At 44.6% G+C, this 72,089-nt stretch overlaps 1 protein-coding gene across 1 annotated transcript; it reads left to right on the top strand.

Annotated features, from left to right (window-relative positions):
• The first annotated feature begins 38,131 nt into the window (after window positions 1-38,131).
• On the top strand, window positions 38,132-70,873 carry LOC143934253 (nicotinamide N-methyltransferase-like). The gene is made up of 4 exons (XM_077457706.1): window positions 38,132-38,261; window positions 62,731-62,901; window positions 66,212-66,419; window positions 70,435-70,873. Exons 2-4 carry the CDS (start codon window positions 62,748-62,750, stop codon window positions 70,850-70,852), a joined length of 780 nt encoding a protein of 259 aa, XP_077313832.1. The 5' UTR covers window positions 38,132-38,261; window positions 62,731-62,747; the 3' UTR covers window positions 70,853-70,873.
• Window positions 70,874-72,089: the final 1,216 nt, after the last annotated feature.

Here is a 72,089-nt window from a genome sequence, read left to right as displayed (position 1 = left end):
TGGGCTTACCTTCTGTTTTCCTCGTTGCGCGTCTAGGGGTGTCCCGTGGTAAATGGCCCAGTAACTTGAGAGACCGACAACAGATCCACTTGAATGGATTTTATTTGCAAAACGTAGACAATGAACAGTCTCTTAAATTGGGATCAGAGGGATGGAAAGGAAATTCAGGTACTCTTAGTGTCAAAGTCAAAATGTTGAAGAACTTGCTTACTTTGACTGCATCCAGAGAATAGCCATTCACAACTGGATGATCACTTAGGTTGGACAAGCTGCTTACTCAGGAACAAGTCTCTGCCACGGACGTTGATGTAGAACGTACAAGATAATGTCTCTGCTACAGACGTTGTTGTAGAACACGTAGGGAAACTAAGCTTGAAAACACTTGTAGGATACCTGAATCTTTCAGCCAGCTTAGCGATATCCACAAGACCGGATTCTCTTGGGTACTTCAGCCCTTCCAGGCTCTTACTAAGAAACCAACCCGTACGTGGTCTTCTTCTGAAGAGTCCTCCCCTGGAATGCTTAAAGTCACTCCCAAGCCAGAGACGGCACCCAACCACCTCAGAATCCTTCCTTTAGTTTCCTTGCCTCGGGCTAGCCAGTCCAGAGACATCAAAATTGGGTGGATCCGCACCCCAGGCCATAACCTTCCTGGGGGGCTGGTCAGGAGGACCAGGACCATGAAGTCAGTACATCATTCTGGACCGGAAAACCCCGAACCACGTGACGTCCGCATCTTAAATACCCTCTCCCAGAAAGCACAGTGAGGAAGCACACCCACTGAGAGAAAGTAACTTAAGCACCTAACCAGACCATAGTTCCATGCCTGCCAGAAGAGACCGTGCCCCCTGTGGCCAGGCTGAACATCTCGTGGTCCAGTCAGACTGATGCTGAAGTCTGAATTTAAACAATTGTACCCAAGCCAAACTGCAGTTTAGGCATACTTTAACTTTTAAAAAAACGCATAGCGCGTGCTCTTCAGGAGCCGCTACATACACACACACACATATATATATATATATATATATATGTGTGTGTGTGTGTGTGTGTGTGTGTGTATATATGTGTATATATATATATATATATATATATATATATATATATATAACACTTTATTCTTCAGTTTAGGCTGATATATATTCTTCTACATATTTTTGGTAAAAATAAAAAAAATAAAATCGCAAAAGGCCTATATGAATAGGTTTGTGCAAAAGTTATCGCGTCTACAAACTATGGGATAGATTTAGGGACTTTAAAAAAAAAAAAAAATTATTGTTAGTTTTAGTAATAGTGGCGATCTGTGATTTTTAGTAGGATTGCGACATTGCTGTGGACAAATCTGACCCCAAATTACACTTTTTGAGGACCAGTGACATTATCACATTGATTGGTGCTATAAAAATGCACTGATCAATGTAATAATTACACTGGCAGGGAATGGGTTAACACTAGGGGGCAATCAAGGGGTAAATGTGTTCCCTAGATGCGTTCTAACTGTAGGGGGGATGGGTTGACAGAGATGGCTGTTCCCAATCACTGGGAACAGTACATCTCTGACATGTCCCCTGTCAGAATAGGGAATCACCTTGTTTACAAAGGCAGGGATCGAGTAGGAGTGTGGAGATGAGATAACCCTTCCTGTCAAATACCCTCTGAAAAGCACTGTGACTGGAAGGAGAGAGCCTGAGGTCGGTACAGCAGGGATTTCTGCAGATCCTGACCTGGAGTGGAGAGCAGGGGTTTGCAGCGTGGCGGTACTAACAAAGGAAGAACTAGTCTGGGTAGCATAGTGGCAGGAGAGCTCCGGGACATCTCCTAAGCAATGCTGTCTCCCAGAATCAAGCCTCCCCGATGCTCTCCAACCAGAATCGAGCCTCCCTGATGCTCTCCAACCAGAATCGAGCCTCCCCGATGCTCTCCAACCAGAATAGAGCCTCCCGATGCTCTCCAACCAGAATTGAGCCTCCCTGATGCTATCCAACCAGAATCAGCTACCCAGGCACTTTCATTCCAATTCTTGTAGCGCTCCATATGGACATCTGTCAGCGTGCCTCTATGAGCTTGTCAGCTTCCTCAGTGAGGATCTGTGAATAAAGAAACTACAAGGCCCATCTTCCACCATGGCAGACAACTTGTAGTTCTCAATGGACTTCAAGTATGCTGATCACCATGCTTGTAGTTCATTCACTCTTCAGTGGTGGGTCTACACAGCAAGAGCTGTGCAATTTTACAGCATGAAAATTCAGCCACAGTGGCCCCCTGTGGTGGGATGACTATTGCACAATATAACTCAACCAGAACTTGCAGCAGAAATGCAGAATGTTTGCAAAGAAAGTTGATCTGGAGTCATGCAATGCGGACTTGCTGCAATTGTGCAAAGAAATGTGAAGCCTGGCAAGTCTATCAATAGTTTAGCAAATCATTTTCAAACTTGCAGCTCAATTGCTTGATATCTGGAAGGAAAAATTTATAAATGCACATCATTTTTTTTTTTTGTTCAGCAGAAATATGTTTATGTTTTTTTCTGAAAGATAACTGTATCCTTTATGACTTAAAGGGGTTGTATACTCATAAAAAAAATAACTAACTTGTAAGGCAAAATGAGCTAGTATATACCGCATACTAGTTCAATATGAAATACCTTAGAAGAGTGATGGCTAGGGATGAGCTTCGTGTTCAAGTCGAACGTACGTTCGACTCGAACATTGGCTGTTCGTCCGTTCGGCGAAATCCGAACTCTTGGTCCGTTCGCGTCAAAATTCGTGTGGCGCGCACGGCCCACAATGCACTGCGATGGCGCAGTACATTGCTGGCTCGTGATTGGCCAAGCATGCACTGTGACCCCGCATGCTTGGCCAATCGCAGCGCCAGCAGCGAGGAGAGCCATGATTGGCCACAGGCAGGATGCCTGTGGCCAATCATAGCTCAGGCTGTGTAGTGCACGCCCCAGACTATATAAGGCCGCCTTTGAGGCGGCCTCGTGTAGTGTGTTGGCATCTGAAGCAGTGGGTGTTCTGTGTACCTTCAACACAGTTACACACCAATCGTTTTTGGCTGATTTCCTATCTTGCTCTTGTGTAGTGGTTATTGTCTGTGCCCTGACCGCAGTATACACCACTATATTCACCTCACCTATATAGCTAGTGATCTAGCTTTAATAATAGAGCTTGCAGTCAGTAGTGTTAGGAGATAGTGCGTGCTGTCTGCGTGCTCTGTACCCAGTACATACCGCTATAATCCACCTACATAGCTGTTCTCTATTTGAGCCCAATTGCCATCTGCAGGAGTTATTGGAAGTTGTGTGTGCTTCCAGCACAGCACAGTATACATCTGTATATACCCCTTTATCTCTGCTGTTTTCTGGTTATTGTCTGCGTGCCCTGACCGCAGTATACACCGTGATATTCACCTCACCTATATAGCTAGTGGTCCATCTTTAATAATAGAGCTTGCAGTCAGTAGTGTCAGGAGATAGTGCGTGCTGTCTGCGTGCTCTGTACCCAGTACATACCGCTATAATCCACCTACATAGCTGTTCTCTATTTGAGCCCAATTGTCATCTGCAGGAGTTATTGGAAGTTGTGTGTGCTTCCAGCACAGCACAGTATACATCTGTATATACCCCTTTATCTCTGCTGTTTTCTGGTTATTGTCTGCGTGCCCTGACCGCAGTATACACCGTGATATTCACCTCACCTATATAGCTAGTGGTCCATCTTTAATAATAGAGCTTGCAGTCAGTAGTGTCAGGAGATAGTGCGTGCTGTCTGCATGCTCTGTACCCAGTACATACTGCTATAATCCACCTACATAGCTGTTCTCTATTTGAGCCCAATTGCCATCTGCAGGAGTTATTGGAAGTTGTGTGTGCCTCCAGCACAGCACAGTATACATCTGTATATACCCCTTTATCTCTGCTGTTCTATAAAAAAGGCATCTGCAGGAGTTAGTGGGTGTTGTGTGCCTCCAGCACAATATAAACTACCCAACTACTGTTTTACCCAACTCCCTTCAGGCCATTACCATGTCTGGAAGGCCAGCAAGGAGAGGCAGACAGGCGCGAGCCGATAAAAGAGGGCAAGCAGGCTCTGTGTCTAGAGACAACAGTGCTGGTCGTGGACGCGGTGCATTGTCATCAGCACGTGGCCATGGGACATGCTTGTCCTTCTTTTCTGCAGCTGGACATGTTGAACCGCAACATGCCAATGACTTGGTAGAGTGGATGACCAAGCCCTCTTCATCCTCCTCATCCTCTCTCACCCAGTCTCAGGGTAGTAGCAAAGCAGCTGCCAACGCATCGTCTTCCCTCCTCTCAATGTCATCATCAGTGACTCCTTCCCTAGACCCACCACGTCCTCCTGAGGAGTCTCCTGAACTCTTTGAGCACAGTGTTGGGTACATGCTCCAGGAGGATGCCCAGTGTTTGGTGGGCTCTGATGATGACACTCAGCTAGAGGAAGGCAGTAGCGTGAGCGCAGAGAAAGGGGATGCTCAAGAAGGACAGCAATCTGGCAGTCATGTTCCACAAGCTGCAGCATACTGCCAGGTTTGCTACAGCGATGAAGAGGGAGGGGATGATGAGGGCACTGACTCCACGTGGGTGCCTGGAAGGAGGGAGGAGGAGGAGGAGGCACATGTCCAACGAGGCAGGATGCCCTCCGGGGGTCAGCTTAGGGGCAGCACACCAACTGAATCACACCGCAGAGCTCCGCCTGCGCAGAGCGCTTCCTCTGCGCGTTATTCTAAAAGTTCTTTGGTGTGGGCCTTTTTTGAGACGAGTGCATCAGATCGCACCGCTGCTATTTGCAACATATGTCTCAAGCGTATCTCACGTGGCCAAAACATCAGCCGCTTGGGCACCACATGCTTGACCAGACATATGTTGACCTGCCATGCAGCTCGTTGGCAAGCGTACCTCAAAGACCCACACCAAAGAACAAAGCGGACCTCTCCTTGCTCCTCATCAGCTGGCATCTCCAACCCCACTAGACCTTCAGTCCTCTCTGAAACCTGCTCTGAGAGGAATGAAGGTGTAGAATTAGGTGTGTCATAGCCAAGTGCTTCCGGGAACTCTGCTAGTGGTACATCCACGTCCGATTATAGCAGGCAAATGTCCCTGCCCCAGCTGCTGGACCGGCGGAAGAAGTTTACTCCCAGCCATCCACATGCCCAGCGGTTGAATGCTAGCTTGGCTAAATTGCTAGCACTTCAACTGCTGCCTTTTCAGTTGGTAGACTCGGCCCCCTTCCGTGAGTTTGTACAATGTGCGGTTCCTCAGTGGCAGGTCCCCAAACGCCACTTTTTCTCACGGAAGGCGATTCCGGCTCTCTACCGGCATGTGGAAGGCAATGTCCTTGCCTCGCTGGACAGGGCGGTCAGCGGTAAGGTGCATATTACCGCTGACTCATGGTCCAGCAGGCATGGACAGGGACGTTACCTGTCTTTCACGGCCCATTGGGTCACTCTTCTGGCTGCTGGGAAGGATGCAGGACAAGGTGCAGTAGTGTTGGAGGTTGTTCCGCCACCACGCCTCCAAAATGCTACTATTGGTTGTGACACACCTCTCTCCTCCACCCCCTCCTCTTCTTCTTCCTCCATGGCCTCTTCCAGTGCTCTGTCCTCAGAACCAGCGGTGCTCCGTAGGCGTTCCAGGGGCTACGCAAGTACGCAGGCAAAACGATGCCATGCCGTGCTTGCGCTGGTTTGTTTGGGGGACAGGAGCCACACTGGGGCGGATGTTTTGTCAGCTCTGCAGGGGCAGGCCGAGAGGTGGTTGACGCCACGCCAGCTTAAGCCAGGAATGGTGGTTTGCGACAATGGCACCAACCTCCTCTCCGCCCTCCGACAGGGACAACTGACCCATGTGCCCTGTGTAGCTCACGTCCTTAACCTGGTGGTGCAGCAGTTCTTGGGCAGGTACCCCGGCTTACATGATGTCCTGAAGCAGGCAAGGAAAGTCTGTGTGCATTTCCGCCAATCATTTAATGCCTGTGCTCGTCTGGCTGAGCTCCAAAAGGAGTTGAACCTGCCCAAGAACCGCCTTATATGTGACATGCCCACCAGATGGAACTCAACATTGGCCATGCTGCAGCGGCTGCACACGCAGCAGAGGGCCATCAATGAGTACCTGTGCGACTGCGGCACCAGGACAGGGTCAGGGGAGCTTGGTTTTTTCTCACCACGCCAGTGGGGCATGATCAGGGATGCATGCACTGTCCTGTCACTGTTTGAGGAGGCCACAAGGATGGTGAGCAGTGACAGTGCATGCATCAGTGACACTGTACCTCTTGTCCACCTCTTGGAGCATACGCTGCGTGGAATAATGGACAGGGCACTTGAGGCAGAACAGAGGCAGGAAGAGGAGGACTTCCTTGCCTCTCAAGGCCCCCTTTATCCAGACAGTGTTCCTGCTGTGCCACCCATCACACAGGAAGAGGGTGAGGAGGAGGAAGAGGAGGAGGAGGATGATTGTGTCAGCATGGAGGTGGAGGCTGGCACTCAGCATCAGCAGCAGCAGTCTTATAGGGATGATTTACAGTCCCAAGAAACACGTGGACTTGTACGTGGCTGGGAGGAGGTAGCTGCGGATCATGTTGTCCTTAGTGACCCAGAGGACTCCGGACCGAATGCCTCAGCTAACCTACGCTGCATGGCCTCCCTGATCCTGCAAAGCCTGCGGAAGGATCCTCGTATTCTTCGGATTAAGGAGATGGACCATTACTGGCTGGCCACTCTCCTTGATCCACGGTACAAGGGTAAGGTTGCCGACCTTATCTTGCCATCGCAGAGGGAGCAGAGGATGAGACATCTCCGGGAGGCCTTGCAGAAAGCTCTGTGCAACGCGTTCCCAGAGACTGGGAGGTTACAAACTCCTGGTCCTGGACAACGTGTTGCTGAGGCATTGGTCAGAATGAGCGGTGGAGAAGGTGGCCGTCTGACTGATGCTTTCAGACAATTTTTTAGTCCGCAGCCCCAAGGTATGATTGGTTCCAGCACCCATCGCCAGCGTCTAATTTACATGGTGCAGGAATACCTAGGGGCAAGGTCAGACTTGGACACCTTTCCCACCGAAAATCCTCTGGCTTACTGGGTCTTGAGGATGGATCACTGGCCAGAGCTTGCACAGTATGCAATTGAGCTACTGGCCTGTCCTGCATCCAGCGTTCTTTCGGAACGCACCTTCAGTGCTGCTGGTGGGTTTGTTACCGATCACAGGGTGCGCCTGTCCACCGAATCAGTTGATCGACTGGCCTTCATCAAGATGAATCAGTCTTGGATCACCCACAGCTACCAAGCACCTGAAGCTGATGTAACCGAATAATTTTTTTTGAAATACCACATCCCTTCAAGACTGCCTATGCTGATGCTGAGTGACTGTCCTGTTATGTTGATTGTCTTTCCTCTTCCTCCTCCGCTGATATGTTGGAAGAACATTTTTGGTTCTGGGTGATGCCAGCAGCCCAATTTTTCTGCCCCTGTTTAACAGGGGCGTTTAATTACAATTTTTGATGCAATGCTTTGCAGCAGGGCTAATTCCTGCAATAAAACTAGAGTATATGGTAGAGGTTGCAGTGTGATGGCACCAGCACCAGTGCCTAAGGCCCAATTTTTCTGCCCCTGTTTAACAGGGGCGTTTAAGTACAATTTTTGATGCAATGCTTTGCAGCAGGGCTAATTCCTGCAATAAAACTAGAGTATATGGCAGAGGTTGCAGTGTGATGGCACCAGTGCCTAAGGCCCAATTTTTCTGCCCCTGTTTAACAGGGACATGTAATTACAATTCTTGATATAATATTTCACAGGAGGGCCCCTTCCTGTGCCCACCCAGAGTAACGGTGAGGACTTATAGTGTTGTGGCACCAGCACCACAACCACCAAAGGTCAATTTTTCTACCACTGTTCAACAATGGCATGTAATTACAATTCTTGATATAATCATTCACAGCAGGGCGCTCCAGCGCCCACCAAGAGTCACTTTGAGGGCTTACAATGTTGTGGCAAAACCAACACCTTGTTCCGCCATTTCTGCAGAGCATATAGGGCAGGCCCCTACTTTCAAACATCCAACTTACAAACATCAGACAGCAGCAAGTGAGATGAAAAAAGATGGACGACAAAACAAATTATACAGGGGTGATAACCCTTCCCTATGTTTTCCAAAAAGCTTAAAAATAGTTTTTTTGACTGGAGCTACACTTTAAAAATGTACCAGTTGAAAATTACAAACAGATTCAACTTAACACAACAAACCTACACAGTCCCTGTCTTGTTTGCACCGCCTGTATACTGCTGTTCTGAGTATATGGGGCCTGGGGGCCACACGCATTTCCTTTTTTTAATATGGGTACAGGATTCCCCTTAATATGCGTACAAGACCCAAATAGGCTGGTAATGGGCAGGGAGGGCTACCCATGCCATTTTTCTGAATGATTTTCAACCATATTGCAGGAACCAGATATAACATTAAAACCGCAAGCAGTTTTAAATGGTGTTATTTCCGTTTAATGTCATTTTGTGCAGGGACTGTTCTAAACACGGGAAACACGTGGCACTTCACAGGCATACTACAGACACCCCCCAGGCACCATATTTAAAGGAATATTTCACTTTTTTTTTTCACTTTAATTGTCATTAAAATCAGTGCTCCCGCCAAAACGGCCGTTTTTAAAACTTTTTTTTGCATTGACCCATGTCCCCTGAGGCAGGAGTCAGGTCCCCAAACCCTGTTTAGGACAATATCTTGCATATTAGCCGTTAAAATTAGCACTTTCCATTTCGAACGTTCGAGTCCCATAGACTTCAATGGGGTTCTAACGTTCGTAAAGAACGTGGGGTCCGTTCGAAAGTTCTGGTGCGAACCGAACCGGGGGGTGTTCGGCTCATCCCTAGTGATGGCGAACCTCAGCACTCCAGATGTTTTGGGACTACATTTCCCATGATGCTTATGCACTCTGCAGTGTAGTTGAGTATCATGGGAAATGTAGTTCCAAAACATCTGGGGTGCCAAGGTTCGCCATCACTGCCTTATAATGAAGCATTAGCATCGCATCCCGATCACTGCCGAGGGAGCTGACATTTTCCTCTCGCCGTTTCTTCCAGGTTTGCGGTTCCGGCCCTGTGAGTGGTCGGACCTACGATGAGCGCGGGAGCCCTCCATTCTGGCAAGGTCCAGCAGCATCCACCAGACCTTCAGAGCGCATGCGCCACTGACGTCAGTGACTGCATGCAGGGTGAATATCTCCTAAACCATGCAGGTTTAGGACATATTCATTTTACCTACAGGTAAGCCTTATTATAGGCTTACCTGTAAGTAACGTGCTAAAGGGATATACAACCACTTTAAACCAGTCAGCATATTACTCACAGGAAGCTTGAGGCCTCTTTCACAGGAACGATCCCTTCTGGTATGCCTGTCAGTTTTTTAGGCGGACCTGAACGGACTCTCCATAGACCTCTATGGAGCGTCGGATGTTAGAGGTGACATGTCCGCTGACATCCGACCCGCTCCGAAAAAGTGTGGCAGAGGAAAAACCCACTTTTTCACCCGTCATTGGATCGGGTGACGACGGACTCTACGGACTCTACTTTTTTTTTTTTTCACAGAAACCAATCATAGATGACAAATGTATGAACATATAGTGTTTCTTGCCTAAAAACAAAACCTAAATAGAACAGATGTAAATGTACAGCATTTTTTACCTCCGTTCACATTAGTCTAAGGCTCGGTGCACACTGCTGCGACATGGGATCCGACTTGTGAGACCCCAAGCCACATGACATGTCAAATTCAATGTTGCTCCATGAGAGCTGTCTTAAACGATACTACACAAGAAAAGGTTTACCTTTAGAAAAGGTTCCTGCACTACTTTGGTCCAACTTGGGTGCAATTTCAGCCCTTGTACAGGCTCCTAAATAGCATCCAATTTTGGATCAAGAAGGAAGTCTCAGGGCAAAGTCGCAGTACGACTTTGCCGTCCCAGCAGTGTGAACCGAGCCTTAGCAGAAAAGGCAGATTCAGACTGAACCACAATGTCTGTCTACGGGCGGGTGGATGTAAACCGATGATCATTTGTTTATATCCACCTACATCCATGGTCATCCAGGTTCTTTATTTTAAACAAAACAAGGCTGCTTCTTTTTCCATTAAAGCGGAGGTCCACCCTAAAGTGGACCTTCCGCTCATTGGAATCCCCCCCCCCCCCCCGGCGCCACAATTGGCACCTTTCAGGGGGGAGGGGGGTGCAGGTACCTGTACAGTACAGGTATCTGCACCCACTTCCGGCATAGCTATATGCGGAAAGGGGCGTAGATCTACGCCCCTTTCCGAAAGTCCCCCGCTGCCTGCTGGGAAACACACTGATCCCAGAGGCAGCGGGACCATCCTTATTGCGCAGCGCGACTCGCGCATGCGCAGTAGGGAACCGGGAAATGTAGCCGAAAGGCTCCACTTCCTGATTCCCATACCCAAGATGGCGGCGGCAGCCCCCGAGAGATGATCGAGAGATCGGCTTCGGGTGCCGATATCGCGGGCACGCTGGGCGGGTAAGTGTCCTTATTTTAAAAGTCAGCAGCTGCAGTATTTGTAGCTGCTGGCTTTTTTTTAAAAAAAAACGGCGGAACTCCCGGCGGACTCCCGCTTTAAGATGAATGAATTAAGATGATGTAAATGCTTGCTGTCTAAGTCTGTTCCGTTTATGTCTGCAGGGGTGCTCTGCATAGAGTATGTGTATTTTTCTTATGTAGGCCCCGTTCACACCAGAAGACAGTGTGGGAAACTAGCTTTCTGTATGCGTTTTCCACACTGTGTTCAAAATGCACTGCAGTTGTGATCCGCAGTGGGCGCTTAACAACACTCCAAATTCAGGTTGCAAACACAGTGCATTTGCCTGCACCAGATCACATGGTACAAAAGTACCATATGGTCTGGTTGCAGTGAGTTTCCAAAAGTAGTGCATGGACTACTTTTGCTGCGGTGCAGTACATTCAAAATGAATAGGCTCGGGGGGCGTGTCCTGACCATGGAGCAGTGAGGAAGTGCTTCACCTCAGCTCCGCTCCATCGCCGTTTACAAACGCAAGCTTCAGCGGGGAAAACCGGTTACCGGCACCGGGATTCATGTCCCAGCGTTCACGGCAGTCTTCCCGACCACCGCAGGGCATTAAATCGCGGCAGGGACAGCTGGAACAGTTCTTCCCAGACCCCGCGGACAAGGCCGCGACAGATCTAATATGGCGCCGACCGGGAAATCACAGAGAGCTGGGAAATCCTCTCAGCCTGCCACAGCGGCGTCTCTCCAGCCGACGGGAACGACTTCCCTGGCTTCTCCGGTGCCCTCCCCAGGATCGGTGAGCGGATGGCCGTTCAGAGGTTTCTGACCTCATGGGAGATGAAGTGATCCGCCGCCATATTATGTCTCTTCCCACCAGAGAGGACCTGGAACGGTTTACTAGCAGGGTAGAGAAGGCCTTTACTGCTGATATTGCCCAACTTAAAGCAGATACCACACACCTGGGTCACAGAGTGGAGTCCTTGGAAGAGAAACTGGAGGAGGCTCTCCCCACCATTGCTCTGCTGCAATCTAGATGCCAGACGCAGGACCATCAGCTTGATATGTTGCTGGGGCAATAAGATGATATGGAAAACCGCAGCAGGAGGGCCAATATCAGGATTAGAGGACTACCAGAGGCCACTGCATCCAGAGATATTGTCCCCACACTGACGGACATCTTCAGAGATATATTGGGCCTACCAGCCTCTGCACCCATTAAGATTGACCGAGCTCATAGAGCACTGCGACCCCCATCTCAGGACGCTGACAACCCTAGAGACATTATCTGCGAACTTCACAAATATACTCTTAAAGACCGGATTATGCAAAAGGTGCGCGGTAAGCCCTTTTATGATTTTGATGGTGCTCGACTGACTTTCTATCAAGATCTCTCAAGGCGCACCCTCATGCAGCGGAGGGCCCTCCGCCCGCTCCTTTCTGTGATCCAGGCCGCAGGACTGGCCTACCGCTGGGGCTTCCCCTTCTCTCTGCATGTGCACAAAGATGGAAGGCAAGTTACCCTGCGCACTAAGGACGATCTTCCACACTTTCTTTCCTCTCTGGGGCTGGAGCCCGTGAACTTTCCGGATTGGAGAGGACCTCCGGGTGATTTGATCACCCCCCCCTCCCCCCGCGATGGTCCACAATCACACGCAAAAACCGGAGGAGGGACAGGCACAATTCGACCCGGGACCCATCCGCGGCTCCTTCCACCACTAGAGACTGACACTGGGCCTGAGCTGCACGGCGGAAGGCTGATTGCTGACTTTCTACGTTGTACTTAAAGGAATCTGGGCCCCCCCCCCCACAAGAATTGCAAGAATTATGCCTTGATCCCGAGCCCCCCCAGGTGTTTCGGGGAGCAGGATGTGCCCTATGTGGCTGCTAGCTCCGGCAGCTCTGGCGGCAAGAATCACTGGTGAATCCTTCCCAGCCTCAGAGGCTGTTTTGACTCTCAACCTAGGCCTACCTGACGGAGACTGTTTTCACTCCCATTATGTGAAGAAGACTTGCCACAGCACCCTTTTTCTCCTTTCATGGGGCACTCGGGGGGGGGGCTGTTTTTATTTTTTTTCTTCACCACTGTAGCTACCTTCTGGCTCCCCACCCTCCTTGAACAGACGTTTGCTATGACCCGAGCACAGTCCTTTGGTCCCCACCTGGGGTAGGGCACACATTTTTGGACATGGCCAGCCCAGACCCCACAACCCCACAATCAATCAGCTAACATTGGGTTTTTTTTTTTCATGGTTCTGATTTTTCCCCGAACTGCAGTTTTACTGTTTTCAGATGCGATGGGCGGGGTGGGGACCTTCTGTCTCCCCCCTTGTTTTGGTACACGTTCCCCACGTAGGCCACCCATTTATGGGTTTAGTTCCCCATTGGGACATTAGGCTGTGGCTTGGGGTCCCCCCCGATATCGGGGTGGGCCTCATTCCCCAGCATGTTGCTGCCTTGTTCAATACTGCTGTTGATGTGATGCTTTTATGTTTTTGTAGTTTCCGTAATAACCCACTGTGTCTTTTCTCCCCCTCTCTCTCTCCTCTCCTTCTCCCACCCTTCTTACTCCCCTCCCTTCCTAGGAGCTTGCCCTTGCTGTGGTCCTTGCGCCAGGCGAGTTGGGACACTCGTCCAATCCTCTACCCTCCAAATCTCCCATGTCTACACTCCAGGTAATTTCTTACAATGTGCGGGGTCTCTGTTCTCCAGGGAAAAGGAATAAACGATGGTGGGAACTTAAGAAGTTGAAGGCTCAAGTGGTCTTCCTACAGGAGACGCATTTTACCAGCCACTCCCTACCCAGACTACCCACCCATATGTTTAATCAGTGGTTTCACAGTGCATCCCCTAAGTCCAAGTCCAGAGGCACTGCTATAGCGTTCCACAAGACGTGTCCTTTTCAACCCGTAGATAGCAAAATTGACCCTCAGGGCCGATATATCTTTATAAAGGGCACCATTGCTGGTAGTATGTACACCTTCGCCTCCCTTTACGCTCCCAACTCTGACCAGCTTGCTTTCCTAGACAATACCCTTGACCTATTAACAGAATTTAAGGCAGGTTTTCTGATTTTAGGCGGGGACTTTAATGTAAGCCCAGACCTCAAGCACCCGACCCTCACACTCCCACGCTTTTTTCAAACATTTCCGCAAATCACTTCAGGCACAACTCTTACTTGATACCTGGAGGATTTTACACCCCTCCGGACGGGACTTTAGTTATTACTCGACCGTCCATGACGGTGTACACCCATATAGATCATATTTACGTTGACCGTCCCACGCTTGAGCTCCTGCAGACGGCATCCATTGGCAGCATCACACTATCGGACCATGCTTCGGTTGGAGTGACCATCACGCTACCGTCTAGTCCCCATAGGGCCTGGACGTGGAGACTAAATGAAAATTTACTGGACTCTGCGGTGGTTACCAAGGTGTCGGAGACCATCTCCCACTATTTCAGGGAGAATTCCTCAGAAGACCTAAGTGCGGGAGTGATTTGGGAAGGCCACAAGGCAGTAATCAGAGGTGAATTTATATCTATGGGCTCCAAACTCAAGAAAATGCGACAGGCGGATTTTACCAGGGTTCTGACCGCCTTACAAGCAGCAGAACTCTCCCATAAGCAAGGGGGGGGGCCTGCGGCTAAACAGAAGCTTCTTGAGTTGCGTGATCTGTTTTGGCGCTTACTAGATCATCACACACGTAGGCAGGCCAGGCATCTTTCGCATAAATATGAGCATGGCATCAAATGCGGCCGTATGCTTGCTAGGGTCCTCCGCAAGAAGCATGCTCAATCCTACGTACAGAAGCTCCGCTCTCCTTCTGGGGACATTTCGGTCCAGTCCAACAAAATTGCCTCAGGGTTTCAGGAATTTTACACCCAACTTTATAATCTATCCCCAGCCTCATCCACAGACACCCAGCCTCCCAAGTCTGTTGCCATTCAGGAATATGTCACATCGGCGGGAGTCCCTCCACTAAGCACAGAACAATGCATCGACCTGGAGCGGCCATTTTCCCCAGAGGAAATAGCGCTAACGGTGAAGTCCCTGCCCAAGGGCAAGAGTCCAGGACCCGATGGTTACTCTGGTACCTACTATACAACTTTCCTGCCTCTCCTAGCACCACATATGTGTACCTACTTTAACACCGTAAGCAGAGGTTAAATCCTATCCCAACTGAAGCACTTATGGCACACATTACGGTGCTGCCGAAGGAGGGCAAGGATCCTACCATCCCCCAAAGCTATCGTCCTATATCCCTCCTCAACGTAGATATTAAAATCTACGAGGGCGAACGCAGACATTAAGGGTCTGAGGGTGGGGAGGACGGAGCACAAACTGTCGGCATATGCAGACGATGTGCTCTTTTATCTTTCTGAACCCCTGATCTCGTTGCCAGTTCTGTTGAAGGAGCTGAGGACTTTCGGAGAGCTATCCAATTTTAAGATAAACTTTTTCAAGTCGGAGATTTTGCCTATTCACCTGACCCCGTCCCACATGACAAATTTACAATCGGCTTTCCCCTTCACCTGGGCCACGTCTTCCATTAAATACCTAGGCATTCAATTGACAAACCCGCTTTGATACTTATATGCTACCAATTTCCAGCTCCCCTTACTTAACACGATTAAAACAGATCTATTGCAGTGGACCAAAACCGCTTTTACGTGGTTAGGTCGCATCAATATTATTAAAATGAATATCCTGCCCCGGGTTTTTTTTTTTTTTTTTTTTTTTTTACAAATGATACCCATCTCCCTCCCCAAACTGTTTTTTACCCAACTGAATAGCATACTGTTGGCATTTGTGTGGAACACAAAGAAACCGAGAATAGCCATGACATTGTTGAGACGCTCGAAGCTGACGGGGGGCCTGGGGGTTCCAGACATCCAGAAGTACCACAGGGCTATTATCCTACAGAGGATACTTAACTGGAAGTTTCATGCCCAGTCTAAAATGTGGGTCTCTTTAGAAAAATGGCTGGCTGGGAGAGACTTGGCTTACGCACCTTGGTTGTCCCGAGAACATAGGGGCCTGTCGGAGGATGCCTCCCCACTAACTGTACAGGCTCTCTCAATATGGGATAAAATGAACAAGACGTTGGGTCTATCCCCTCCTGTGTCACCGCTTGCCCCGCTGGGGGGGTTCCTGTGGTTCCTACCAGGGGAACAATGGGCTTTTTTCGGCCCCTGGGTAGACAGCTGGAATGCCAGCTGTGGAAAGTTTTTAAGCGGCGGCCAGATGGTCAGCTACGAATCTCTGCAGGCCGGGCACGCGAATACCGCTATGAATTTTTGGCGGTACAGGCAATTACATCACTTTTTCGAAATCCATGGCCACTCAATAAGAGACGAAGTGTTCCTTACACCCTTTGAACGTTTTGTAGAAGACGAACCCATTCCCCACATGATCTCTGAACTGTACCACTTGCTTGGCTCTGCTGCCGAGGCCGCTAGACCAACATACATACGGGTGTGGGAGAGAGACCTACAGCTTGACTTTTCCATGACTCAACTGTCCCACCTTTACAAACTCACTCACACAAGCTCCATGGAATCCAAAACCCAAGAAACTAATTATAAAGTCCTGTCCCGCTGGTACAGAGTGCCAGCAGACTTGGCACGTATCTACCCTTCGGTATCGGACGGGTGCTGGAGGGAATGTGGCCAACAGGGCACCCTCCTTCATATTTGGTGGAATTGCCCATGAATCAAGCCATACTGGGCAAACATCCGATCCCACATAAAAGCAATTTTGAACTTAGATGTACCACTGTCTCCGACCAATTATCTTTTGCACATCCCTCCAATCCCGATGGGTAGATACAAAAGGAGCCCCCTGCCGCATCGGCTGAACGTGGCCAGACGTCTTATACCAATCTATTGGAAACAGACCAGAACCCCCACATGGGAAGACTGGGTCAAAAAAGTAAACGACATTAGAGAGGCCGAACATTGGGTAGCAACATGTAGAGGTACAAGGGCTAAGTTTGATATCATATGGCCGTCATGGACGGCCTACATGTCCGAAACTATCTACGCATCCTCCAGCCTGGACTTGGCTCTTCTGGAGCTAGCAGAACCGTCTCTGAGATCCCGCACAGGAAATGGCATTATTGCCTAGTAACTATTTTTCACCTCCTTGCCCCCTGGATGGAGAGGCAAACCCGCTGCTAAGACTCGCCTGGCGCTGGACTGCTGCACTTCTCTGAGATGTCAGGTAGGCTCCTTCCCCCTTCCTCACCCCCCCTCCCAACCCCCCCTATATCCCTTTTCCTCTCCCTTCCACCCCCTTTACTGTTCTTTTCCGCCCTTCTTCTCTATAATCTACACTTCAGGAAGTTGCTCTCTAATGATCTCTGTGGTATTGAGATGTGGTCGAGCATTAGGTTTCCTGCGGGCTAGATGGTCCTGCGGCTGCCCTGCCTAGCTGGCGAAGGGGAATCCTTCTGTCCGGAGGGGCCCTTACAGACCCGCCCCTCCTGGGCGGTGGGATTGCTGCGGGCCTGCTTCACCCCCGGGGGAGGCCCGAGAGAGGTAGATGGAGGCAATTTGTCCCCCCTCTCCTGGGTAGCCATCGGGGGCGGCCCCATGCCTCCCCGACCCCATGTATATAGGGGGGAGGGGGATTGGGCACCAGTCTATCCCCTCCCTTGAAATTAGAGGCACTCTGGGGCAGGGCCCTAGCTCAGGGAAACCAGATTAGGCATGGGTATGCAAGAGACACTACAGGCGTTAGTTAGGAGTCAAGCACTAGACTTATGTGTCCGACTTAGACCACCAACTCTCTGCCACTCGGGATAGGATCTATGGGTGCCATTGTTTCATACAGTTTATTTGTCTTTTATTTGGTCCTGATACACCTGTCTAATGTATACTCAAGTGTATTCTTCTGTTAAAATGTTTCAAAATAAAGATTTTACAAAAAAAAAATGAATAGGCTCAAATCACCCCACACTGAATCCCATGTGAACCACAGAGGAACACACATTGCGTTCCTGTGCGATTCCTAATGTGAACCAACCCGTAGGCTTTCTGTAGATGCAACAAATTCCTATCACAGCCAAAAATATTCTGATAGATTAACTGCTTTACACCCAAAACTGAGATTGTGTGAAATATACACTCTGTAAACATTGCAGAATCTATTCTCCAAGTCCAGTCTCATTTAGACATGTGCGTTTCATTTCATTCCGAATCGAAATTCGGACAAATTTTCATTATTCGGACATTCGGATGCATCCGAATTACTGAATTACAATGCTAACGAATTCAAACGAAATTTCGAATCAAATTCGAAAAATTACATTTTGCAACCCAAATTTAGGGCCACGTACCAAATTTGGTATGCAAACACAGTAGAACTAGCACTACAACATCTCCAAATTTGGGGTTCCTAGCTACAAGTGGTCCCGAGATACGTGGCCCCAAAGTCGGGTCTCAAAATGTCATTCTCTTCTGCAGAAAAGTACTTTTGTCCATAACTCAGGGTCACTTGGTGCTAGGAACCAACTTGTGGTGGGTGACGTGGCAAGTGGACAATACACAACTTGGTCATGTGGCACTCGTGGCCGGTCACGTGGCACTCGTGGCAGGTGTCATGGCAAGTGGACAATACACAACTTGTGGCGGGTGACGTGGCAAGTGGACAATGACATACAGCATACCTTGCGATCGACATTCATGACTTCTTCAATCAGGCATGCTGACAACTTCATTGATACCATAAATATAAATGAAATAAGATGTGTGTGTTTTTTTGCACTGGTACACTGCAAGTATGAGAAGTTGATGTGACAGATGTATATAAGTAACTAACCATCTTCCAAAATTTCTAATTCAAATAGAAAAGATTAGAAAAAAATATAATTTAATAGAATAAAATAGAAAGAATATACAACCATCTTCTGAAATTCAAATTTCAAATAGAATAAATCTGAATTTCGAATAGTATGAACTCAAATTTTGTAATTAATTCATTTTAAATTTGGATAGAAAAGATTATAATAAACTGGAAAATAGACTAGAAAAACGATAGAACAGAACAGAATAGAATATATTATATTTTATTCTGTTCTATTGTTTTTCTAGTCTATACTTTTATATTCTATTAAAATCTTTTCTATTAAAATCTAAATCATTATATACTAAATTCGAATTTCAGAAGATGGTTTTATTTATATATATATATATATATATATATATATATATATATATATATATATAATTTCCGACATTTGAATTTCGTATAGAATGAATTCGAATTTGAATAGAAAAGATTAGAATAGAAATAGAGAATAGACTAGAATATAGATACTATCTATTTAATTTTAAATTTTTTTTGCAGATTACCATTTGTTTTAATAAGATCTCCTGCAGACTATTAGCATCTATTTCATTTTTTGCAGATCTCCTGCAGACTATTAGTATCTATTTCGTTTTTTCACCAGATCTCCTGCAGACTATTAGCATCTATTTCATTATTTTTTGCAGATTACTATTTATTTCATTTTTTGCAGATCTCCTGCAGACTATTGGCATCTATTTCATTTAAATTTTTATAAATAAAATTTGGGGTTTCTAGCACCAAGTGACCCCGAGATACGTGGCCCCAAAGTCGGGTCACAAAATGTCAAGCACTTTTCTGCAGCAGAGAATTACATTTTGCGACCCGACTTTGGGGCCACATATCTTGGGGCCACTTATAGCTAGAAATACGAAATTTGGTATGCAAACACAATAGAACTAGCACTACAACATCTATTTCATTTTAATTTTTATAAATAAAATTTGGAGTTTCTAGCACAAAGTGACCCCGAGATACATGGCCCTAAAGTCGGGTCCCAAAATATTTTCGAATCCGGTTGAAATAGTTTCAAATGCGGTTGAAATCATTTCGAATCATGTTGAAATCATTTCGAATTTGGTAGAAATATTTTTGAATTTGGTTGAAATATTTTTGAATGCGACCGATTTTTCGAATTCGGTAGAAAATGAAATTAATTAATTAACAAATTAAAACGAAACAAAACTAAACAAATTTTTTCCTTTTGCACATCCTCTAGTCTCATTGGATGCCCCACTATGGAGGAAAACTGTCCGTAGGCTGGGCAGGTGAAATATTTTAGATGTTTTATGCCTTGGCAGTCCCGAAATTTCCAAAAATACCCAGCTAAATCATTTAAAAGGTAGACCATCTGCTTCCTTAGAGGACCCTCTCCTTTATAAGGATCAAATACTTTGGCACTTATGTGAACATTTTAAAGATATTGCTGAATGACCAAGCACATTTGAGAAATGAGACAAAAAAATAAGCATAACCACTTAAGTGAAAGAAGGATGAGAAATGGGCACTACAATTTAGGTTGTGAAAGAGGAAGAATGACGCAAGTTAGCAAGGAAATGGGTGAATATCAGTTTTTGGCTTAGTGAAACTAGACAATGGCTTAAGTGGACAGACAGTGTGAGGTGGCAATATTTAAATTTTATGATAAGAATAAGGGGAAGTACACTATAGTGAAAATTGTTAACTGATAAATAAAAACGCGAGAAGGAATCAGCAAATAAAATTTGCCATATTTTGGACTAATGTAAGGGATATACTCAGTGCTACAACCCTATTCAGAATTCTGACCAAAAGGCAAAAAACACAAACAGCTTTACAGCCGATCAAACAGCATGGAGAGTTTTCAATGTGCTAATGGTTGACCTTAAAGAAGACTAATTGCAAGCATAAAACCCTTGTTGGAGACCACAGGGGACCCATTGAACATGGCACTTAGTCTCGTTTAAATTAATTCAGTGGTTCTGAAATAAAATTACATTTCATTTCTGTCACTGTTGGTTGTTACTCCACCCAAGGCTGAGGCCCAAATTATGGGCATTTCACCAGCACTGGAGCCCACCCCCTCAACATTCTGCAGCACAATTAGATGAAGACCTTCATCTTAGTATGTAGCCCTGTATTCTCCTCTGCCACCTTCTTTGTACTAAAAAGAAAAAGCTACTGAGCCTACGCCTGCCCGCCTGCCTGCCTGCCATCCACCTGCTATTTAGGAGGAGAGAGATTGCTATAGTAACTGTTGTGTTGTTGTGAATGACCGTGAAAAGGAGCAATGTTATTAAAAACTAGACACGTGAAGTTTGTTTTTGTTCTGAATCAAAATTCGGCCAAATGTTGCAATATTCGTAAATTCGAATGCACACGAATTTCCAAAATCACAAAAGAAATGAATTTAAATGAATCCAAAATAAATTATAACTAAACAAAATTTAATTTGAAATGAATTTAAAAACAAATTTGAAATGTGAACATTTTGCTGACGTAGCACTACCCCCACAAGGGCTGCTGGTGAATGGTTCCCCTATTCCTGCACAGCCAGGCAACAAGTATTTTCTACTCTCGCCAGACACAAGAAACAGTCTTTGAGCTTGTTTTTTTTTTGTTTTATTAGGGGTGATAACCTGGATGGGGTAAAGGGGATTAGGGTAAGCCCATATTAACTGAAACCATAGATGGGAACAACTTCCTACCTATGTGCAAAAACTCTGGACTGCTCTCGCTCCTCGCTTCCTACAGTCTTTGGTGATCAAAAAAAAAACCACTAAGGACTAGAAACTCTCAGTCCCATTCAGAAAAAAGCACAGTGTGTTGTAAGCTGCATTCAGAACTATCTCCAGTGCCTCCATAGAAACTTCTCTCAGCTCTGCTGCCTGCAGGAACTACCAGCCCACCTGGGTGCTTGTGTACCAGCCCAAATGGCTGCTCTGAAGATCTCCCAGGACATAGGAAGGGTTAAAAGGGGCTTAAAGGTGTTTTTGTTATTTAAAAAAAAAAAAAAAAAAAACATGGTATACTTACCTCCTCTGTGCAAGGGTTTTGCACAGAATCTTCGAGGGTGCCTCGGCGGCGCTCATGGCTCCTCTTCTCGATTGCCCCCACAGAGAGCTGCTTTATATGGGGACACTTGTGCAGGCATGCTCCCGAGTCTTGCTGCTGAGTCCATTGGCACAGACAGCAGGACTCAGCCCCGCCCCCAGCTCCTGTGTCACTGGATTTGATTGACAGCAGCGGGAGCCAATGGCTCCTGCTGCTATCAATCTATCCAATGAGGATCCGAGACAGCTGCTAGAGCTGCTGTGCTCATCCCTGTTGCTGGAATGATCGGGTTCAGGTAACCAAAAGGGGGGGGGGGGCTCTGGGGGACTGCTGCACTACAGAAGAAGTAGCACTACAATTCTATCTGGCAGTAATTTTTAAAGCACTGACATTTATAAAGGAAAAATAATTTTAACTTGCCAGCAAATTACATTTCTTTCTCTTACATCATGGGACACAGTCTCAGTAATTACTGATGGGTTATATAGGGTATCACTAGGTGATTGGACACTGGCACACCCTAGACAGGAAGTTCAACCCCCTATATAACCCCTCCCCTTACTGGGAGCACCTCAGTTTTTTCGCCAGTGTCTTGGGTGTTGGTCATGAGTAAAGATGTGCTGTGCTGAGCTCCACTGGAATATCCTACACTGGGGCAAGCCATGCAACCGGATCCATTCAAAGTGTCTTTTCCAGGCCGAATTGGATGGTACCCAGGCCTTGTGTCAGAAGAAACAAGGTTTTACCTGTAACCGTGATCCAGTATTTGTTTTTTTCAGCCATAGCCCTGGAGGGGTGCTTTACAGGCCCAGAACTGCAGATCCCCCTATACAAAAGGGGTCCCCAGTCTCTGAAGGTTTTTTTTCTCTAAATGGAGCCCACCGTGAGAGGTGAAGATTGGGTCTGTTACACAAGGGGAAAGACTAAGGGAGACTCCGTAAGAAATTTTCTAGTTCTAATAGGTTTCTCCTTTAACCACTTACAGACCGGACCATTTTGCTGGTCAAAGACCAGACCACTTTTTGCGATTCGGCACTGCGTCGCTTTAACTGACAATTGCGCGGTCGTGCGACGTGGCTCCCAAACAAAATTGACGTCCTTTTTTTCCCACAAATAGAGCTTTCTTTTGGTGGTATTTGATCACCCCTGCGGTTTTTAGTTTTTGCGCTATAAACAAAAATAGAGCGACAATTTTGAAAAAAACGCATTATTTTTAACTTTTTGTTATAATAAATATCCCCCAAAAATATATAAAAAAACATTTTTTTCCCTCAGTTTAGGCCGATACGTATTCTTCTACATATTTTTGGTAAAAAAAAATCGCAATAAGCGATTATTGATTGGTTTGCGCAAAAGTTATAGAGTTTACAAAATAGGGATAGTTTTATAGCATTTTTATTAATAATTTTTTTTTTTTTTTTTTACTAGTAATGGCGGCAATCAGCAATTTCTATTGTGACTGCGACATTGTGGGGGACCCATCGGACATTTTTGACACATTTTTGGGACCATTGTCATTTATACAGTAATCACTGCTATATAAATGCACTGATTCCTGTGTAAATGACACTGGCAGTGAAGGGGTTAACCAGTGGGTGGCAGTGTAGGGGTTAAGTGTTCCTAGGGGTGTGTTACTAACTGTGGGGGGGTTGGGCTTTCATTTAGTGAACACTGATCTCTGCTCCAATCACGTGGAGCAGAGATCAGCGTCACTAGTTGCTAGGCAAAATGGAGAAATGCTGTTTACACGGCATTTCCTCCATTCAGCTGTCCCGCGAGACGATCGCGGGGATGCCCGCAGCGATCGAGTCCGCGGGTCCCGCGACCGGACTCATGGGGGCCCCGACCAGCGCGGGAGCGCGCCGCCGGCGGCTCGCTCCCGATGGCAGGGCGGCATTGAATATTGGACGTACCTGTATGCCAATATGCCTGCCCGTGCCATTCTGTCGACGTACATCGTCGTGCGCTGGTTGGGAACCGGTTAAGTAAATGTATGCTATGCCTAAAGTCGCCACCGGGGGGGCTGTCAAGAGCACATACCTTTTCATGCCTGATCTGTCTGTCTGATTATCCATGCTATATGCACCTCTAAGCCATGCTCCAGGTAGGATGTGGGAAGGGGGGTTTTCTCCTGCAGGGATTCTCCCCCCATGGCTTAGGTTAGGCACAAAGAAGCGGTAGTATACCACACCGCCTGCCGCTGCCCGCCACCGCCACCATTTCAGCGGCTTCCCATCCACCATCCCCTCCATGCAGGTTCTGAGAATCGGAGCCTCGGCTTGCACGGGAAAGCAGTCTTTTTTGAAAAGACAAGGTGGGGGCGGAAGGGGCGAGCGGAGGAGGGGGGCAGAGCGTGGTTAGACGCCCACATCGCTGGCTACACAGGCTATAAAGTGCACTCTTTTGCAGGTGCACACAGCCTATGGAGGGACACGGAGCTGACAGGCGCATGTGAGTCTGGGACACAGGCATTCCCTGGCAGCATTTACTTAAGCACCAGACTGGGTCTTGGTAGCAGCGGCAGTTGCTGAACTACATTGCCCAGCAGTCAGTGCTTTTTTTTGTGTGGTTACTCTACCTTTGTTGCTTGGCACTATCAACAGAAGAGGTACAAATACCCCGAAAAACAGGGGCTCAACGGGATCTCCCTCAGGCTCTGAGGACCCCCCCCCCCCTCTGCCGCACCTTCCCCCCCTGAAGGACCTGGGGAAGCTGGCCAAGGTGAGCCGTCGGGGTCAGGGGCTGCATCTGCTTCTGACACTTCAGCCCCTGTATGCATTACGCAGGAGGCTTTTTTCTCAACCATAAATGGGCTAGAGGAAAGATTAGTGGACTTATTCGCATCTTCACTCAGTGGAAGAAAACGCACTAGGTCCCCCTCTGCCACCCAGGACTCTCAAACAGAGGAACTCTGGGGAAAAAAGGAGAGGAATCCCCCTCAGAGGATCGGGATGAGACTGATGATTCCTCTTTTGAGGAATCAAGTGGAGAAGGGCCCGCTTCAGCTTCTCAGGATTAGAAGGTGTTGGTGCAAATTCTTTCTAGATTGGTCCGCTCCACATTTAAGTTGTCCGTATCTGAGTCAGTTAAAGAACCCTCCTCTTGTTTGGGTTCATTGAAGCCTCCTCAAGCTGCACATGCCTTTCCTGTTCATAGTTCACTGGAAAAGCTTATTATTCTGAGTGGGATCACCCAGATAAACATCTTCCCCCCCCCCCCCTAAAAAGTTTTCAACACTTTATCCTATGGAGGAAAAATGTATTAAGATGTGGGGTATACCAGCTATTGATGCCGACATATCAATAAAAGTCTGACTTGTCTAGTTGACAACACTCAGATGCTTAGGGATCCAAGTGATAAAACATTGGAATTCCTGTTAAAAAACAGTTTTTCTCCTTGACAGGTTCAACCTGTAGGTGCAGCAATCAGAGTTTGTCAATACTTGAGAGACCATGTTAAACAGGTCCTTAAGGTTTTACCTGAACAGCAGGCTCGGGGGTTGGCCAACCTACCAGTGACTTTGTGTTTTGCTGTTGATGCTATCAGAGATTCTATTCTCCAGACCTCTCGCCTTACGCTTGGGTTGGTGCATATGCATAGAATCTTATGTTTCAAAGATTGGTCAGCCAAGCCACCATGTGAGAAGCTTCTGGCTGGATTCTCCTTTCGTGGTGCAAAGCTGTTCAGAGAGGATTTAGACAATTATTATCCAAAAGATCTCTAGTGGGAAAGGCACCCTCTTGCCGGTTAAAAGAGGAGTTTACATCCCTCTAGGAAATCGCGACGGCCTCCTCCATCAGGCTCAAGAACTAAATCTCAGAGTCAACCCCAGGAACAAAAGTCCTGGGGGAGGAAGTCTAGTCCTCGGGTGGGGGGGGGAAGACTGCTACAGTTCTCAAGGCTCTGGCAGGAGGATTTTCAGGACAGATGGGGGCTCTCCTCAATAACTCTAGGTTACAAACTAGAGTTCAGAGAATTCCCCTCTCCTCATTTCCTCTGATCAAATGTTCCCAGAGACCCAGAGAAAAATAAGTCTTTCTTTCTAGCGTTGGAGCAACTATTGTTGCAAAAAGTTATCGTGGTAGTTCCCACACAAGAGCAGGGATTGGGGTTTTATTCAAACCTTTTCACAGTACCAAAGCCTAATGGAGGTGTCAGGCCCATTGTAGATTTCAAGGATCTAAACCGATTCCTAAAAGTACGGTCCTTTTGCATGGAATCGATCCAATCAGTAGTCTCCATCCTACAAGGAGGAGAACTTTTGGCATCAATAGACATCAAGGATGCGTAACTGCATGTACCTATTTTCCCTGCTCATCAAAAGTACCTGCTTTTCGAAGTAGAAAAAACGCCACTTTCAGTTTGTAGCTCTGCCTTTTGGGCTAGCTACTACACCTTGGGTGTTTACAAACATCTTGGCCCCTCCTCTGGCCAGATTAAGGGCCCAAGGTATAACAGTATTAGCATACCTAGACGACCTGCTCTTGATAGACCAGTCGGTAGCCCGCTTGGACCAAAACTTGGTCACCACAGTCTACTACCTGGAGTACCTAGGTTGGGTTCTCAACTTGGAGAGGTCTTTTTTAAAGCCAGTAAGAAGACTAGAGTATTTTGGGTCTGGTCATAGATACAGCTCAGAAGAGGGTATTTTTACCCAGGCAAAGATAAGTGCCGAAAAGGAACTGATTCAGGTAGTCAGGGAAAAGAAGGGTCCTTCTATTTGCCTTTGTATGAGTCTGCTGGGGAAGATCCCTGTGCTCCGTTTCATTAGAGACTGCTACAAAACAGTATCCTGTCTGCGTGGAACAAGAAGGTTCAGGCGTTAGATTTTCTGATGTGTCTGTCTCCTGCAGTGCATCGGAGCCTCAGTTGGTGGCTGATACCCGAAAATCTGCAAAAAGGAAAATCCCTTTTACCAGTTACCAGGAGAGTGGTAACAACACATGCCAGTCTTTCGGGTTGGGGAGCAGTTCTCGAACAGTCGACTGTCCAAGGGAGATGGTCCAAGACCAAGAGGTCCTTACCCATCAACATTCTGGAGATCCGTGCGGCGTATCTTGCCCTAAAGGCCTGGACACTCAGGTTCAAGGGTTGCCCTGTCAGGATCCAGACCGACAATGCCACAGCAGTGGCTTATATCAATCACCAAGGAGGCACCAGGTGTCGTGCAGCTGAGGGAGAAGTGAACCAGATCTTAATCTGGGCAGGAAAGCATGTGCCGTGCATATCGACAATCTTCATTCCGGGGGTAGAGAACTGGCAGGCGGACTACTTAAGTCACCAGCAGTTAGTCTTCACCCGACATCTTCTTGGCCATATGCCAAAGATGGGGGATTCTGGATGTAGATCTCTTTGCGTCCAGGTTCAACAACAAGAACAACAACTTTATGTCAAGAACAAGGGATCCTCTTGCATCCGGGACAGATGCGTTGGTGACTCTATGGCATCAGCTCTGACTGATTTATGTATTCCCTCCTATTCTGCTACTGCCACAACTTCTTCACAGGATCGGGCAGGAAAAGAAGTCAGTACTTCTGGTGGCCCAGAAGAGCTTGGTATGCAGAAATAGTAAAGATGGCAGTAGATTCCCGTGGACCCTACCGTCACGTCCAGACCTGTTATCCCAAGGTCCAGTGTTCCATTTTGCCTTACAAATGCTAAATTTGATGGTTTGGCTATTGAAACCCACGTTTTAAAGAGTGGTGGGCTTCAGGCCCTGTTATTTCTACCTTGGTTAATGCAAGGAAGCCTGCTTCCATAATGATTTATCATAGCATCTGCCTCCTGGTGTCAATCCAGGGTTGGCATCCCAGTACATATGTCATAGGTAGAATCCTTGACTTTCTGCAGATGGGGTAGGGCTTGAGTACCATCAAGGGCCAGGTCTCAGCCTTATCAGTATTGTTTTGATGTCTGCTTCGCATTCTTTGGTCCCAAGCTTTTTACAGGGGGTAATCCTCCTATTAAGGTGCCCCTAAACCCCTGAGACTTGAATTGGGTTCTGTCAGTTTTACGGAAACAGCCTTTTGAACCGATACTTCAAATTCCCTTGGTCCTGTTGACAAGGAAGTTAATTTTTTTTCTGGTAGCCATTTCTTCTGCTAGAAGAATATCAGAATGGCATCTCTTTCCTGTAAAGAGCCTTGTTTAACCATGCACAAGGATAGAGTGGTATTGTGCCCTCATCCTAGCTTCTACCGAAGGTGGTTTCAGGTTTTCTTCTAAACCAAGATATTGTTCTGCCTTCCTTTTTTTTTCCAGATCCGTGTTCTATGGAAGAAAGGTCACTACATTCTTTGGATGTAGTAAGAGCAGTCAAAGCCTATCTGGAAGCGACTGCTCAGGGTCACAAAAAAGAATGTTTTGTTTGTATTGCTGGAAGGTCCTAATAAAGGACAGGCAGCGTCGAAATCTACCATTACTAAAAGTATTAGACAAGTAATTGTTCAAGCTTATGGTTTGAAGCAGAAAGTTCTGCTTTTTCAGATCGAGGTGCACTCCATGAGGGCTATTAGTGCTTCGTGGGCAGTGCATCACCAGGCCTCTATGGCTCAAATCTGTAAGGCCGCAACTTGGTCTTCGGTCCATACATTCACCAGATTTTATCAGGTGGATGTGAGAGGGTATGAGGATTTCGCCTTTGGGCGAAGTGTGCTGCAGGCAGTGGTACAAGGTCCTCAGGTCTAATTACACCCTACTTGTTGTTCCCCCCTCCCCTCAGATAGCATTGCTCTGGGACATCCCATCAGTAATGAGACTGTGTCCCGTGATGTATGAGAAATAAAAATCTTATTTTCTAACAGCTTACCTGTAAAATCCTTTTCTTTTGAGGTACATCATGGGACACAGAGGTCACTCACCTCTTCTAATACACTTTTATATTGCTTTGCTACAAAACTGAGGTCCTCCCAGTAAGGGGAGGGGTTATATAGGGGGTTGAACTTCCTGTCTTGGGTATGCCAGTGTCCAATCACCTAGTGATACCCTATATAACCCATCAGTAATTACTGAGACTGTGTCCCGTGATGTACCTCAAAAGAAAAGGATTTTTACAGGTAAGCTGTTTATAAAGATCCTATTTTCCCTTCTTGCTTCTAGTTGAGAACGCACACAGAACCTTACAAAAGTAGCACTACCCCCACAGGAGCCACTGATTTGTGTTCTAGGTTCTTTTCCCTCTGTGTATCAGCTGTTAGGCAAACAGCAACATTCACTTCTTTGGCTCAAATAAAGAGTCTAGGGGTTGCCTTTTTTCAAGTTTAATGTACAGTTAGTTGGATGGGGCATAAGGAGGCTGTGGGACACTCCAGAACACTGAACAGGATTGTGAGGACACTCTTCACATTGTAGCTACTTCTCAGAACAGTCCCTTGAGCAGGTGTACATGAAGTGGACAGAACTGGGACACCATAAGCAATGTCCCCAGCCAGGCGAGCCTCAATACGAGTGCACCAGGGGTTAACAGCAGCAACAATCATTAGGACCCCCCCCTTTCAGGTCTGTACTTGGAGTGTCCCTAGAACTTATATGTCTCCAGACACAGGCTGACAGTCTCCTCAGTGAGCCTCCAGACTGGATCCTTGGTGAAACCCCTCTTTTTAGCTCTCTAGGACCTTGCAACAGAATAGGCCCTCCAACTATGCACAGCTGGGACCTTAGTGAGACTAGTAGGATCTTTAGGTAAGCCCCCGGGATGGGCAGCAGCTTGTCTAGATGGGAAACCTCTCCTCTTGGGGGAGATTACTGCTGTCCTGGGCTCCAGGCTATTTATACACTCTCTTGGCCACAATCTGGGCACCTTATCCAGGGATTGGCTGGAGCTGCATAAATATTCAGGCTGTTAATTTGCTTCTCCTATCCACTATATTCTGGAAGTCTCCAGGAGGTAGGGGGAAGCAATCAAACTTGCAGTCTGCAGAGCCCAGAGCAGACCAAAGCAATCACATTGTGCTCTGCTGATTACAGAAGAGCCACAAGAACTAAATTTCCCAAATCCTTACTAGCAGTCTAAGAGGGTGCTACACAAAGGTCCCCCAAATATTAACGATGAGCCATCAATGAAAAGCCATTTGCTGGGAATTTAAACTGTATAATTATTTTCTTTGCAAATATGTTTTTTTTTCAGCACATTCTACAGTAAGAATGGAAAACTGTGCAGACTCTCTCCCCCCAAGATTTTAAAGGGGGTACCCAATGCTATAAAAATGTGTTGGGTCCCCCAGGAACCCATAACAGATACTTGATCCATTCAGCCTAGCTGACCAGGAAAGGAAGAGGATGAGTGTCTGCCCCCACCTCCTGAAACAGGACACAATATCTCAACATGGGGTCTACATAGTACCCCTACCCGTTCACAAAAAAAAAATGTAACCTAGATATAAAGATACTCAAACATTTAACAAGTCCTTTTATAGAAAGAAAATCCTCAAAAAATGTTCCATGTAAATCCATCATCAATCATGATGTATGCCAACTCACTGAAATGAAAAAAATCAACAGATCCGACGCACCTATCGTTACTGGTCACCGAATGACAGTTCCCTAACAAGATCAACAGCTATTGTTTTTTAACATGTAACATACAGATATAACAAAATGCTTTCAATGTTATATTTAGGGAGTAAATAAGAGAATATCATTGCTAGGAGTTAAATACACCTCAACAGGTTATACCAGTGTTTCTCAACCAGGGTTCCATGGAACCAGGGCTCAAGTCCTGCCGGAACGCATGGGAACGGAGTTCCTGTACTTTTTCCACAACAGGAACTCAGTTCCCGTTAGCAGCCGTGTCTTGCAAGACTTTGAAGTATGTGAGGTGTGTGGGAGGTGCTACACCAGCAGCCGCCGACACAGCTCACAATAGTAAGTGCCGCACACCTGACCATTTAGGCATTGCCAGTAGGGGGCCCCATGACAGCTTCCTCTTCGATCTACCTGTCAATCCCAGCTAGCTGACGGGTAGATCAGGTCCCTGCTGCTAAGAGATTGTATTTAGTCAGACCTCTCGTGATGCTCCCCCCCCCAGTCTCCTTCATACTTGCTCTGTGTGTCCCACTGAATCCCCCCCTCCTCTATCTTCAGTGCCATATGATGAGAGAACCCAGAGGAGGAGTACAGGTATTCTGCTCACAGGACATGCAGGGAGAGAGGTGAGCTGAGGGAGGAACATCAGTTTGGGGTGGTAAGCTGGGCACAATACCTGCCAAAGTTTAATGCCAGGAGGGAAGTTTATGTGGAAATATGTGAAGGGTTGGAATAGCAGCGAGAGCGTGTTGGAGCCCTGCAGAGTTTGCAGCCCCCCAAGCTAACATACATCTCCTAAGCAGGAACACATCAGTATCTCCCCAAGCATTCTGTCCAGATAATGTGCACTTCATTTATCACCTTTCCGTTTAACCCTGTGTTATCCAAACTCTGTTCAATGAAAAGTGTAAACTCACCACATAAACACTCTATATACAAAATAATATTCCCCAATAAAGATCAGAACATGATGGTCACATTACATGGAAGCACAATGAATGAATGCTGATTATTCAGAGAATTGCCGGATTTATGTTTGAGGATTTTTTTTTTTTTTTATGTACTAACATTTAAGCTTCACACACACACAATACGAAAATTGGATGAAAAATACCACTTTTGAAGTGTTTGTGCATATGAGCGTATCATTTTTTATTTATTTTTTGGTGGGGGAGTAAATCTTGGATGGGAGTTCCCACACTTTTTTTTCCCAGGACTTGACCCCTGCATGGAACCCTTGGGTTCCTCTAAAGGTTGCTAGGGGTTCCCTGAGCAATGGTCAATTCTTGCCTCTCAGGTAAGTTCTCAAGGACACCATTGATCTTTTTAGTTATATGTAAGGGGGTAATTCTTCTCAATAACCACAAGTTGAAGAAGCATTCTTCTCATTGACCATCACACTAATGTATGATGAGTTGTAGATTTTTAATTTTTAGCAGGGGTTCCCCAAGACCGGAGAATTATTTCCAGGGTTCCTCTGTGTTGAAAAGGTTGAGAAAGGCTGGGCTATACCGTAAAACTTTGGTTTGAGAGTAACTTGGTTTGAGAGCGTTTTGCAATACAAGCAAAATTTTTTAATACATTTTGACTTGATTTATAAGCGATGTCTTGATATAAGAGTAGCATCATGTCACAACTGAGCATAAAAGAGAAGAGAGGCTCCTCTAAGTGTAGCAATAAAATTTAATTTAATGAAGGTACAAGATTTAGCAACTTACATGGTTGATGATTAAAAGAGGTATGTCTAAGTATGCAGGCATCCAGGGTAAAGCTGTCCACATAGACCATCCTCTTCACCGTCATCAAAGTCATCTCTTCCACTCTGCACTCCAATATCGGTTCAAGCCACGCTTTCAGATCACTCTATTGCAGGTTAGTCTTCCCGGTCATGATTTCAGACTGACAGCGGTGAGAGTTGGCGGTGCGGATGATGATCTATGTAGACAGCTGTACCCCGGATGCCTGCATTCTTAGATGTGTCTGTTTTAATCATCAACCATGTGAGTTGCTAAATGTTGTACCTTCATTAAATGTAACCATATTGCTTCACTTAGAGGCTTTCATTTCTAATCCCCTGGTGGAGGCTGCCATTTGTGGATGAACATTTTATGGTTGCACAACCTGGTCACATTCCTATAATCTTTTTATATGGACTATAAACTGAAGGACCTATGAATATCATAGGTCCTTCAGTTTATAGTCCATATAAAAAGATTATAGGAATGTGACCAGGTTGTGTCTGAATATTTTTCTTTTTTTTAGCCCAAGAAGCTGGTAAATTCTGAACTTCTAACAATTTTTCAACTTACTACAGATTTAACAAAAATGCTTTCAATGCTGTATTTAAGGAGTAAATAAGAGAAGATCATTGTTCGGGTTTACATTCACCTCAATAGAATATATTACACAAAATAGACAGTTGCAATCTCTATATACCCGTTGTGTTTCACACACATGGAACATGTGTTTAGTTAGTTGTACAGCCAGACACAGTTTGATCTTTAATCATAAAATAAGCCAAGCACTTGGCATGTTTCTAATTGTAATACTGCATGAACCATGGTAATCTGTGTAAAAAAAAAGATTAGAGTGGTAAAGGGGTGCACATGGTTGCCCTAGCCATTTCACCTCCCAATTTTCTTTCATTAGCAATGTGACAGAAGGGTGTTGAGACACAAAGTACAAAATGTAGATAAACAGGCTCATTTACCATGGCATATACCAAAATACAGCAATCTATAGTAACAGAGGTAGGACCAGATTTCTGAGAGCTGAAGAAAGGGTGTCACAAAAAGTGAGTCATGGGCAAACACAACCATCTAATACTTTCATGGTAGGGCCAGTTTTCTGAGAGCTGAATAAAGGGCGTCACAAAAAGTGAGTCATGGAATTGCTGGAAATGGCGGGTGCTGTCTTTTGCATCTGATTTTATTGTGAACCAACCTTTTAGAATATAGTATATATAATAAAAAATTACTATTTTAAAGAATGCATTGTAAATTAAGTACTGTGGGAACTGAATAAGAGTATTGCTGCTTGTGAAAATGATACTGATTCCCCTAAAGAAAATATGACATTATCAAAAATAATTCCTATTAGTCAGCTTCCGCTAACAAATGAGACCACACATTTCACAGTTTTGTCATAGCAATTAGAAAAACTGCTAGACTGTGGCAAGCAAAGTATGCATCAGAAAATAGTGTTTCTCCAAGCAGAACACCTATACAGAACTGAGCAAAACGATTAAAGAAGTACAGCCAAAGTTCGTTTGGCTGTACTTTTTCTATGGATCACAGAAGTCAGTGGCATCGCTAGGGGGGGGGGGGGGGCTATATAAGGTGCATGCTTCCATCCCCGATGTGGGCAGCAGCACCGCTAACACTACATGGTCCGCACCACACTGATCTGCGTCTAGCCGGCTGTGTCCCTCCGGACTGAAGCTGCCTCCCCCTTCTCTCTGTTTACTTCTACGCAGGAGGAGGGAGACCGAGGGACACACCACTGTGCATATCCCGCGCTGTTCTGAGGTCTGTACAGTGTATTGTAATGCAGATGGGCATGTGCAGGGGGGCTGCTATGGGAGGGAAGATAGGGGGATAACTAGCACACATACTGAGGGGGGTCTGCACTAAGGGGGATCTGTACTGGTAGAGGAGGGTCTGCACTGAAGCGGGGTCTATACTGATAGAGGAGGGTCTGCACTAGAGGGGGGTCTGCACTGGTAGAGGAGGGTCTCCACTGAAGGGGGGGTCTATACTGATAGAGGAGGGTCTGCACTGGAAGGAGGTCTGCACTGGAGGTGGTCTGCCCTGAGTGGGTACAGCTAATACCATTTAAGGTAAAATACCAAAGGAAATATCCATTCAAAATGTGTAACCTAGTAGCTACTGTGAATTGGCATTAAAAATCAGTGCATTTTTCCACCACTCCCTCCAAAAGATGTTTCCGTTATGGTGCCCTTTATATTTCCATCCATGGTCGTGCTCTGTTTCTCTTGCTTTACAGTTGTATTTTTTCCTGCTGTATTCTTAAATTTGGAAAAATCCAACATGAAGAGTGAAAGCCCCTTGAAGTGACTAAGCCAGGTGGACAGGCGTGAGAATTCTAGTGCAGAAATCTGGAGTATGGTGGTAAAAAAAGTTGGGTGCTCTATCTCACTAGCATCTTCTAAAGCCTCGTACACACGGTCGGAGAATCCATCGGAATGTGTCCTATCGGACCGTGTTGTCGGATAATCCGACTGTGTGTGGTATGCATCGGACTGATTCTGTCGGAATATCCGTCGGACCCAATTTTACAACTTGTTGGAAATATTTTCTGACCAACTGGTTCGATCGGACATACTCCGATCATGTGTAGAGAATTTTGATCGGACAAAGTGCCACGCATGCTCAGATCAAATTCCTACATCAAAGCTATTGGCTACTAGCCTGAACGTAGTCCCATCGTAACAAAATTACGTCATCACGTTCTGAATGATCGGATTTTTCGACAACTTAGTCCGACCATGTGTATGCAACAGTTTCGGACAAGATCTGACGGACAAAATCCGACGGATTTGGTTGTCGAAATCTCCAACCGTGTGTACAGTGGCTAACATTTTATACTGTACATGGCGTAGATCTGGATTTGTTTTGTTTTTTGTGTTTTTTCATTGCTGGGAAATTACTCAAAAACAGAATATGTCACTTCTCCTGCCTCCTGCTCACCACCAGTTCATTCATTTCAAACTCTAGGCAGAACCAGTGACCCTAGTACTCTAGGCGGAAGTAATGTCATGGAAATTCCACTATGCGCTACGCGTAATCCATGTCTCCTGCGCTAATAGAGCGCCCGTTCAGCTTCTTGGTATAATACATCTTAGTAAACCCCTGTTTCCCGTATCTTTCCCAAGTAAACAGACATGACCACCATATTTACATACTTAGCTCCACAGCTCGACTTGTTTCTCCAGAGACTGTGTTCTGTTTATTTGAGTATTTAACAATAGCGCTTGATGGTTTCACAATCAGCCAATCAAGCAAAGGAATTCTTTCAAACAGGAGGAGTTATACAAATCTCAACCGATGAACAATGACTATGGGAGTCTATGGGCATGTATGATTTTCCGCCCCCTGTACCTGTAAGTCATGCTCTCCAGTAAGACAAAGGAAGCCGAATGGCTGGCCTTGAAATCATGGACCCTATCCCCGACCATAAGGCACTGCTGTTTTCACCATTGGCGTGAATCCTTATTCTGCATTGTTCAGAGATCAACGCGTACCCGGATTATACTACCATTCCTGAGGATGGGAGATTATCTGCAGAAACATGCCATAGCCTACCTACGTGTGGATCAGACACACGGAAACACACAAGCGTACATCCCCCATAACTGATAATGTCTTAGCAGAGTGAACACCCCCCCCAGACAATTGTCTGTTTATTGCACAGGGGCCCCTCGCTGGCAGACATATCCACACTCTGAAAATACTTGTCTACATCTTACAGGAAGCTTTTTACTACCAAAACGGTCTCAACTGGGGTCAGTCTTTAGAGTGGGCTGCAGGAGAACTAACATTGGAAGACAATATCACAATACATATTAAATACATCTTAATAAAATTTCCACAGCAGTGCTAAGCATTTAGCCACTGTGCTACCCATGCCATTCTATCCCAACAACATACCTCTGTATAGATATTCTGGGTGTATAAGCCTTTACTGACCCTATGGTTAAACTGAAGTAAAGTAAAGTATGCTTGTTATACTCACTGTGGAACCTAAGGGGTCAATCCTTAGCATTGTATATAAAGGCTGTTTGATCAGGCCTCTCTGATCCCCTTCTTCTTTGACTGTCTCAAAAAAAATAACCTGATATTTACAGAGCCAGGGGACGGGCTGCACATGCTCAGTTTGGTGTGTATTGCTAGAGAGGGCCGAAACACAACAGATGACTGCAGGTGGTGACATAATTCCCGGCCGGTGAGACGCAAGTTGATGCAAACTTCTGGTTCTGCATTTTGCTTTCATGTTTTACAAGTTCCAATATATCCAAGACAATATAAAGCACTTTTGACGCTTATAATATAGGCGTCCACACCAGTGAGAGGGGACATTGAAGAAGAGAACAATTTGCACTTTATTTAAAGAGGTAAACCCTTGGCACTTTAAAAATGTGCATGATTGATCATCACATTCTGCATGTATGAAGATACAAGGATATGGACTTATTTATGAATGACATTTGTTTATTTATGTATCTATTCATTCTTTGTTTCACATAATTTGTTTTTTTTTCATTTTTTTTATTGCAAAATTTGTTTAATTGCTTATTGCAAATGTATTTATCACACGTACACAAGTGGGAATTTGTTTTTTGTAACACCTACTGTATGCTACTGTAAGTAATTTAAAGGTACAGTACCTTAATAGAGCAGCAGCAGGTTATTTGGTTAATTCACTTTGGTTAAAATCCTAAGCATAGGAACATATAATTAGTTCTATTGTTTAAACTTGTCTAAAACTCTTTAACTGAAAGCCTATATAGAGATAATTCCTGTTCCTCCTCTGTTAGCTTGCCCCCATCATCCGAGCCGCCCTGGCTGGGGGTTAGTCAGCGTGCTCTCCCCCTCCCTTGGGACTACATCCCTGTGGGGAGTCGCTGTATGTCCACAGGCACGGGAGGCAGGGGAGCCGTGGGCGTGTCTAAGATGCTGTAGCTCCGTCCCCATGCCATCTTATTGCAATCAGAATGATGATCTCAACCAGTAGCATTGCTAGGTGGGGGCAGGGGGTACGGGCAGCACCCGGGTGACAACCGCCAGAGGAGTGACACCCGTGGATTGTGGCACCGCTAACATCACCCCCCGCCCTGATGATCTTTGCCTCGCTCTGTGTCAGTGGAGCAGACTAAAGCCGTCGGTGCCTCCTCCTCTCTGTTTACATCCAATGAGGAGGAGGAGGAGCCCGGGGACACACACCGCTGTGTGTATACGACCGCGGCCACCCTGTTCTGAGGTGTGTACTGTACACTTTATTATAAGTAGATGGACATGGGTGGGAGGCGCTATGGGAGGGGAGAGGGGAGCCTTTGCTAATAGGGGAGGTCTGCACTGAGGGGAGGTCTATACTGTGGGTGTCTGCACTATGAGGGGTTCTATACTGATGGGGGGGTCTGAACCAAGAGGGGGGATTCTACACTGATGAGGTTGTTTGTACTGAGGGAGGGGGTCAGTACTTAGTGAGGGGCTCTATACTGAGGGAGGGTGGTCTGTACTTAGTGGGGGGGTCTATACTGAGGGAGAGTGGTCTGTACTGAGGGAGGGGGGTCTATACTGAGGGAGGGGGGTCTATACTGAGGGAGGGGGGGTCTATACTGACGGTGTGGTGGTCTGTACTGAGGAAGGGGGGGTTTGTTCTTAGTGAGGGGGATCTATACTGTGGGAGGGGGGTCTGTACTGAGGGGGGACACTAATGTTTTCCGCACCAGGTGACACCAACCCTAGTGACGCCACTGATCTCAGCAGCACAGCCTTTACTCTGTCCCCCTTTGTTTATTCAGGGTATGAGTGTGCTGGGGAGGCAGGAATGGGCATGGGTGCTGGGCGGTGAGAAATGAGAACAAGGCTCGTTCTCATTCTTTGACACTGTGAGAAAATGGCACTGCGCATGCGCAATGCCAAGGGAATTGTAGTTCATTTGAAAATGTGATATTGCTGCATGGAGCGCGCTCTAAAAACCAGAAGCTGAGGAGATCATAGATACACTAAAGGAGGAAGTTCAGAAAAAGCATATGCATGTAACAGGTAAATCAAAAATTTCTGCAGAAATAACAGCTATATTCCTGATCTATGCTGAATATAGATCAGATATTGATTAAAAAAAAAAAATGTAGCTTTACAACCCTTTAAATTTAAAGCAGTGCATGCAGGGTCTATTTAACATTTTTTTGTGTGATTTTTTTTATATATATATATATATATATATATATATATATTTGTTATATTTATACTTTAAAGCTAGTGTTGTTGCCCTTTACAGTGTTGATTATTTTCTGTGATGCACCCCCAAAAACAATCTACATTTGTCAGGTTTCATCTTGTTGGTAGACTTTTACTCTCCTACCATGGGGTGTGGTGAATGGTAATCACAATCTTCAGCATGTAAAGGGTAAATTAGCATCTACACCAAATATGCAGGAATTCTCATTGCATACTTTGTAGTGAGGGAGGGTGTCAGCATCGGGTTTCACTGTAAACTGCTGATAAATTCCACAGAAATTCACAGGTAGGACGCCTTCAGCTGAGCAGTGAGCACCAATTTGAGGTAAGGAAGCCATTGTGGAGCCAACACCAAAGGATATTTTTTAGAATCCTATCAGCATCTAAAATGTATCAGTCCACCCAGAAATTGCACTTATATTGTTTACAGCTTTTCAGAATTTAACTTCTCAAGTGGTAACTGGTGCATCAGTAATGATGTATTGTGTTTTTTTAATGCAGATCTAAGCATTAAATGTATTATTAGAGGCTTTTTATGCTTTTTATATTGCCCACATTACATTAGACCTAATCAGATGTATGGGGTATTTTATTTTATTTTTCTGTTCACAATTTCATTCAATATTTTTAGTGGAATTTTTGCAAAATAACACTTTTCTCAGTTTGACTTTATTTTTTTCTCTGTGCGTTAAAGAGGAAGTAAACTCAGCTCTTTAAATGCTCCTTCTTAATCCAGTGTAATAAAGCTTTCCATAACATTCTGCATTAGTCTTTCCCCCTAAGGATGTTTCTTACTTTTTTTTTTTTTGCAGTTGATTTGTAATTCCTACTTCCTGGTTGCAGCCAGCGCCATTGTTTCATCAGATTTGGTGACCTGTCAGAATGTGTAACGGAAGTGATGTTTTGTCGCCGCCATCTTGCTACACCCTGTACTCCTCCATAGTAAAGGATACACTGAGAAGGGGGAAAGCAGATCTCTTGGTACACTCACCGGAGTTTTGCATTTTACACGTATTTTTAACAGTAAACTGAGGTTATATTGTGAAATACAGTACTTAGAACTCCGTATGACTGGTTAGATGTTGAATTTTAAAAGCAGCGAACTTCTGTCAGATTACCAAACCTATGAGATCAGCAGGCTTTTAAAAGTCAACATCTGAACGAGGCTTTCTCAACCTTTTAACCCTAGAGGAACTCAAAAAATAATTTTCAGATCTCGAGGAACCCTTACTAAAACCAATTCATTAGGGGTCAATAGGAACAATGCTCCTTATACTGGTGGTCAATAGGAAGATTGTTCCCCTTAAAGTGGTGCTCAGAATGCCACCCTCAGGGCCGGTTCACACAGGGGCAACCCGTCAGGCGACTTAGCCGCCTGACAAGTCGCACCCCGCTCTATGCAGTGGAACCGTTCTAATTGGAGCGACTCAAGTCGCTCCGACTTAGAAAAAGGTTCCTGTGCGACTTTTGGGGCGACTTGCATTGACTTCTATACAGAAGTCATTTCACAAGCCGCCGCTAAAGTCGGATCACGGTCGCCTGAGGCAGTCGCTCTGCAAGTCGTGCTGCCTCAGTGTGAACGGGCTCTTAAAGACCGCTTAAAAGATATTTTGTGTCGTGCTGCTGGCTTTGCTAGGTGGTGCTGAACCTTGAACTCTTTAGGCACCATCAAAAAGGTGGTTCATCAGCCACAGCTCAAGGAACCCCTAGCAACCTCTGGAGGAACCCTGGTTGGGAATGGCTGATCTAAACATTCATATGGAGTTTTAAGTACTGTATTTCACAATATAAACTCAGTTTATTGTTAAAAATTAAGTGTAAAATGCAAGACTCCAGTGTGTGTGTAACAAGATGTCTGCTTTTTCCCTTCTCAGTGTATGCTTACTATGGAGGAGTGCGGGGTGTAGAAAGATGGCGGCGACGGAACGTCACTTACGTTACACATTCTGACACATTCTGCAAAATTAAACATTTTTGTTACTATGACCCCTTTCACGCGAGGTAGTTTTGCAGGCGCTATAGCATTAGAAATAGAGCCTGCAATCCGCTCTCAAACTGCTGCACCATTGTCTCCAGTGTGAAAGCCCGAGGGCTTTCACACCAGAGTGGTGCACTGGCAGGACTTCAGGAAAAGTCCTGCCAGCAGCTTCTTTGGATCGGTGTGTTTACCGCTGCTCCCCATTGAAATCAAGGCAAAACGCTGCTATTGCGGCGTATTGCAGGCAGTTTTAACCCTTTCTCGGCCGCTAGAGGGGTAAAAGTGCCCCGCTAGTGGCCAAAATGCGCCAAAAATCCGACAGTAAAACGCCACTAAAAATAGCGGCGTTTTACCGCTGATGCTATGGGCGGCACAGTGTGAAAGCCCTGTTAGTGAAAGATTACAACACTGCATAGAAGGCTTATAGCAGAAGTCTTTTAGACTTGGGTTACTTTCACACTGGGGCATTGGTGGTAAAGTGGTGCTATTTTTACCTTTACTGTCGTTTTTGCAGAGGTTTTTGGCTGCTAGCGGGGTACTTTTAACCCCCACTAGCGGCTGAAAAAGGGTTAAAACCACCCACAAAGCGCCACTGCAGCAGCGGTTCAGCGGCGCTGCCCCGTTTTCATCCGTTAATGTACATGTTTCCATCAATTTTTTCGTCCGTTTTTGTATCCGTTTTCATCTGTTTACAGCAGTTTCTGTGCCTTTAAAGTGGAAGTAAACCCATAGAATTAAACAGTTAAAAAAAAAAGGCATGCCGGGAATGCTAACTGCACATTGGCTGTACTCTCAGCCAAACTATCAAACGATCCAATGGCTGGTGTCATAACGAATCACATGTGCAGCACCATAGCAATTGAAGATTAAACAGAGGCAAAGATGGCAGCTTCCTTGGCTGAAAACGATAGGGGAGTTTACTTCCACTTTAAGGAAATTACCCAGAAAGCATTGCTCCTCCCATCCTACATTGCCAGACGTGAACAATTTGCCGACTACTTTCTATCTCCATCTGGAGAAATTCCATGGCAGTGTGTGTGTATATATATATATATATATATATATATATATTATAATATAATGCAGTGCAAATTTAAATGAATGAATTAATTTGGTTATTTAATTGTGTTTTCATAGCATAAAAATACACAAAAGCACAAAAGTATGAACTTTGAATTATTTCTTCAAAACGTATCTTAACTGATCAGACGTTGACGGACGTTGACGGTTAATATCAGTTTTGACGTAGCCTTGTACGTTAGCCTTGTACGTAAAAAAAAAAAAAAAAAAAACTGATAAAACCGGAAGTGGAGGTTAATGGATGGTCATCCGTTTGCCCATAGGAATGCATTGTCGTCCATTGACGGATGGAAAAAAAATGGATAGACGGTCCTTCCGTGTGAAAGGGGCCTTAAGCTGCTGCTATTAAATAAATCTAAATGTAATCGATATGCTTAAACCCCCTAAGAGAAGTGTAAACATTAGCAGCGCTAAACACCTTCCCTAAGTATAAAGTGAAGGGTGTGGAAACATTATTGGACACTTTATACTTGGTGAAGGTGTTTAGCGCTGCTAATGTATACACTTCTCTTAGGGGGTTTAAGCATATAAGTTACAATTATTCAACAATACTGCATCCTGGGTGAACTTGTTGTTACATTGTAACCTATATGAATATCGACACTGATAGAACCTGATGTACTAACATTGGGGTTTATTTACTAAAGCTGGCGAGTGCAAAATAAGTCTCACTTCTGCAGAGAAACCAATCAGCTTCTAATCTCAGCTTGTTCAATTAAGCTTTGGCAATAAAACCTGGAAGCCGATTGGTTTCTATGCAGAAGTGAGCCTGATTTTGCACTCTCCAGCTTTAGTAAATCCCATAATGTGAGAGTTTACATTGATTAAGTAAAGGTATGTGTTGTGACATGGCTGCACATTTTAAGTGTTGGAAGGGGTATGTGTCACACAGGGTTCTCAGAGATGCAGGTTGAGCAGCTCCAGGATGTCCATTCTAAGTGGAGAACCTGGTTTTGCAGTTTTCTCAAGGAATGGTAATTCCTGGATTTTGTTCTGGAGGCTTTGAAGAGTTTTGTGAGGGATGAAGCCTCTAACACATTTTACTGGAGATCAGTAACCTGATTGTGCAGGTGTTCACAGCCTTGGGGTGCAGTCTGTGGTTCAGGACTTCTTCCCCTGAAGACAAGTTGCTTCAGGAGGAGTGTGTGTGTGTGAACAGACTCTGGGAGAGTGTCTTTGGAGAGGCAATCTAATATGATCAGACTGTCACCCACCGGTGGAGCTTGAGGGGTCGCAGGGCTCGCAATGGCAACTCTACCTATGCTTCAGGGGGCCCGTGCGGCCTCCCTGTTGCATTAGGCTTTACACCAGATGTTGGCAACCCATCAATCGCAATCTATCCCTCGATAGTGGGCAGTTGATTGGTCCCCCCTGCTTCCCTTCCTTGCTGACCCGTGGAACCTGGACAGGGGGGCAACAGGGGCAGAATTTTCTGGAACCTTTCCCCTCTATATTCCTTCGGCAGCAGCTGAAAGGTGTCTTCTCCTCCTCTCCCTCCCTCTGCATTCATCTGCTGCAGAAGGAAAATACAGGGGATTGGTTGAAGTAAATGCTGCCCCCGCCGCTCCTCCTGTTCAGGTTCCCCTTCCTTCTCTTGTCCATGCCCTGAGTGAGTCTCAATCTCCTTTCTCTATCTCAAAAGTGAGACTTCAGGGGTCTAAATATTTAACCAAAGCCCCTCCAACAGGGATGCTAAAAAAATTTGTAAATAAATAGAAAATAAAAATTGTAAAAAAAGAATGAAACAATAATTTAAAAACGACTGACACCATCCACTGCCCCACTGACACCGTCCACTGCCCCACTGACACCGTCCACTGCCCTACTGATACCGTCCACTGCCCTACTGATACCGTCCACTGCCCTACTGATACCGTCCACTACCCTACTGACACCGTCCACTGCCCTATTGACACCGTCCATGGCTCTACTGACACTGTCCACTGCCCCACTGACATCGTCCACTGCCCTACTGACACCGTCTACTGCCCTACTGACACTGTCCACTGCCCCACTGACACCGTCCACTGCCCTACTGACACCATCCACTGCCCTACTGACACCGTCCACTGCCCCACTGACACCGTCCACTGCCCTACTGACACCGTCCACTGCCCTACTGACACCGTCCACTGCCCTACTGACACCGTCCACTGCCCTACTGACACCGTCCACGGCTCTACTGACACCCTCCCCTGCCCTGCTGACACCCTCCCCTGCCCTGCTGACACCCTCCCCTGCCCTGCTGACACCCTCCCCTGCCCCGCTGACACCCTCCCCTGCCCCGCTGACACCCTCCCCTGCCCCGCTGACACCCTCCCCTGCCCTGCTGACACCCTCCCCTGCCCTGCTGACACCCTCCCCTGCCCTGCTGACACCCTCCCCTACTCTACTGACACCGTCCACTGCTCTACTGACATCATGCACTGCTCTGCTGACACCCTCCCCTGCCCTACTGACACCCTCCCCTGCCCTACTGACTGACAATATCCACTGCCCTACTGACACCAACCTTTGCTCTACTGACATGTCCACTGCTGTATTATAACTGTGGGGGAAGGGGCTATGTGTGACAGGACATGGATCACGCTCCCGATTACAGGGAGCTGTGATCAGTGTCCCGCCACTAGGCAGAATAGGGAAATGCTTGTTTAGATCAGCATTTCCCTGTTCTTCCTCTTCGTGAGACGATCGCGGGTATCCCCAGGGTCGGACTCACAGAGCTCGCTGCGGGCATGCGCGCGCACCTCCTATCCAAGCCTCGCGAGATTAGTACAATAACGTGATTTCGCACAGCGGAGCCTGTAACGATATCACGTACTGGACATGAAACGTTGTGGCTGGTTGCCATGTTGTTTGGAACGCAGCCATAACAACTTGGCTAACCATGTAACTTTACAGAAGAATCTGAACTCCCTCCCCCCTTGTGTTAGGAATTCAAAGCTTTTAAAAGTTCAAAAGGAAAGAGAGGTTATCTCATCAGAGGAAGCAGAACCAGGCTAGGTCAGTAAACAATGCTCATGTTGCTTGGCAGGATATTCAGGCCTGTCTTAAAACTGTCACCCTCTCCATTCAGAGAACCAACAGATACCTTTCGTACCTCAAACCACATAGAGTGCAGACAGCTTCATATAGTTCTGAAACTTCAGCATGTTTCATAACTTCAAAAGTAATAATGGCACAGCCATAATATGGACATATTTAGTTTCCTCAGATAATTTGTAACATTTCAAGTCCAGACACCCCTATGTCTGGTCGTATGGGAAACCACTGGGACCCCTTACTCCTCCTAGGTAACCCTGAAATGGGAAACCTGTCATGTGTGTACTTGTTTTGAAGCAACTATCACGCTGATCACTAAAATTGATATCTGCAGTCTATAAACAGTAGAGAGGCAGAGATATAAATATGTATCACAAAGTGTACCTGGGACAGGGTCATGAGTGTAGACACCTCCCAGCAACCAACCCCTAAACAAAATGACCAGACGATTGGTCACTGGTTGCTGTCAACACCCCCTTTGATTTGACAGAAAAGAGGAGAGGCCAAGGCAATGGTCAGTTATCCTTTTACCATCCAAGCAGGACCATCTGCCAAGTTTGAGAACCGATTACCTTTGCTCATCGATCGAACGCTGATTAACCGTCGGACATTAATTGCAAGTATTCTTCTTTCCCAATTCTACCTTATTTCTTTGTGGCTGTATATTGTCTTTATTTTTTGAAACATCCTTTTTCTGTAAATTTTTTATTCGCACCAACCTTGACCTTTTCATAATAAACCCTTAGGTTGAAAATTGTTAACCTTGTCTTTAAAGCTCTTAATGCAAGCTATCAACGAATCTGTCTCTTAAAAGGGTGCTACTGTGGTAGAGTAAGGCTTCTGAGTGTTGCAGGCGCTTATTCTAAAATTATAATTGGTATTGCTAAAATTACGAGTCCTCTGTCTTTTAAAATGGGGGTGGTGGCAGTTAAAGGGTTAATTGTGTAATTAGCTCAGTGACAATCGCTCTCAGGCTGCCCGCACCTAGATTGTGGTCCCGCAAGCTGGAAAATCTTTGTGATGGGCGCAGCTGAGTGTGGCATTGTTACGTAAGTGACAGCGTGGTGTGAGGTTGGCCGGTCCTTCATCGCCAGTTAGCGAGGAGGGCATGGATTTGACACCCGCGTTCGTCACAAGTGGTTAATAAACATGCACCAAAATGCTTACACACGCAATTGGCCACAATCTGTTATGTGTGACACATGGATAGGAGGACCAGGTGTTGTAACAAATATTACTGTAGTTATGGGGTCCATTTTACAGCTCAGGCTAGGTTAGGTGTGAAGGCTGGCATAGAGCAGGGGTGCCCAACCTTTTGAAAAGCGAGGGGCACTTAAGCGACTTGGTAACCGTTTACGGGGCAACAATGAGCGGAACAGGTGGATGGCAACCCATTCTACTCTATAGAACCCACTATACTCTTTTTCCTGGCCCACTTCACATCAGCACACAATGGGTTAACACCTCCAGAGCCCCACATGACCGCTTGTATCTAATTGAATGAAAGACAGCCCCTCCCCCAACTAAAATGTGTTTTTTTTTTTTTTTTGTTTTTTTGGTCTGCTCCAGGCTACCTGTTGATTTCAGTTGGCAAGTCATTTGTTTGCTGCATTCAACCCCCCCCCCCCCCCCAATGTTCAGCCTCTCCTGGAGTTGAAAGACCCTGAATGCAAATCCTTCCTTAAACTGGGTGCCTTGTGCCAAGGCAGCGGGCAAAATGATGCTTAAACAGCATTGATATTGTGTGGTATTATAAGAGCTCTGCAACTCTCTCTTGGGTTTTTTTTCCTGTCTTTTTTATATGCAGTGCACCGCACTGCTCTCCTGGCTCTATTATTAGCCTGCGAGTGGCTGCAAATGGTTTTACAGGGTGCAGGGAAATGGGCATTACAGATGGGAACCGCCAGACGTCATGCAATTATCTTGGCGGTCTGCACTTGGGAGGGCCCCTCTCCCTCTCTCCAGTCCTGCCAGGTAAAGGACTTCCCTCCAGATTCTGGATGTACTGCCCTGGCTCCCTTGCTATGCTGTGTACTTCTGTGGGTTTGATAGTCTGACTGGTTTTTGGCTCAGACTCTGTGTCTGCCTTTGGAAGTGCTGCGTGAAGCTCACCTGCTGATGCTTTAAAGCAGTGGTTATCAACCATGTCCTCAGGGCCCACTAACAGGCCAGGTTTGTAAGATAACTGAAATACATCCACAGGTGATATACTTCGCTGCTCAGTGATTGCAGTATTCTAGTCTGCATCTCTCCAATGTAATACATAAAACCTGGCCTGTTAGGGGCTCTGAGGACAGGGTTGATGACCACTGCTTTAAAGTGAGTGGATGAAGGCAGATGGGTCTTAAAGAGACAGTGTACCTGTTTTTTGATTGAGGTAATATGCCTTTTTGCTTATATTTTATGCAAATATGAGCTTTGGCACAGAAGATTACCAAAGGTAGCAGGGGGTGACATGGGACATGGTTCTTAAGAGTGCCCAAGGAAAATATGCAAATGAAGGTGTTTTACATTATTTTAGGAGCAGAAACATTGAACGCAAACACTCCAAAAAACATAAGACCCGCCAATGATCACAGGATGATGACACCTAACAGGTTGTCACATTAGCTAAGCATGTAGCAGAAAGTATGCTGCAAATATCCATGCGACAAGCAACACCTATAATGATAGAGCGTAAATCGCTCATTGATGGAGGATGGTCTTTTCCCACAATGATAGAGCATAAATCGCTCGTTGATGAAGGATGACAGAGACATCGTCAGAAAGCCAATTTACAGTGACAGGTTCTCTAAGCTTTCTCCGAATAGGATGGCTGATGCATGTTTATGCACTGTACTTCAAGGGGTGGATGCTGCTCTCTAGTGTCTGGGGCAGCAAGTGTCTTTGCCTTTTTTAGAACTCGATTTACCTTCAGAGATCCTATGGATGAGAAAGTGGACTTTCACACCAGATGCAGTCCAGTGCGTTTTTTATTCTGCATCAATAACGCATGGTCTAACTTTGATTCCAATTACTTCATTTATACCAGCACAGAACATACTAATGCAGTCAACAAAAGTAGAATGTTGCCTTGTTTCTCTATGGGACACATCTGGAAAGTTGCAAAGCGCATTGAGAATGCATCAAAAATACTCATGCAGAAACACATTTGGAACACAGAAATTGTGGTGATCTGGCCATCAGGCTTGCACAGAATCTATATAGTCACAGATTTTGGCTGCCAATCAGCAATGGAGTTAACTTCGCTGTATAAACTTCAGAAATGGCATTATATTCAACACTGGAAACTTCCAGATTTGCACAGTATCTGGAAAGAGTGGAACCTAGCAACTGACTTTTGGTTGATGCTTTTGATAGACCTAATACAAGCGCTGGCACACTCAGTCACTGCTATGAGAGCATTGTGGTTACGCCCACTGGAGGGCAAGCAGAACTACACAAGCCTTTGACGTTTCCTATAATGGGAGATTATTGTTTGGCCAAATGCTGAACAACACAATTAAGCGAATAATAGGAGGAAAAGTCTGGACGGTGGCCACAGACTAGTAAGAGGAAGCCACCATCCTTCACTCAAGCCTACTGAACTTCAGAAGGTGCAGGCGGCCAAATCTTATAGGACAGGCTGCAGATTTAACAGATCAGATCACAGTGGAGGTGTCTAAAAGTTACTTTTGACATGAAATCAAGTCCAGAACAAGCTGCTACGGTAAGATGGCTAGAAAGCCAGTCTGTTCCAGTTGGGACCAGGGGGCCTGAGTGAAGTTGATGTTTGTAGCCTCTTTCTGAAGGGTTTGGACGACAGTCATCAAAGACCAGTGGGTCCAGAAGATAGGTGGGAGTACAATGGAGAATTCCAAAGTTGACCACTGAATTCATTTAATTTATGTTCAACAGATCTCAGAAGAGAAAATGTTTGCAAGATTTTTATACTGCTACAAGGCCATCGTGCCAGTGATGCCAGAAACATAGAATCATCTGTGGACCTTTCTCCTCTGTTTTTCTAGTACTTAAGGCAGGAGAGTTCTGGCATGTTTTTGGTTTGAAGGAATCGAATGTGTTCATACACATCAAAAGGTTTAAGATGGAATCCATGCAGACAGTCACAGGGACAGTTCAGCCGGAGGACTAGTTGGTATCAGTCGACTGGCCGACTCATACTTCCGTGTACCGATCAATGCTGAGCACCAGAAGCGTGTGAGATTTGCGGTGGCCAGATGTCAATTCCAGTTCAAGTGTCTACCTTTTACAGAACTGGCACAGCCCCAAGAATCTTTTTGAAGATCTTGTTGGCAGTGGTAGTACTTTGGCCCAGGTGGCACATGAGGGCATTTTTCAAGTTGCCTTCTTTAACCTATGAGCTGTGCTGTGTATGGATCAGAAATCTTTGTGTATAGTACAAATTCAACAAGAACTGGAATTTTGAACATCGAAACTGTGCTTCTTTCATAGGCATGCCTCTCAGCCCAGGAGCTAGGATGAATCTGGTGCTGGGGAGTCCACAAACTGAAGATACATGTCAAGGCCAATGGAATGCTGTGAAGCGCAGACTCCCCAAGTATCTTAAATGGAAGTCTTTTATAGCATCGGACGTCTTTCAGGATCTTCAAGGGGGCTGAGTAAGGTTGACAACAAGACAGTAGTAGCCTACACTGCCTGACATGGGGACACCAAAAGTATTTTTGTTACATCTTGCAAAGAAACTTTTCGTTGGGGTAGAGAACCACTTAGTTAAGTTTGGTCTTCTTGCCAGGGAAGACAAATCTATTTATTGGTTCAGTTAGGCAGAATATTTTTTTCAACAAGTGTCTCATACCAATATTGGCCCTATGGGGCATCCCAGCAGTAGTTTTCAGGGAGACTTCACTGAACATGCAGCTTCTGATATTGGCAACAGGATAGCAATGCAAATACTCTGTCATAGAAGATAGGTTCAGTGTGCCATGGAATTTTCTGTTTGATCTTTGTCTCTGGTCAAATGAAATCTTTTAATGGCAAGGTCAGTAACAGCACCCCAATCCAATGCGACTACTTTTAATAGCCTGGCTATGGAATAGGCTACACTAGAGGTGCAGGAATTCTCATCTGAGGTTGTTCAGACCTTGCTGACCAGAAGATCATCCATGAACAATACATAGTAGACAATATGAAACGTTTGTTTTGTTTGCTCAGCAAAAGCTTTCTCTCCTGCGTTCCCTGCTCTAGCCAATATCCTTGACATTTTACAGTCAACGCTAAAGATTGGTCGGGCATAAAATTCCATTTAAGGTACAGATCTCTACCTTATCTTTTCACAGGCTGCAGATGGGTGCAAAAGCCAGTGACCAGATGCTTCTTCCAGATGACACTCTATATATGACCTTGAGGAAAATTCTTGTTCCCTGTGTAGGACTTTGGGTTGGATCTGACAGCACCCGTTGCTCCAGTAGGTTTCATTTTCATTGAAGTACCTCACAGTAAAACTAGTTCTCCTAACAGCAACTACTTCAGACAGAAGGATGTTGAAGATTGCAACACTTTCCTGCAAGTGCCCTTTGGTGTCCTCTCCCCAACCCCCTTCCCTCTTTTTTTTTTTTTTAACCAGAGATAGATGTGGTATCCAGTTTCCAGAAAAAACGTGAAGTAGTCCCTCTGAGTTTCACACGAGAGTCACCTTCAGTTTTCTTACACATGGTCGAAGTTATTATGCTGCATCACCCACCACAACCACGTGCGTTGCACACGAATGTGGGGAAATTGCAGCAATGACTAATCAAATCTATCAACTTTTTATACTTTAAGCCCCGTTCACATTGGGCTGATTTGACATGTCAAATCGCATGCCAAAATGGGGCCTACTGCCAGCAATGGCACTGTTTATACCTACAGGGTGACGCAGACTTTGCGGCACCGTATCCCTTTTAAAAAAAAAAAATTTTTTTTTTCCCCAAAAGTTAGTTTCTTCACTACTTTTGGGAATGATTTCAATTGACGTTTGTGCATAAACCCGCACAGATGTCTCTCAAATCATCCCCAAAGTCTGGCAGCAATGTTGGTTTGACCTGAACTCTCACGATTTCAAACCTGCCCTCTGTGTGAACCCCTAGGCTTATTCTGGGGAGTAGGTGTGAAAATTGGGGCAGGCTTTTAGGAACCCCAGTGCATTACTTTGCCCAGGGGCCCATAATTCTATTAAGAGGGCCCAGTAGCACGGTTAACCTGTAGATTTCCTGCAGGTTAGCTGTACTTTGCCATAGACTTGTAATAAATCCTGTAGGTGCGGTGCACTTTCAGAAAGCACAACAAACTCTCAGGTCATAGAAGTCTATGGCTCAGGGCAGGTAACCCACAAGTGTACTGCTCTGCACCTGCGGATCAGTTTAAAAGCAGCCCAGTAACCACTGTAGAACAGATATGCCCATATATACACACTGATTTTAGTAATAAACTTACCTTTGATAACAGTATTCTAGTCCACCCCAGAGCAGGAGATTGTGGGCACCCCTGGGGTAAAGCTGAACTCTAGACAAATGGCTTAATGTGTGTGTGTGTGTGTGTGTGTGTGTGTGTGTGTGTGTATGTTTAAAAAACAAAAACAAAATAAAAACACATTTTATTTATACAGAAAAGAAACGTTAGAGATTACCCAATATAATGTGGAAGATACAACCTTAAGTGACATTATTGTGCTAAATGGTCTGAGAAGAGGCTTTTTTTCAGATAACTACTCAAGATAACATTCCACAGCTGGGTATGGTGTCTCTGTTGTTCCTAAACATGTTCTGAAACTATAGAGTCATTGAAAGATCACTGTGAGTCCCATTAATAAGTCCATCACCTTCACGGCCCAAATCTCCACCACAGTCCCCCCCCCCCCCCCCCCCCAGTTCATTCTTGAACTTATGCCCTCCCTCAATGATCCTGTACCCACCCACAACAGTCCAGAAGCCTGACCCTTCCCCACCACCACTGAGGCCTTCTCTTCCTTTCTTGAACACGCTGAAACCCATTGAGGTAGACTTGAGAAAGCAAAGCAATCCTGGTGCCTTTGACACTTCACATCCGACCCATGATTGTCTGTACTGCAATGTTTCATTGCCCCCCTGCCTTGGAAGAGCGGAACTCCAACATTGATTGCAGGATCCTGGCATATCTAGTCCTGTAACTTGGGAATATGGTGTAATGATTGTAACAATTGGATCGGACCGCGAGACAGCACTTTTCAGCATGGTGAAGGAAAGTTCAGGAGAGTCTTATTCGTGGCACATTTGTCTCAAGAAATTATTTGGTTGTCTTCTGGTGGTGGTTGGGTGGGCCTTGGGACAGTCATGCATGAATACAAAAAAAGGAAAATGTCAGTGTACAGATATTGGAGGAATGCCGGACAGGAGCAGAGGGTTGGCCATTAAGACTAAATGCTTTTTAAGGGGTGTAATTGGACGAGTAAGTTGGATCCCCACAGGGAACAGAGTCCGAGCAACAGCCAGTATCATCCATGGCCCTTGATGGTAGGGATAGTCAACACTTCCTGCTATTGCCAGGTTCCTGGGTTCACACATGTTCACGGGGCTCAGGTTAAAGCAGGAGGTAGAATTACATTAAGACATAAGACCTAGATGTCCAGGGATACTTTGTGAAATATGGTACTTGTATGTTTGTGGAAACCAGAGTCGGGCAGAAAGCCTGACAATTCATAGCTCATCTCTGATATTCAAACAAAAGTTCCAGAAGACTAGTACATTTTAATTTTAAAGATATAGAATAACATTATCAGTTAATGGACTGGTATGATTACTTAAAGTAATTAAAGATAAGAATATCAAACAAAGTAGGAACGAGAAAAGGGGGGGGGGGGGAATACATGTTTAATGTCAAGAGCATTGAATCTGCATTCATAAAAACAAACTAACAATATATAACTGTCCTGAAAAATTATAATGAGCCTTGAAAAATAATACATCGCCGCGGTTACAGCAGCAACTTGGCAAAAAAAAAAATAGAGGAACAAAAAAAAATTTAAATGGTTAACTCCTCTCCCATATTAGTGATCAACAGGTGAACAAGATCACTGTCATTAAAAATGTACAAGTCGGGTACAAAAAAATATTAAAAAAAGGAGAGAATAAAACAATGGTTGCCAAAAACGCTTAGAACTTACTCAAACCTGACTGCACTTTATTGCTCGAAATTTGTTTTTAGAGGCTTTTTCCAAAACAACAAAAAGATATAGTTCTAGGGTCCACTTTTAAATGTGCACAATACTCTACATCGCTCTCTTGATAGCTACCCACATCAGGACAGCAACAGGGTGGAGTTTACTAAAGCTGTGGCCCTGAGACTGTACATGAATGAACTTTTCCCATTAAGAAACCTTCGTTGGAGATATTTGTATTGACCTCTTTTGATCTTTAGATCACCCAAATCATCCATTTCACTCCTCCTAAGCCCTTGTACACACGGTCGGAGAATCCGTCGGAATGTGTCCTATCGGACCGTGTTGTCGGATAATCCGACTGTGGTATGCATCGGACTGATTCCGTCGGACCCAATTTTCAAACTTGTTGGAAATATTTTCCGACCAACTGGTTCGATCGGACATACTCCAATCGTGTGTAGAGAATTTTGATCGGACCAAGTGCCACGCATGCTCAGATCAAATTCCTACATCAAAGCTATTGGCTACTAGCCTGAACGTAGTCCCATCGTAACGAAATTACGTCATTACGTTCTGAATGATCGGATTTTTCGACAACTTAGTCCGACCGTGTGTATGCAACAGTTTCGGACAAGATCCAACGGACAAAATCCTATGGATTTGGTTGGCAGAATGTCCGACCGTGTGTACAGGGGCTTAGACATCCTGATTTCCAGCTCCTTTGTTAACTCCTCCCCATGCTCAAAATCAGGACTGCTCCAGAACCTCTGGAACTCTCCCACCCCAATATGTCCAGCCAGGGCCTACCCTTTTCACACCTAGGTGATCAAAAAAAAACTTATTTCGGGAAGCCTAACCCGCCTCAACCTAAAATGTTATCTCAGCCAGCTCCATATTAGAAGATTCCCAGCAGCTATTCTTTTTATACCACCCTCCTCTCCTTAGATCATAAACCCCTTGAGCAAGGACCTTCTATTTATGACCTGCACAGATTGTTGGCACTATCTAAATTCTGTTGCCCAAACTACCCAACTTTTAACTCCTCCCCGAATCCCCAATGGAAGTTTCCGTAGGAGTAAGGGGATGTCAAGTTTGCTATAAAACCTTTTCTCTGGGGTAATAGGGGTCCACCCTTGTGTCCCTACTCTATCTATTCCTAGGACCGGGGAAGATGTGCAGTAGACTCCCTGAGGTAGTGTACCATGCTGAGTACAGTTCAACTCGTATGCAGAATATAGGGCATCACTGGATGTTCAATACCAGCACCAATACCCTTGTCTCAAGTATTTTTAACTTTGTTTAGGACCAGTTGGGACACTACTCCCGCACCCATTAGACATGACCACCTCCTGTGCCAGCATTGTTGCCTTTTCCCGTAGCACAGCACCTTCCTTTCTCCAGCACTCATCAGTCATCTGAGGCTGCCTAGACTCAAACTATCAGAACAAGATGGACTCCAGGGTGTAACGCAGTAGAGTCTGATAGGATAGTACCCAGATTGACTGACTGTGATATCTGCACAACCTTCCATCCCTGCCATTAGGGGTAAGAACAGTGCAAGTTAGATTTTGATTTTTTGACAATCCTGGAACTGAGTCAACCACCACTCTATTATGACTCATAGGCAACCTGGATACTACCCCCATCTGCCTGTCTTTGCAAAGTGATGCTGGACAGAGCAAGTTGGCTTTCCTAACTCCTTCCCTGATACGTAGCACAAGACCTCCCAATGTGGTCCTGAGTATCTCCAGCTCCATAGTGTTAAGGTACCCAGTGCCTCACCTCCCAGCTCCAAAGGCAGTCTCCATTAAGCCTGTCTTTCTTTATCTTAAGTATGGGAAATAGTCTGAATACCCGGATTGAAAACCACCTGCCAACAGGTACAGTCATTTCTTTATAGAGGCTGCACACCTTCTCCCTCCTTTATCAATTCGGTAATCAGACTGTTATACTTCACCCATACAAAATAAACTGTCTACACTATTCAGACCGGACTCGCATGAATGACAGGGGCATAGTGCAACAATGGGGTACTGGACTTCCTGGCATGCAGGACACAGACCACTAGTTAAGGTAATCTAGGACAGGAAGGACACCTATAGATTTTAACTGAGGAGAATATGGCATGCTCACACATCAGAAGTGAGGGTCCTTGGAACAGCCAAGAGCTGGGAACACCCCATACAATCTTCTTGCATAACTTTTCTCCAGACTCAACCAAAACTATACAATATGAGGCCAGACCTATACACTTTCAACTTGTGTGCAATCCGGCAAGCCCTCGTACTTCACATCTGCATGTAAATCTAAAGGAAATTGTAAAACAAAAATTGCATAATGTATATCCAGCTTGAGGAACTGCTGCTACCACACACACAACTGGCTAACGGCAAAGGAAAAACCCCTGGCAGCACTGAGGTGACGGGAACAGTAACAGGTACACGAGCCAACCGGTGTGCCTTCAAACACACAGATATTCATTAGGTAATTGGTAACAAATAGCCACATAAAAACAGACAAACAGGAAACTCTAGGAGAAACTGAGATTGCATGGTGACATGGAAGGTAACAGTTGTGAACTACACTTGGACACACAGATAGCTAGGCACATTAATATACCTTTAGCCTAAGAGCCACGCTTGCAAAGAAAGCACTGGCTGGGTGTGTAACTAATAACAGCAGGGGGAATTAAGCAGTCTTAAACAAATCTACACACAAGTCAGCATAGCCACTGATAAATAATTTTTCTTTTCTTTTTTAGAATTGGATCAGAACATACAACACACACTTGGGTAGTCCAAAACACAGCCAAATGGGCTGACAAATAGAAGCACCAACTAGATAATGGTGCTGAAACCAGGAAAGAGAAAAAATTGTCTATGGAGGCTATGATATTCTTTGTTCTGAAAGCCGTGAAAACCAATTATCGAATCTGAGGGATAAAACACCAATAACTTTTAGTAATAAACATTTATTTATTTTTTCCTGGGGAAAAAAAAAACAATGGTTATATACCTGTAACAAGAAATTAGCATATGAAACAAACATACATTACATAAACGGTGCACCTTTTTAAAATGCCAAAAATTGTTGAGCTCAACTTATTAATATGTATTACTTAAAACAAAAATTCACGTGGTATTAATATGTATTATGGTATACCAATAATTCCCCCAAAAATATGTATTCGCCTTGGTGATAAAAAAATTAGCAACTCGAAATAAAACTTTTAGTGGTACCATTTTTCAACAAATCATAATACTTCACCAGAAAACCTCTCAGAACTGTCTCTGGAAAACAAGCACATTTTAGTAAATGCACCTTTCAATTCACTAGTACAGATAATTATCTTGGCTCGGGTCATTTGCATGTAAATACAGTTCGCTTTGCATTCTCACAGATCTGGTCGAAAAGAGGGGGGGTCATTTGGGTGGGCTTGTCAGCAGCTGAGAACAACCTTCACAGGACACAACATATTGCATACTCCACACACATTCACACACTTACCATGTTTTCTATCATAACCTGTTCTTCTTAAACCCATAACATTGGTTTGGTAAGGTTGAAATTCTTTCAGAGATCCATCCCATTTCATTAGCCCCTATGGATGCATTCTCAGGATTTTGGAATGGGACCCATAACCTAGGTGGTTCATACTTCGTACACCTAGGCCCCTTTGCAAAGCGCACTGAGTACACTTCATGATCACGTCTTGTGGTCCCATATGGATTATGTTTACTGTCTTTATGACTGGAACTGGATAGACAGAATCTCGCGATGTGGCCAAATAAACCACATAAGTGGCATTTTATCTTATCTAAAGTGGTACAACATCTCTTAACCTCCCTGGCGGTACGATTATTTCGGATTTTAGGTGCTAAAAGCGGTACCATTATTTTGCATGAAAATTTGGCGTTTTATATTGTAGTCCTGCAATTCTTAGGAATAACTCACTTAAATCTGTCCAAACCAGAGTCTAGCAGACATCCCGGGTATAATAAAGTTTTGAAAAATGAAATCATAAATTATAATATAATAAATAATTATAAATAATTGTACCAAATAATAATATAACAATAATAAAAATTATTCAATAATGTAATCAAATCAAAAACACTGAAATTTGCTCAGTTGCAGAATTGTCACTGTCATTACTTTTCAGTATTTGATGACGGATCTCCCCACAAATTGCTATCGCTCAATTCTGCGAGTGATTCTAATTTATTATCGCTGTTTTCTAGCTGGTCTAAAACCATTTTTGATGTAAAAGGACAGTTTTGGTTGCTATGGACAATCTCCAGTTTCCAGGCATAAAGAACAGTTTTTATTACATAAAACTGCATGCAGGACACTGGGCAGACCACTAGGGACAACGGGGATGTGAAATATTTACATACAGCAATGTAATCTGTAAGATTACATTATACTGTATGTTTACTGTTTGTTTCACTTTTTGAATTTGGCACCGATCTCCGTCCCCGTGCGTCGCAACGCTCGCAGGGCACGGAGATCAGCGATGTGATGCATCGAGCGAGACACGGCTCGCTCGTACAGCGGGGAGACAACGCTGGATCCGAGGGAGAAGGTAAGTAAACCTCCTCCTGGATCCAGCGATGCAGTCCCGAGTCTGGCTCGGGGATACCGCTTTTGGTATGAAAAATCCACCCCGAGCCAGACTCGGGAATACCGTCAGGGGGGTTAACAAAAGGTGTTGTTTTAGACAACTGAGAATGTGGGATGGCCTTTTCTGGATTAGTAGTTTTTACCTGCGGCTTACAAAATATTGGGGCAATTTTTAAAGAGCTCTTACCTTCCAGGGATTTATTCTTGTTGGTACATACCTTCGATGTGGAGGTCATCGCCCTGAATTCAGACCTACTGAAATCAGTTGCCCTGTTATCTTCTCTATTTGAAAACTGGGCCCACGGCAGCCGACAGATAATGGTTTCATTTCACATTCTGCATCCTTCAGTCTTTTTCCCAACTGAACGTCCTCCTGTAATCTTTTGTTTTCTAGTACTAATTGCTGATGGATAGCCTCAGAATTTGACATAGAAGCTTCTAAAGTATGGATGCTACCTTTGGTTATTTATAGCTCTTCTTTTAGGGATGTAATTTTGTACTTTTAAATGTTCATACTGTTTTGCTAACCACCGGGCCTCAAAGATTAGCGGCATTTCTCCCTTACTCTTATTACAGCTTCTTTCAGTGAAATTTAATTTCACATCCTCTCCCGTCAGCGGGACAGCAAGTGTCCCTCCTGTGTGGAGACTTTCCTCCCTTAATGCCAGCATGGCCCTTTCTCTCTCTATGTCGTGGTGGCCTACTGTGTCTTGGAGCTCTACGCTCCCTCTTGAAGTGTCGGGGTCTGTGGCAGTTGAAGCAAACTGGTTTCCCTTTTGGCCGAGATCTGCACTGTTTAACTGATCAGTGACAATGCAGATCCTTTGAGGTTTCTGAATCCCAATCTGCTATATTCCTTTCAATATCATGCATGTGACAACAAAGAGGAGAGGGGCTTATCTCTCCAGTCTGAATTTGCAGTCATCAATTTTTCTCTGTTTCCTCTCGGCCCGGTCATGAAGCTATGTATCAATACGGGGTGATAGGGCACTGTTAGTAATGTCCTCACCAGCCGAATCCACGGCTTGTTTAAAGTGATTGTGGTATGTCATACAATCTTCCTGTGGACCTTGGATCACTCCTGACACCTTGGTCCAAAACTGGGGAGGATAGACTGTTTTAATCAACTGCGCCAATTGCTTAGTGAGCATATCTCCTAGATGGCTGGAGTCAACATGCGGGGTCAGTGGAATATAAGTTTTACTGAGAATTTCATCCAAGTCCCCATCTCTACAAACCCTTTTCATTATTTGAAGCATATAACCCTAGTTTGCATTGTAGCATGCCTGGATGTCCAGCAGCTCTTTGGCAAATTTTTATGGGATCTGTCCTTGGATGGGGCATAACACTCAGAAATCCCTTCTTATCGGAGGGAGTCCACGGCACATGTGTCACCTTTCCAGTGGATCTCCCATGGTTATCATAAACCACCTGTTCTCTTACAGGATAGACGGATTTGTCACCTGAAAAATATATCAGTTGTGGATTGTTTTTTGGGATTCTGTCATAGAATCCCAATAAGACTGGGGAAGATTGTTGCTGCCAGGTTTATCCAACTGCAAAGTGGCATTAACAGTCCCATGGTACACAGGTGTGCCCACATTAGGTGATATCCTTTCACCATTAGAGTGACACCACACAGGTCCTTGCTGTGGGGTGCTAGTTACTTGGGGGTATAAAGGTACATAGGCCGTGTACTCTGTAGCAGAACTGCCCATATTGCTCACAGCAGCAGAATGGCTAGGTAACTGTCGTCTAGGGGAGATTGCTGGCTCGCAGTCAGTAATATGGTCTCTGGAACTGGGGAGACTTTTTCTCCCTTGATTTCTGCATTTCCTTCCCCTGGCTTGCTGTGCTATCCTCCTTTTTATTTATTTATTTATTTATTTATTTATTTTTTTCATATGAAGAGATTTTCTGTGATTCATTGGGGGTTTTAAATGGGGTATTAAACTTGGCAGCAAGTTGTGGCTTCCCCTTTTTTTGTCATCTGTTGATAGATGACAATTCCTATCAGCTTCTGAGTATTTTTCCACCAAGGACCAGACGATTGTATAAGGGCCTAGTCCTGACAATTCCTCATCGCTTCCGTATTTATCACTGTCGCTACTCAGGGGATGTGGGTCTAGTGGCTGTCCCTGCTTGTTCCTACTAGCATCATTTGGTGTGTTTTTTTTTTTTCTCCTTAACTCTCACCGTAAAAAACATTAATTTCCTTTGTCTTATTCACCGACTCAAGCATCCATATATCTTTTTTGTATGGCCGTGTCATCTTTTTGTGGTGAGCACGGTACAGATTTTCCCATACTTTAAGTTTTTTTTAATTGTACCTTTCTTAGAAAAACTAGTTTTTGTCCACCTATCCCATTCACAAAAATATTTTACAACCTAGGGCCCATATTTATCAATCATCTCTTCCCTTGGGGTCATTTGATAGGGTTTACCCCATTCAGACCCCATCTTTGAAGCAATCCGATTACCCATCTTTACGGACACTTGAACCCTGACCTGATTTCCCAACCTTTTTATAGGTTTCTCCTCCAGAGGTAGCTACTCTCTGGACCGTGATTGGGTTGACAGGTACTGCCCCTGTCACCGTTGCTGCTTTTTCAATACTTGTCAGAACAATATATTTCCCCTGCTGGTGACGATAGTCCTTCAAATCAGCCTGGAGATTTTCCCAAACTCTTTAGTTCAATCTTGTAATAGCAATTTGGCTGTATCCTATGCACACAGCCACATCTACTTCTGTGCTCATATAAGCACCCATTTCCGTCTTAATGATATAATACTTTAGCTTACCTCCAACACACTCATCCCAATGACCAGACATCCCCCGCTATCCTACATCCTCATTTCAGCCTGGCTGCTCCTCAGCCAGGCCCCTCTGGTTCCCCATTAACGAGACATCACCAGCATTCTTACATTCTACAAACGGTCAGCATGTGTGTCCTCTCGGACCTCAACCGATCTTTTATTTACCTTTCCACTGGAAGCCATGCCCTGGAGGGTTTGCCTCCAACAGCTGAACACCTCCCACAAAGGTTGTGACCTCACAGCTGCAACACAGGATGTGAAGGCCCATATAAGGACAATACAATGCAATACAATTCAGAATAAAGTACCAATCGCAGACATGTATACATTCAAATAGTCAGTGACGCAAACTGACTAAATGCTTTCAATGATGGAAACCATACAAAACCAATGAACGATGACTACAATTCCATTGATAGAAATCCTTAATATACATTGTTCCAGAGAACAATGTATAGCTGGATTATTCAACACCACCTTGCGGATGGAAGGTTATCCACAGATGTGCACTGCCTATCTCCATGTGGTGATCAGACACAGCAGAGACAATGTGCACACATCCGCCTACAACCAATCCCTGAAGAGCAAGCATATGCGCCCAGACAATAATCTGTACATTGTACAGGGGCCCTTTTGCTGGCGGACATACCCCCACTCTGCAAACACCTTTTTCCAATCCCAAGAAGTTATCCACTACCTAACGGATGTCAACCAGCGTCAGTCTGCCCCAGTCAGCTCTTTTCGTGTGGGCTAGGGGAGAATGAACACGGGAGGACTCTTATGACAATACATATAATAAATACATCTAAAATTTTCCACAACAATCTCCCCCGTTGATTTTTTTATTTTTTTAAAGTATTCTATTCTATTACTTATGTTACCTCAAGAATGATTAAAGCAAACTTGGATAATCACTAAAGTATATGCATGCTTGGAGTACAGAAGGCAGTTAACCTGAGGCACACTCATTTGCAATATGATTTGTATTTGTTACAGTATAGCCAATGCTCCCAGGCCTATTTGCAAAGCTCACAATCCCCAGTTAGTTATTTGCGAAGAAGAGAGATTCATACCCAAGATCATTCGGTGTGATTTAGTTTGATGCAATTTGTCATGCGACTTTGGACACAAAGTCTCATCACAAGTCGCAGCCCATTGATTTCAATAGCACCCGTTGCAATCTATGCGACTCAACGCTGCAGCGACTCTGAAAAGGTACCTGCACCACTTTGATGCGACTCTGGATCAAAGTCGCATTCAAAGCCATATCACAGTCACACTCTAAATCATGCAACATTAGAGTTGTGCCAGTGGAGACGCAGCCCTATACCCACAGGTATGTTTCAATCACAAAGATTGGCCTAATCTCATTAAAAGGGTTAACTGAAATTGCTTTTTGGCAGAGGCACATATCCTTTTCCACTGCCTCCAAAATTCCAAATTGAGCCCTCATCATTCGCTCTTACAATTTCATTTTATATATACACATTATTCAAAATCGGTCTCAAAGTATTAGTATAGACAAAAGGGTACAAAGGAAAGTTCTGAGAAGTTTGCTAGTCTGGGTATTCTGGGTATTCAGATGGGAGACAGGTGAACACAAAACCAGCTCTGTCTTCCATACAAGAATTCGCATTCACCCAAAACCTTAAACTTCCTCACACCCGGGCACCATCTGATAAGGCTATTTTTATACCTACCTCACTTATATGCTTAATAATACATAGCATAAGTGTCATAAAAACCTTTTATCTATATGACTCAACCCATGCAGTTGCTCTATAACCCATGAAATCATTAAGGAATGATAAATGTTTTTTTTTTTGTTTTTGTTTTACAATCACATTTATTTATACAGAAAAGAAACGTTGGAGATTACCCAATATAACGTGGAGGATACAACCTTAAAACAAAGATATTACTAATGATACAACATATTGCTATAATGGTCATAGACATGCTAGATTAATAATATATTAAGGCAGCCTTTCTCAACCTTTTCAACACAGAGGAACCCTTGAAATAGTTCTCCAGTCTCGGGGAACCCCTGCTAAAAAAAAAAAAGAGAAATCTACAACTCATGATACATTACACTTGTGGTCATTGGGAAGAATTATCCCCTTACAGATAGCTAAAAAGATCAATGGTGTCGGTGGGAACTTATCCGAGAAGCAGAAATGGCCCAATGCTGAAGGAACGAGTAGCAACCTCCTGGAGGAACCCTAGGGTTCCACAGAACCCTGGTTGGGAATCCACTGTATGAAGGCAAAATCCTACGGTAGAAAAAGTTAAGAAAAGACATAAGAGATAATACAGATACATTGTATAGAGATGTCTTGCGTAACCTTCATTTAGACTGTCAGCCGAAGAGAAAGGCCAGTGACCTGTGTTCCAAAATATACACATTTGTAAACCCCCCCCCCCCCCATCCTTCCATATGCTAAAACTGCTACATTGAGTCAATGGGGGTGGAGTGCTGTCTTACCAGCTACCAATTCATGACCAGGTTATTCATGTCTCCTTCCCACCCTCCTTTGAAGTGACATTTTTGTGCTAAATGGTCTGAGAAGAGTCTTTTGTCAGATAACTACTCAAGATAAAATTCAACAGCTGGGTATGGTCTCTGTTGCTTCTAAACATGTTCTGAAACTATAGAGTCATTGAAAGATCACTGTGAGTCCAATTAATAATTAAGTCCATCACCTTCAGGGCCCAAATCTCCACCACAGGATGTTCCTTGTGCATGTATCTGGTCTGATTGGCTCAGAGTACTTCCTCTCTGTCCCATTTTGAGTTCTATTGTACATTGAATTACAAGAGGCTGATGTCAAGATATTGGTTTGCATTTTGAAGTATGCTTTATAATGAAAACAAAACTGCATTCAATTGTATTTAAATATAAATCTAGATTTCAACTTGAGGGTTAAGAATCGGGCCACACAGGAATTTTTATTTTATTTTTTTTTCTCCACTTTTCGTCGTACTGATACCCCCAGGCTGAATACTACTGGCTACTACTACTTTTGGCACTGGAAGGTATTGGTCTGCAGAAAACGGACCCACAGAGTACCATACACAGTACAAATGCGGTTTGACTCATTCTCACTTTTGTACACACAGGGCAGTTGACGAGCAGCATGGAGGTTTCATCAAGGTCAGAATATCAGGAAAATTACAATGGTTTTGACCCAAGAAAGTACTTGGACCAGTTTTACGCAGTAGATGAAGACCATAAAATGACAGAGGAGGCCATTTTCCTGTTCACCTTTCTGAAAAACGTATTTTCAGCTGGTAAGTAATGCTGTTTTGAGTATTGTCCCCTCAATGTCTATTCAGGTCTGGATATATAGGCATTATTTTAGTTGTAAAATCTCCTATTCATTTATTTAAAACGCAAGTTCACCTTCAGCACAAAAAAATCAAATTCCTTCATAAATCATGCCTAACATTCATGACAATCTTAATGTGCGTAAATTTTTTTAAAATTTTTTTTTTTTGTAAAAATTACTCACCCCCAAGTTCTGGATATCCTGTTTTTGTGAATCAATAAAAAAAAATGCACTGAAAGCTTCTCTTCTACTTCTTTCTGGCAATGCCTTCTGGGATTGTATTTCACTGAACGAATGAGAAACTACAAGTCCAATGAATCATTGCCTTTGTGGCTCCTCGCTGCTGTGGCTGGGGGAGGAGAACCGGAGGAGACACAGATATAGTGTCTCCCCAGAATAGGGATTGAAAGAAATATAAGAAAAACTGGAAAGCCCCATATACACGTCTAAACCAGTGGTGGCCGATGAAATCAATTTTTTTTTTCTGTCAGTAGCACTTACACCATCACCGGCGGCTTCCCCTGCTCAGCGGCGTCCTGTTCTCTTGCTCTCCATGGGTCATCACGGCGGCGGTTTCGCTTCCGTTTCCTCCCTCCTCCTCATCATCCAATCAGGAATCTTCTCTTTTCGGCCAATTGGAAAATGGGTGTCACACCCGCTTCTGATTGCCCGGATTGAGGATCAGTGTTTCAACAGCGACTATGCATTCGCTGTTGTAACACACCTGGGTGGGATGGGAGCTCGTTCTGTGACCCGAGCCCACCCTACTTTGACACCTATTGAAGACTCTGGATCTAATCAGATGCTTAAAAAAAAAAATAACAAACAAAAAAAAACCCTGGCTGCTGTAATTCATGTTCCGGTGCACCGAAAGGGGCCAGACACATGAATAGGGGATGGCTGCAGCGGAATTTCCGAACTGAACTTTTTCCGACTGAAAAATAGAGATCCTGCTCTCAATATTTTACTGGCTGGAATTCGGCCAGCAATAGTCTGATGGAACATACATCTCATCTTCTTCTTATGTGACAGCATTAGTGTATAGTGATGATTGGTCACTCAGACACCAACAGCATCACCTTGGGTGGGAGGACTTTAGCCCTGTGTAGTCTTGACAAGAGCTAACACAAGACGTCTCCTCCTGGCATGTGCTAGCTGAATAAATCCAGGGAGAACAAAAACAGTAACCAAGTGCTACAATGAAATCTGTCCTATTCTCCAAAACATAGAGGAGAACAGTTGTGTAGTCTCAGCGATAGCTAAAAACCATAAGAATGCAGCAGAGGCAGAACACAAGTTATCAGCTGTCAAAATTTCAATAACAGATGTTGTAGCACTAACCCCCGAAGCAGCTGCTGGTTTTCGGGCTTACCATTACCTTACCTGCTCGCTTCTTCATCTTAGGGGGGTCCCGTGGAAAGTAGTAGACATGTGCATTCGTTTTCGTCCGAATGCATTTTCGTCCGAATTTCAGGTATTTTCGTTTTCGTTTTGACAAACGATAACGAAAGTGCAGATTCTGAAAAACGAAAGATCCGACATAAATAAATGCTTTTTTTCGTTTTCGTTGTTACAACAGTTCGATATAGAATAGGAGATTCGAAGTGACCGTTCGATATAGAATAGGAGATTCGACGTGACTCCATATGTCTATTGAACCTGTGGTCGAATGTGCCTAAGTTTCGTTTACCTCTATTAGTCCTATTATATAGAAAAGCTTCGACAGAGAGTAAATATTCGACATAGAGAGAACAGAATCGACAGAGAGAAACGATACTGGAATTGGGTGGGGGAAGTAAATAAAAAAAAAATAATGATAATATTCGACGGGATCGTTGCACGTTTATAATAATATTCGACGGGATCGTTGCACGTTTATAATAATATTCGACGGGATCGTCGCAACTATACGACACTGCAATCGTACATTTCGGCAATCGAATGCTCCGCCTATAGGCTATATAGTTTAGCAGCTCCATCGAATCTTCTTTATCCATTCGACAGATACCATAAGCCTTCCAAGACAGATTCGACCGTAATTCATGTGGATTTTCGGACGAATGCAATTTTTGCACGAAAAACGAAATAAATAAAAACGAATTTCGGGAGTAACTAAATAAATAAAATTTACGGACGAAAACGAAAAAACGAAACGAAATATTCTAGTCTGCACATGTCTAGAAAGTAGCCCAAATGATGATAAATCCGGCACTTTTTTTGAAGATTTATTTAGGGATAACACCAAAGACAAAAGACACAGTCCTTCAATAGATAGATCAATAGAAGGTTAGAGGATAAGGGGGAGTTCAGGCACCTAGTCATTGCGGGTTTTAGGTATTTAGTCAGATCCAGAGGACAAACAGCTCCACAGACTGGATCCAGCCGTCACCGGATAGGCCCCTCTCACTTGACCTAGCAGCCGATGAAATGCTTAACAAAGTCTCTGCCACAGACTTGTCAATTGAACTTAGTGGTTTTTGAGAGTTTTTTGGAAGAACTACCATACAGTACCCAATTCTTTCAGCCGACCCGGTGATACTGTAAGGATATTGATCCGGGTTGCGTCCTTCAACTGAGTTTCCAGGCTCCTCCAGAGACACCAGCCTTGTGCTCGGTCCTCCACCTGAGAAATCCTCCAGTTGCTTGGCTTCTCCCCACAGGCGAGACAGCACAGGACCACCCTTGAATCAGTAGGCCCCAAGACCTTCCTGGGCCTACACTCTCAGTTGCGAGGCCTCGGGCCACCCGGCCTCAAGGCACAGATCCATGCGACACAGACCCCAGGCCAGGAGGGCCATGGGGTCGGGATAGCGGACAGACAGAACAGAAAAAAATGGTGTCAGTACCTTTTTTTTTTTTTTTTTTTTTTTTTTTTCTTTTTTTTTATAAATACCCTTAAATGCACAGCAGGGATACCACACCCACTGAACCATTTCCGAGCAAGAGGTGGTATTCAATACATCCAACATGCTGCTGTTCCACATCCACCGACGGTGACGGCGGCACCTACAGTCAAGTGGGAATCGGTGCAACCCAGCTGGACTGGTATAGAAACCAGAACTTTTAGAGAAATTAGTCTGAGCTAAACTACAGCTTCAGACAATTTAATTTGAAAAATAACAATAGCGTCTGCTCAGCAGGAGCAGGGCGCTACAGATGTGAAAAAAATGTAATGGTGAATTTAACAGACCAAAAGGAACCAAATAAGATAAGTTAATTGTTGGGGTTTACATGTCCTTTAAAATTGTGAGCATGTTTGATTTCTTTTTTAGGTCGCGTGGAAGGCAATAGTCTTATAGAGATTGGTGCTGGTCCCACCATATGTCACATTCTGTCTGCTTGTGAAAACTTCAAGAAAATATACCTTACAGATTATGTAGAAAGAAACCTGCAAGAAATAGAGAAATGGATAAAAGGTGATCGGGAGGCCTTTGATTGGTCTCCACATCTGAAATATGTCTGTGACATTGAAAACCACAGGTATGTACTAAACATCTATTAATGCACACCAGTTATAGATGTGTTCAAAAGAGTTGCTCATTCCATTAATTCGCTGAAAAATTGTATTTTATTAAGTTTTTCTTTTCGCCATACAATATTAATCAAGTGCTCTCCAATCCTATCCCACTGCTCCCTCTTGCCTACATACATACATACATACATACATGCATACATACATTATTTTTCCACATTGACAGTTGATCTGATAAATTATATAGAATATGGTACTTTAATCACTGATCTAATATCATACGTTTTTAGGCTGCGTTCACATCTAGGCATCCTGGATCACGGGGTTCCCCGTCACTTCCAATGGCACCCCGATCGTGGCGCGATTTTACCATGATTGCTGCCCAAAGTGAGGTCAGGTACTGATGTTGGACGAGAAGGCCTGGCTCACAGTCTCCACTCTAATTCATCTCAAAGATGTTCTATTTGGTTGCGGTCAGGACTCTGTGCAGGCCAGTCAAGTTCCCCCACTCAAAAAATGCACTGATAGGTGGCAGTGATGAGCACTGGTGGGTAACGCTGATAAGCAGCACTGCTAGGTGGCACTGATGAGGCATAGATTGGTGGCACTCATGGTCATTGATGGCACTGATATACACTGGTGGGCACTGATATGCTCTGTGGGCACTGGCGGGCACAGATGAGGTGGCTGTGCCTCTTCCTCTTTTGGACCGATGTCCCTTACACAGAAGCCAGTGATGAGAGAGAGACCCCCCCGAAGGAGCTGCTGATTATTTTTGGGCTTACCGTTACCTTCTGTTCTCCTTGTTGCACGTCTAGGGGATGTCCCGTGGTAGATAGCCCAGTAACTTCAGACTGACAATAGAGCTACTTGAATGGGTTTTATTTGCAAACTCAGACAATTGAACAGTCTCAACTTGGGATCAGAGGGTTGGAAAAGAGGTTCAGGTACTCTTATGCCAAATTCCCCAAAAAATGTTAAAGAACTTGTTTGCTTTAACTGTATCCAGAGAATAGCCACTCGCAGCTGGATGAACACTCGGGTTGGACAGTACCTCTCTCAAGGCCTAGCAGCCAACAAGGTGCTTACTCAGGAACAAAGTCTTTGTCACAGACGTTGTTGCAGACCACGTAAGGAAACTAAGCTGTAGAACACTTGTAGGATACCTGGATCTTTCAGCCTACTTGGCGATATCCACATGACCGGATTCTCTCGGTTACTTCAGCCCTTCCAGACTCTTGTTAAGAAAACCAACCCGTATGTGGTGTTCTTTTAAAGAGTCCTTCCCTGGAATGCTCGAAGTACTCTGGGTTTCTCCCGAACCGGAGACGACACCCAACCACCTCAGAATCCTCCTTTAGTTTCCTTGCCTTAGGCTAGCCAGCTCCAAGACATTAGTGGATCCACACCCCAGGCCATAGCCTTCCTGGGGGCTGGTCAGGAGGACCAGGACCATGTAATCGGCACTTCATACTGGACCGGGAACCCCAAACCACGTGACGTCCGCATCTTAAATACCCTCTCCCAGAGGGCACAGCGAGAGGGCCACTCCCACTGACCTGGCTCCAAAAGAGAGTAACCTAAGCACCTAACCAGACCATAGTTCCACACCTGCCACAAGAGACAGAGCCCCTTGTGGCCAGGCTGAACATCTTGCAGTCCAGTCAGACTGATGCGGAGGTCCAATTTAGACAAACCCAAACCAAACTGCAGTTTAGGCAAAGTTTAACTTTGAAAAACGCATAGCACGTGCTCTTCAGGAGCCGCTGCTACATTTACATTTTAAAAGGACTGTATAAAAAGTAAAACAAATTTTAAAGTGCCATGTCCCTCTGAGCTCACGCACAGAAGCGAACGCATATGTAAGTCGCAGCCACATATGTAAACGTTGTTCAAACCACACATTTGAGGTATCGCTGCGATTGTTAGAGCGAGAACAATAATACTAGCACTAGACCTTCTCTGTAACTCTAAACATGTAACCTGTAAACATTTTTAAAATGTCGCCTATGGAGATTTTTAAGTACTGTAGTTTGTTGCCATTCCACAAGCATGACATGTTTGGTATCTATTTACTCGGTGTAACATCTTTTTCACATTTTATTTCATGAAAGTATATTTTTTTCCAAAAAAAATAAAAAATGTGTTTGGAACATGGCTGCGCGAATACAGTGTGACATGAAATATTCTCAAGGGTCTCTGGGGGTTCTGAGTAATTTTTCTAGAAAAAAAAAATACTAATTTTAAACTTGTAAACAACAAATGTCAGAAAAAGGACTGGTCCTTAACTGGTTAAATGTGTGGTACAAGTAAATCATGGCCCAACAGCTGTATGCTGTATACTAACAGGAAGCTGTTTCATTTTAAATTTGTTTATATATACGTTGAGACCTTCTTTTTCTCAACCTGACCAATTATTTTCTGTTTATGTGTAGATTTTCTGACTTGTTGTAAAATCCCCATGAGTCATAAGGAGAATGAAGCCTTTGTTTTCACCTACTAATGGTACCCCCTAAACACACCCAAAGTTTAAGTATCACATTGTACAGATCAAAGCAGGACCTAGCCCTATAAGCAGTGGTGGTGCGTCCATAAGGGCAGCCACCCCTCTATGCCCAATGGATAGATTCATGCATTACATGAATCTATCCATGGCGAGCGTCACACTGGCTACAATTGATGGTTTTTGTTTGGCGCAAATTTTTTGGAAAAAAAAAAAAAAACAATCGTGATGTATTTAAAATTACGTTTCCTATGTCTGTCTGAATTGATGATATTCTGACATGTGGTCCCCAAGGTAATCAGCTGAATAATACATGCTGTAATTGGAGTTCCTTGCTGCATTTGCAAGATCTTATACTCCTATCTAATAAAACATGAATAAAACAGATGAACCTTTTTTACTGTGCTTCTATTAGAGATATGTTGCAGAAAACAATATGTGAAAACCAATATGCAATCAAATGAATGGTCATAATAATAAAATAATGCAGTACCAAAAAGCAAAAAATTGCCTGGTAATGAAGGGGGGGGGGGGGGGGGCCGTTAAATCTTCCAGATGTACACTTGTGTACCAGACTGTATTTACCCCCTTATTGCCAGGCCACTTTTCAGTTGTCCGTTCTGTGATATTGTGACTGACAATTACTCGGCCGTGCAGCATTCTTTTGGTGGTATTTCTGTAGTAGAAATACAAAAACAAAACAGTGTTTATTAAAGGAAGAAACCTGTTTCCTTTTTACTTTTGTTATATAAAAAAAATGGCAAATAAAATTGCCAGAAAACCCGGAGCACCCCTGACATGACCCCTTTTTAAATAGTAGACACCCCAAGATCTAATTCTAAATCACATTTTTGGGAAATAAAGAAACCTGTTGGCATTGAGGTGGATAAAAACCTGAAGATTGGTAATAGTGCACTGGATACAGCAGCGTCATAGGTCATACAGAGAGAGAGAGGAGATGAAGGGGTCAAGGTACAGGTCACATACATGGAGATGAAAGGTTTAATGTTCAGATGTACAGGATATGGAAGGTGAAGGGTTAATATATAAGTCAATAGAGACAGGATGGATATCAGATTTACAGGGTAGGAGGGGAAGGTGAAAAGGCTAAAAGAAGAAAAAAAGATCCCACAATCACCCCACCCCTTAGACCCTTGTATACTGTTTTATATATAGTATGTGGTTCTCTGCACCATGTTATTGCTGTGATTGGTCACCACAGCAATCGCATGATACAGAGCCGCTCAGATCAACACTGTGTCTGAACGAAGCTGTCTGATGATGATTCTGTTCACAATGGGTGTATGGCTGCCAGTGGGTGATTTCTGGAGTAACATTTATTAACCTATGATGTTATAATAATTCATATTGCTTTCCCATTATCAGTGTTGGATTTAGTGCACACATCTCTCTTTAGAAAACTGATTTTCAATTGTGTCTGGTTGCCTTGATAAAAATAAATTGATCAACATAGCTAGTTTTAAAATACCTGTTAGTGATTCTGATGATCTCAATTCTAGGTCCACAGAGGAGAAGGCAGAGAAGATACGCAGGAAAGTCTCGCTCATGAAGTGTGATGTCACCAAATCCAATCCGTTAGAGCCAAATTCCCTTCCCCTGGCAGACTGTGTGATCGTTGCTGCGTGTCTCATCTGTGCTTGCAAGAATGCTGAAGAATTTAAAACTGCCCTGAAGAACATTGTATCTCTGATCAGACCCGGGGGTCATCTAGTGCTCAATGATTATTTAGGAGCCTCCCATTATACGGTCGGCGAGGCAAAGTTTTCAGTTCTGTCACTTGATGAAAATATCGTGCGAGAGGCGGTGTCTGAGAGTGGATGTGAGATTCAGGAGTTTAGAACATGTACTGACTTACAATTTCCAGAGGAGGTGTTTAATTGTAACGTTTGTTTCTGTCTTCTTGCCCGCAAACATTAAAGCCATAAAGGGAAAAATTTACTTTAATGACATCATGGTCCTTTACCACATGATCATCTGTCAGCCAATAACAGCCGATCACGGAAATAAACAGAAGCCGGTTATCGGCTTTATTTCTCCTAAGCGTGAGGAGAGAAGACAGAAGCCGGTAACTGACTTCTGTTACAGTCCCCCCATCGTCACCTATTTGTGCCCACCAGTGCCACCTCACCAATGCCCATCAGTGCAGCATCATCAGCGCACATCAGTGAAGGAGGAAAATTACCTGTTTGCAAAAAATTTTAACAAACTTTGAAAAAATGTTTTCTTTTTTTCCCAACATTTCTGGCCTTTTTCTTTTTCTTTAGCAAAAATAAAAAACCCAGAGGTGGTTAAATACCACCAAAAATCTCTATTTGTGTGAAAAAATAAATCATAAAAAATTTGTATGGGTACAGCAATGCATGACTACGCAATTGTCATTCAAAGTGCGACAGCGCTGAAAGCTGAAAATTGGCCTTGGCAGGAAGGGGGTATAAGTGCCCAGTAAGCAAGTGGTTGAATAATGCCCTTAGTTTTATTATTTTAATTTATCTTTTAACCAATAGGAATTCCATGTATATTATCTCACAAGCACAAAGTCTTATTTTACAGGTTTATTCACTTTTCATATGACCATTACTAGTGTTTTGTTATTATAAAAATAAGACCTTGTGTCTAGCTATCATGAAGCATCTCTCATTCTAAATTAACCAAGAGGTAGAAACGATTTTAAAGGAACCCGTGTCTGGAGAACTATATTGGCAGCCATTACTTTGAGTGGGGCTTGTTTTGTTTTTTTTAGGCACAAATCCAAAGTGGATGTTTATTACTTCCATCAGCCGCAGCCCAGCCTATGTTTATATTGTTAACTGTAAAGCACCCTCATTGCCCGGGCTCACGCTCAAATGTGAATGGGAACATAGGTCCCCCATGCCTAAGTAAACAGTTATTACACCACACATGTGAGGTATTGTTACAATGCTTTTTGCTCCTCCAGAGAGTCATCAAGGACAAGTGTCCTTATGATGCCCTGGAGGAGGGACGAAACGGGTCGACACATTTCCGGTTTCACAAACCAGTGACGCAACTTCCGCCATTTGTGGAACGCACAATGTCCAGCTGCGATCCCGGAACATATACCCCTCACATTTTTGTAAATTATTTTATTATATCTTTTTATGTGACAACACACAGCCATTAATGTCTAACCCGCTAG

The sequence above is a fragment of the Lithobates pipiens genome, unplaced genomic scaffold (assembly GCF_037356315.1).
Source record: "Lithobates pipiens isolate NorthernLeopardFrog02 unplaced genomic scaffold, aLitPip1_a1.2 Scaffold_27, whole genome shotgun sequence".
Lineage (NCBI taxonomy): Eukaryota > Metazoa > Chordata > Amphibia > Anura > Ranidae > Lithobates > Lithobates pipiens.
The sequence above is the reverse complement of the archived record's forward strand: the minus strand, read 5'-3'. Positions and strand labels throughout refer to the sequence as shown.

Bases quoted from the DNA above. Each gene is read 5' to 3' on its own strand.
- LOC143934253 (XM_077457706.1), top strand. From the start codon at position 62,748: ATGGAGGTTTCATCAAGGTCAGAATATCAGGAAAATTACAATGGTTTT. The intron at 62,902-66,211 runs GTAAGTAATGCT...TTTCTTTTTTAG, and splicing joins GAAAAACGTATTTTCAGCTG to GTCGCGTGGAAGGCAATAGT. The intron at 66,420-70,434 runs GTATGTACTAAA...TCTCAATTCTAG, and splicing joins TGTGACATTGAAAACCACAG to GTCCACAGAGGAGAAGGCAG.